Here is a 72,089-nt window from a genome sequence, read left to right as displayed (position 1 = left end):
CTTCTGGCCTTTAGCTCACTTGTGATGTCAGCCTCCCTAGGCCAGAATACTTTGCACAGATATTAAAACTTGGGAGAGAACACCTGTACCTCCAAAAAGATACATGGCCAGGACAGTTTCCCAAGCCAATAACTTATGCCTAAACCCCTCTAAAAACAAGCTGTTCAGCTCTTGTTTCTCAGCTTCTCCTAGCAGCTAGCACCCCTCCCCACTCCTGTCCGTCACATAGCATTGCGTTTCTAGCACTATGCAGCTGTATCTATCCGTACTTGTTTATAAGTCCCCAGTGGATTTTAGCCAAACCCCTTACCTTGTCAATCAAGGCCCTTCACTGGCTGGCCCCAATTTCCCTTTCCCATCCTCATCTCCCAGCCCTCCCTTCCATTTCCTTTTACCTGAGCCAGTCACATTCAACTTCCCCGTCTTCTCTGAGCACACTTTGTACCTTATGCCCCTATGCCTTTTTTCATGCCCTTTCCTCTCCCCAAAATGCTTATCCCTCATTCTACTGTTGTTCTGCTTCTCTGTGGAAAGTCTGTTCATTTTACAATCACTCCTTCCTTCCTTCTACCATAGAACTTATCAGTCTGACAGATGAGTACTTTCTTGCCCTTCTTACCAGGGTAGAGGCTAGGTTTTAAACAGCTCTGAATTCCCCAGCACTGGTGCAATGTCCCTTTAAACTAAACATTTTTCTGTGAATTTCCCCTGTGAATTTTCCCCTCTCCAGTTCCCCTAGGGACTGGAAGATCCTGAAGGCAGTTCCTTATCCTTCCAGGTCCCCCCACTCCATCTGGGATAAGGCTTACCAATGGATGTGAGACAGATCCTGAGATCTCTCCTTAACTCAGGAAACATGCCCAAATTTGTTGGGAAACAATGAATCCTTTTTCACTCAAAATGATATGGTCATTAGGAGGATCACTCTTTTGTGCTTCAGTTCTAAAATGGGAATAGGCCGGGCGCAGTGGCTCACGCCTATAATCCTAGCAGTCTGGGAGGCTGAGGCGGGCGTATTGCTCGAGGTCAGGAGTTCGAAACCAGCCTGAGCAAGAGCGAGACCCCGTCTCTACTATAAATAGAAAGAAATTAATTGGCCAACTAATATATATAGAAAAAATTAGCCGGGCATGGTGGCGCATGCCTTAAGTCCCAGCTATTTGGGAGGCTGAGGCAGCAGGATTGCTTGAGCCCAGGAGTTTGAGGTTGCTGTGAGCTAGGCTGATGCCACAGCACTCACTCTAGCCTAGGCAACAAAGCGAGACTCTGTCTCAAAAGATAAATAAATAAATAAATGAATAAATAAAATGGGAATAGTACTGCATGCCTTACCTACTCCACCAGGACTCTGTCTCTAAATGTGATAATACAGTAGAACAGCCGCAGGAAAGGCACAGGAGCTGATGACGGGAGGCATGAGGTCATTGGTTTTAGGAATGGTGCATGCACAGTAGTAAATCTGTGCTCTCAGAGGCCAGGCAAGGGCCAGAAGCTCCCTTACTCAGTGTAGCAGTGAGAATGGGGAACTTCTACTCAGCAAGATAGGGAACAAAGCAGAAGAAGCACAGAAGTTTGCAGAGGCAGTAGCAGAAAAAGGAACAAGCTCCCATTTTCTTCATGTGTGAAAGAAGTTAGTGGTTCTTTTAACAAAACAAGTGCTAGTGTTATTGAGTTCATGCATTTGCCCAAGCATTCTTTCTCTCACTGGCTATTTATGTAGGGGTAGTGGAGAGAAGGATCACTGGTTTGTCTGTTTACTAACCTATATGACCTTGAATAAGTTACTTAACCCTCAAGTCTTAGTTATCTGGTCTGTAAATTGGGAAAAACAGCACTTATCTTGAAGTTATTGTGAGAATTCACTGGTATGAGCCATATAAATTGTCTAGCAATTATTAGTTATAATACAATATAATTTATACACACCTCTGGCTCTATGGAAAACAGTATGGAGATTTCTCAAAGAACTAAAAGTAGATCTGCCATTCAATATAGTAACCCCACTAGTAGGTATCTACCCAAAGGAAAGGAAGTCACTTTATAAAAAAGACACCTACACCCATGTTTATTGCAGCATCAGTCACAATTGCAAATATATAGAAAGAACCTAAGTGCCCAACAATTGATGAGTGGATAAAGAAAATAGGGTGTGTGCGTGTGTGTGTGTGTGTGTGTGTGTGTGTGTGTGTGTGTATATGTATGTCATGGAATACTACTCAGCCGTTAAAAAGTGTGAAATAATGTCTTTTGCAGCAACCTGGATGGAATTGGAGACCATCATTCTAAGTAAAGTAACACAAGAACAAAAAACCAAATACTGCATGTTCTCATTTATAAGTGGGAGCTAAGCAATGGGTATGCATGGTCATACAGAGTGACTTAATGGACACTGGGGACTCAGAGGGGGAAGCGTGGGAAGGGAAGGAAATACAGGATGCAAAATTACCTATTGAGTGCAATGTACACTATTCAGGTGATGGGCAAATTAAAAGCCTAGGCTGCTTCACTATGCAGTTTATCCATGTAACAAAAAACCAGTTGTATCCCCTAAGCCCACTTAAATAAAAAATGGGAAAAAGTACAGATTCTAGGGTAGGCATGGTGGCTATCTATGCCTGTAACCCTAGCCCTTTGGAGGCTGAGGCAAGAGGATTACTTGAGGCCAGGAGTGCAAGACCAGCCTGGGCAATATAGGAAGACCTTGTCACTACAAAATACTTTAAAGATTAGCTGTGCACTGCCACATGCCTACAGTTCTAGCTGTTTGGGAGGCTAAGGCAGGAGGATTACTTGAGCTCAAGAGTTTAAGGCTGCAGTGAGCTATGATCGCACCACTGCACTCCAGCCTGGGTGACAGAGTGAGACCTTGCCTCTGGAAAAAAAAAAAATCCACACAGATTCTGAATCAGAAGGTCTGGGTTGGCCGGGCATGGTGGCTCACGCCTGTAATCCTAGCATTCTGGGAGGCCAAGGCGGGAGGATCGCTCAAGGTCAGGAGTTCGAGACCAGCCTGAGCAAGCAAGAGTGAGACTCCCTGTCTCTACTAAAAATAGAAATTAATTGGCCAATTAATATAAAGAGAAAAAATTATCCAGGCATGGTGCTGCATGCCTGTAGTCCCAGCTACCCAGGAGGCTGAGGCAGTAAGATTGCTTGAGCCCAGGAGTTTGAGGTTGCTGTGAGCTAGGCTGACACCACAGCACTCTAGCCCGGACAACAGAGTGAGACTCTCTCTCTCTTAAAGGAAAAAAAAAAAAAAAAAAAGAAGGTCTGGGTTAAGGCCTGAGATTCTATATTTCTAACAAGTTTCCAAGTAATCTGATACTGCTGGTCCTTGGACCACATTTTGGGTAGCAAAATTCTAAAGTATCTCCACCTGAGGAGGCTCCACCAGCAAGACTAATAATAAACTGAAATAACTGGCATAGAGAAATATGACCCGTGGAGAATCTTTAATGTCTGTTAGGCAATTGCTAGACTGCACCCTCATTTCTCCCCAGGAAAGGCAGCTTGGACGAGGACCAGAGGAAGAGCTCCCCCAACCTTTGAGAAGCCAGAATCTAGAGTCTCATTTCCAAAGAAGTAGTGTTTGTTGTGTGCAACAGCACAAGCCCCACACTAAATACCAACAAAGTTCAGTTACCAAGGGAAGCTGGACCTCAGCTGGCTTTGGTCAAAGTGGGCAGCTTTGGTCCAGCTGCCAAAGCTGCCTCATTTGGTCAAAGCTGCCCCATTCTCTCTACTGTATACCCTTTTTTCTACATGTATCCATTCACCAAATCTTTACTGATGATCCACTAATAAACTACAAGTTCTGAGGGGTTCAAAGATGAATCAGATTTGGTACCTTGAGCTGGGGTGGGGGGGGAATTCACAGTGGGAAACATATTGTAAAACAAAGTACAATGTGAAGTGGTAAGTGCTGATATTAATAAAAGACATATGTACAAAGAGATGAGCCAACGCAAAGGAACAATACTAACAGCTTCCTGGATTAACAGCCACTGGGGGAGCTGCATGAAAGATTGCTAATCTTTCCAAGTAAGGGCACCACTGTAAACAAAGTCCTTGCCAGGCCCAGCCAGTGATAAACAAGTATGATAAACAAATATGCATTGATGCCTTGAAGCCTTTGATACCAAGACCCTATATTCTGGAAGCTCAACATGGGGAATGCTTCCTATGTTTGTGCCCCTAGTCTCTAGCTTTATATTGCAAGTAAATCTAAGGAAGCAAGAGACTTTTAGAGGATGAGACCCTCAAAAGGATGGAGGTGGCCATTATCTTATTCCAAAGAGCTTCAGTACCTGCATCCTATCCCCTGTGTCAGAACTCAACTGATCATTTCCCTAGTTACAGAACATTTGAGTCTTTACCCTTTGTCATTTTGACAAAGCTCTTAATTGGCTTGACCCATCACACTGCTAGATATAAAGGCTACAATCCCTAGACTAAGAAGTAGGTCTGCAGTTGGGGTAGGGAGTCTCAGCCAGTGTAGGAAGGGTAGAAGAACCAACAGCCTGCTCTCACCCGGTTCCACATAGACCAGCTTTTAGGGAACTAAAGAACTGATACTCCATCCCAATTTATTTTTTCCTTTTCTTCCATCTCATATGTAGGAAAACATACAAGAGAAGCTTAAGAGTCTGAGGAGGCAGCTGAGGAAGAGACAGCAGAGATGGGCAGTGGAATCAGTGCTGAGGACAAAGAACTGGCCAAGAGGTCCAAGGAGCTAGAAAAGAAGCTGCAGGAGGATGCAGACAGAGAAGCCAAGACGGTCAAGCTGCTGCTGCTGGGTGAGTGAGATGGGAAGATGAGCCAGGAAAGGAGAAGGCAACTCTCCTTCCTGCTTTCCTGAGGGTCAGTGGGTTCTAGCCCACCCCATGAGAAGGAGGGGTGGTAGGTCATTTTTCCTCTCCCCTATCTAGTCTCTGGCTAGGGGATTGGGAGCTCTAGGGCTGAGTTAATATGGGGCCTGCACAGCCACCCCAAGGGGACCCAGAGTGCCAGAGCTACTCTAGGATATTTCCACTCCTCTTCGAACTAGGAATAGTGCAACGGCCAGGATGAACCCACCCATCTCCAAATCTAACCAAATGTAACACTTCCTTTCCTCTTGGCAAATACTGAGAACCCTGGACTTGCTAACATGTACCCAATCTATAGAGAACTGAGCCAAGGAATCTGAAAAGAACAAGACCTTCCCTTACCAATCCACTCAGAAGTCCCACCATACATTCAGTGCCACACAGTCCCAGGGATAGGCCCACTGGTTCTTGCCAAGTATACTGGTTCCTTCTTGCTTTCAGTAAAAATCATGTAAGTAGGGAGCCCTGAGGCAGAATGGAGTTTTTATCTATAGCAGTCCCTTCCTGGCTTTCTATTCAGTACCTGCCTCTAAAGCCCCTGCCAGATGGGAGGTTCATCAATTTGATGAACTCCTAAGCAGATCACCGGTCTGGGCTGAGAAAAAAAAAAATCACCCCAATGAGTCAGTAAGTCAGTCAGGGATATTGATCATGGCTATAAATAGAACCAAGTCAAGAAAATTTGGGGCACCTGGCTTAGGAAAAAACCAATGGTACTACAGAAGTAGGCTAGCTGGAGCAAGTGGGGTCTATGTAGCAAAGACTGGCTGCCTGGCCTGGGTTTCCAAGCCCATGAGGGGCCTGGGAGGTGATGCACCAGGCTAAGGCACCTCTTTCCCCCCAGCTGATCCATGGCACAGCCCTAAGGACACACTAAAGGGACATATCTCTGTAAGCTGGACCCAGACTCTAAGGAGCCCAGGAGGCTACACAGGGGGAAAGAGATGGCAGGGCCACGGAGAGATCTTTTAAGCCTAAGCAGATTTCTTCTAGGTTCAGGATAAGCAGCTTAGAGGGAACAAGCACAGGCTAAGTAGGAGGAGGCTGAGGCATTAGGGCAGTATAGACTGATGGGGGAGAGCAGAGTGTAAACGAGGACATTAGGACATTTTACTCAATAAAGGGAACCAGCAAAATGAAGAAAAAATAGTATTTCAGTGAAATGATCCAACGCTCTCCAGTCCAACCTTGAGATCACTCTCCTGAGTCAAAAATAGGCAGAGAGGAGAAATGAGGTAAAGGAATTCCCCTGAATCTATTGGTGGCTCTGAGCAGGGAGATTTTGACCCCCAGCGGCCATTTGTAAATGTCTGGAGATATTTTTGGTTGTCATATTGAGGAGAATGTGGTATTATTGACCTCTAGTGGATAGAGGCCAGGAATCCTGCTAAACATCCTATGATGAACTGGACAGCTCAAAATGTAAATAGTGCTGAAGAAACTTGGGCCAGGTCGAATGGCCTGAGCTCAAGGCTGCCAGACATTGAGGGTAGCAATTATCCCTATGTGTTCTCCCTTCACAAGATTCCCAAGCAAGCAGTGGGTCTGACTTCTCAGAGGCCATCTCCTGGAAGCTTGGGGAAAATTGGAAGCATAAGTGTTTCTCCTTTCAGGTGCTGGGGAGTCAGGAAAGAGCACCATCGTCAAACAGATGAAGTGAGTAGGAACAAAGAAAGCCCCAAAGGACTCAGGTAGGGTGAAGCCAGTGGAGGTTCTGAGTGAAAGGCTCTTTAGCCTCAAGGAACTCAGCTATAAGGGTATAAAGGAATTAATTCTAATGCCGGTCATCTGTACACCTCCCACAGAAGGATGGGGTTCTTGCAACCCTTTAAATATTCCAGATTCTGAATCCTTTAGGTCTAGTTACTCAGGTCCAGCTAAAGACTGGGTGTTTGTCCCTTGCAGGATCATTCACCAGGACGGCTATTCTCCAGAAGAATGCCTGGAGTTCAAGTCTATCATCTACGGGAACGTGCTGCAGTCCATCCTGGCTATCATCCGGGCCATGTCCACACTGGGAATTGACTACGCTGAACCAAGCTGTGCGGTATGTGATCGTTATGTGGTTAAGGGTGGAAGCAGGAAAGGCTAATGAGAAGAAACAGACCAGATGCCAACAAATTATGAGGGAAGATGGGTAAGAAAAATAGTTTTGTGTAACTAAAATCCTACTTGCTGAGCTTCAACTCTTCTCATTCAGTTCTGGAGAAGTAAGCAACTCTTACCTTTATAATAAATATTCTTAGCCTCATCTGCCTTTTTGCCTTATTTTACCATTTAAATTGCTCCCCTTAGGCTCCTGACCATGGAACTTTCATAAGCTAAATCCCTGGTTCTAGTATTGGCCTTTTTCTAGTTTTAAATCATTGAAAAAACAAAAGTGAAGGTCAATCTGGCCTTTAAACTTCCAGTTTCCCTGCAGCAAAGGACCCATGTTTTATGGCAGTACCCTTTCAGACTAAGGATAGAAGCCGGAAACCCCAGATAGGAAGCCCCTGGGACCTCTGCTATCCCCTAGGAACTCCAGGGCTGGATATACATCTGGGGAGCACACTCAAAAATTAATCACTGTGTTTTCTTAGAATCTTCACTGGAGACCGCCTCTATCTCAGGCTTTGGTAGCAATGTAAATTGCTTTCCATTCAACAGTATTCCCAGAAGCCTCCTGGAAAGCTATTACTCCTGTGTAGTTCTCAGCCAGGTTTCTGCATTACAGGATGATGGACGACAGCTCAACAACCTAGCTGACTCCATTGAGGAGGGAACCATGCCTCCCGAGCTGGTGGAGGTCATCAGGAAGTTGTGGAAGGATGGTGGGGTGCAAGCCTGCTTCGAGAGGGCCGCAGAGTACCAGCTCAATGACTCGGCATCTTAGTAAGACTCTGACTGGGGAGGGGGTATGAGGATGCTTAAGCAGTCTTTCAGGCAAAATCTCACCCAGCCTAAAATTTCTGGCACTGAAAGCTGTAGACCCATAGGCTGAATTCAGCCTGTTATTCTGTTTTGTTAAGATTGAATTGAGCAGTGTTTTACTGTGTTTGAGTTTAAGGCCACAGGGATATCTGCCATAGTTGCCACCACTCTGTATTGCTTCACACCAACTCACTGCAGCCTACAAAGCTGAGGACACAAATGTTTAACAGAGGTGGTCTGTCTAGCGCCCTCAACGTGTTCTTTTGAACTGTACACTTGCCTTTCCTTTCAGAACCGTAACGCAGCCCTACAGTTCTGCCACACACACTCCCAGGAGGCATGTGATTTATGATGGCTCTTTCAGGGCAGAATTTTCTAGCTGGTAACTCGGGTTCTACTTAGGCCACTAAGCAGAAATGAAAGTTTCCTACACCTAGAGCATCTTATGTCAGGATGCCAGGGCAGGGGACACAGAAATTGCCAGGGCAAACCAAAGGAAGGTGGTTAGGGATTAGAGAGAACCAACTTAACAAAATTGGTTCCGAAAAAATTAGCAATAGTTTATCAATCCTTTCTCAGACAGTATGGGATCACAGACAAGCATGGGCTTCAAAGTCAAAGAGATCTGAGTTTAACTCCCATCGGTCACATATCTTGAAATAAATATTCTTACCATTTACCACCCTGGGAACACTCACTGCCAGGTGCATTATGAACCCTGTCTCAAGACCCTTTACCCACCTATACAGTTAGACTTAAAGGTAGACAGTACTTTTTATTAGCCCTTTTTTATAGATGAATAACTGAGATTCAGATCAGTCTTTTTTGGTTTTTTTGAGTCAGAGTCTCTGTTGCCTGGGCTAGAGTGCTGTGTCGTCAGCCTAGCTCACAGCAACCTCAAACTAAGTGAGCTCAAGCAATCCTACTGCCTCAGCCTCCCGAGTAGCTGGGACTACAGGCATGTGCCACCATGCCCGGCTAATTTTTTCTATATATTTTTAGTTGGCCGATTAATTTCTTTCTATTTTTAGTAGAGATGGTTTCACTCTTGCTCAGGCTAGTTTTGAACTCCTGACCTTGAGCAATCTGCCCGCCTCAGCCTCCTAGAGTGCTAGGATTACAGGCCTGAGCCACCTCGCCCAGCATAGAGAAGTTAATTAACTTGCCCAAGGTTGTATAGATAAATGCAGAAGCTAGATTTGAATTCAGGTCTCCTTGACTACAAAGCTGAGTATTTTTCACAATATACCACAGTGGCTCTTGACCCTGGGCAAGTTATTTAACTCTCCTGGATTTTTCTTTAAACTGTAAAACGGAGATATGAAATGTGAAGGCTTAGGAGCTTCCATGAGAATTTAAATGTGCAAATACCTGGCATACAGTAGGCACTTGTGTTAGTTGTCCTCCCTCCTTTCCTCAGCCATCTCACTTCATACCTGCCTTCCTCCTGCCCACCCCCTTCCCTGTTTATTTATTTTACTTTTTTCTGGAGACAAGAGTCTTGATGTTGCCCAGGCTAGAGTGCTGTGACATCAGCCTAGCTCACAGCAACCTCAAATTTCTGAGCTTAAGCAATCTTTCTGCCTCAGCCTCCCAAGTAGCCGGAACTACAGCATGCACCACCATGCCTGGCTAATTTTTTCTATATATTTTCAGTAGTCCAGCTAATTTTTTTCTATTTTTAGTAGAGACAGGGGTCTTGCTCTTGTTTAGGCTGGTCTTGAACTCCCGATCTTGAGTGATCCTCCCGCCTCGGCCTCCCAGAGTGCTAGGATTACTGGCATGAGCCACCACACCCAGCCCCCCCGTTTATTTTATAGTAACTTTCAAACACATACAGAAGTGGAATAATATAATAAATCATCTACCTTCAACAGTTATCAACTCATGGCTACTCTAATTTCATTTTACCCCCATCCTCTACTGGATTATTTTGAAACAAATCTCAGATATAATTTCATCCTAAAAATGTCATTACATATCTCTAAAATAGAGACTCTTTTAAAAAAAATAAATCACAATGTCATCATCACACCTAAATATTTAATTAATTCCTTAATATAAAATATTACCAAATTAAGTGTTCAAATTTCCAATTATCTTAAATGTTTTTCCAATTTGATTCAGGATATAAACGTTGGTTCATGTCTCTAAAGGCTCTTTCAATCTTGCCTCTTGAAACTTTTAGCACCTTTAAATCACTAGATCTCATTCAAGGGTCTAAAAAGCCTTGCAGTCAGGCAAAACCCAAGAAAAACTTATCTGACTTGATTTAAATAAGATGGAACCTCGTCCTCAAATTGGCTTGTTCCTCGGCCCATTCCCTACTTCCTTTATTAAGGACATGAGGATTTGAAGGAAAGAATCCTAGGTTTAACAATATGGATTCTAGTCCTAGTTCTATCACCAAAGTAGCTGTGTGACTTTGGGTAAGATCTTTTACCTTGGCTGCGGAAAATTTGTCATCATTACCAGTCACTTTTCTATAGCTACCTAAACCAGCTGGAACGAATTACAGACCCTGACTACCTCCCTAATGAGCAAGATGTGCTACGATCCAGAGTCAAAACCACAGGCATCATCGAGACCAAGTTTTCCGTCAAAGACTTGAATTTCAGGTGAGCACATGGTTCCCTGGGGCACCTCAGACACACATGTGGTATCCCCCAAACAGGCATGGGCACGCTTCTTGGTCTTTGCTGCAGCCTAACCTAAATTACTGTCCTACTTCTCCCCAACCGTTTGGGGTGAACACCAAAGGTATGTGGGTCATATGTTAGGCATACCTATGAGAACAGCTGCTTCTTCCCTCAGGATGTTTGATGTGGGAGGCCAAAGATCAGAGAGAAAGAAGTGGATCCACTGCTTTGAAGGAGTCACCTGCATCATTTTCTGCGCAGCCCTCAGTGCCTATGATATGGTGCTTGTCGAAGATGACGAAGTGGTGAGTGGCCTTTGCACCAAGTAGTTAGCTTTGGTAGAACGAGTTCTCCCCACAACCATTTCTCTAAGCCTTGTGTCACTCCAATGCCCTAACTTGGGTAATTTCAGCTAACAATGATAGTCTAGTAGTCCTCTAGTAGACCAATGTCTCATGCAAATAACTCTACAAAAACCTCTTCTTTTGTAGGTTCTAGGTAAGCAACTTAGAGCTCCAGATTTACTGACAGTAAGCTTGGTCTCAGGTTAGACATCCAAATATCATCTGGACATCACAAAGCTCATAAGACGAATTGAGTATTAAAGAGATAAGGGATCACAGCCTAGGCAATGCAAAGGAGTTACACTCAGTACTCTCCCAAGTTGTCCAAGGAAGGAGATAAAGACCACAGAGCAAACAACATATGATGTGAATCCTCATGCCACATGATAGAAGGCTCACTTTAGAAGCCTAAAAATGTAGAGTGTCAACAGGAGGAAGGAGAGACTGTCAGACCAGGTTTCTGACATACCAAATAAACTGGCAACTGACTAGGTGGGTGGTTTTCTTTAACCTATAAAATTCTACACAGGAGCTCTGCAGGACAAGTATCAGAGTGCAGCCAGTTACCTTCTCTCACTTTGAGACAGAGAATGTCATAGGCATGGAAGATGTTAATTTCACATAAGCATCTACTTCATAAATGAAGGCCCACAGTTTACTGATAAAAGATATAACTCCTCTACTCCTATCCCCTGCTCTCTAGCTCTTTTCCTTCTTATTAACAATAGTACAAGTTTACAGTAGAGCACTCTGAATATCTTCTAACCAAAATGTCTTATAGGGCTAGTCACTTTCCAAGATCTCTTCTATTTTTAACCATGAAGTCTATCAGATCTTAAAGGGTTTTGCAGGAAGTATTAACAATAAGGCTACAAATTTGATTGTTCTTGCTTAGAAGAAAAAAGACTGAGCCCAAGTCAGTTGATAGCATACTTCAAGACCCTCAAGGCCTGCTCCCTAAGAACAGGGTAGGCTGGAGGACTGGGCAACCTCTGCAGATACACAGTACAACTTCTCTCTCAGAGTAGCAATCAGAGAAGGAAATGAGAGCAGTAATGCTTATTATGGTATGGCACTGGTAAATTCTTTAGCCCTCACCATGTGGCAAAGTATCCCTATCATGTTCCTGTTCAAACTGAGAGCTAGGATCCCATGACAGAAGCCTATCAAAATAATCCTGGAGATGCAAATGAACACATGCTAACTTGGGCCTGGTTTCAACCCTAGATCAGCAGTACTTATGGAATGTCAAAATCCTCAGCTGTGCCCTGGCTGCTAAAAATCTGCATATACCAGCCACTATCATGGACACTATACATACGTGATGACCTCATTTAACTTTCACAATAACTCTATGAGATATGGAAACTGAGTGAGACACAGAAAAGCTCAGTAATTTTCCCTAAGTCACACAGCTATTAAAATGATCAACGGGATTAGAACGAACCCCTATCTCTTTGGCTTTACTCCACTACCTTAAAAAGAGATAGCTGTTCTCTGCCTTTCCTTTTACATTTGGAGCACTGGTCTTTCCAAGGGGAATAAGAATAGGAAATAGATATCCTATAAGCCCAATCTGATGTTTTCAATGGTGTTTCCTCTTACTAGAATCGTATGCATGAGTCTTTGCATCTGTTCAACAGCATATGTAACCACAAGTTCTTTGCGGCTACTTCCATTGTCCTCTTTCTCAACAAGAAGGACCTCTTTGAGGAAAAAATCAAGAAAGTCCATCTCAGCATTTGTTTTCCAGAGTATGATGGTGAGTGTTAGGGGCTAGAGACAACAATAACGTCTTTTAGTAGTGACTGGTGATTGCCTCATTTCCTAAGCCAAGGTGACATAAAGAAACTTATCTTATGGGAGAAACTTGAGTAGTTATAGGGTTTAACTTCAGATGTGTCCAGATAGAGCAGACATTCAATGCAGGAGAGCCACTGACTGTTCAAATGATACCTACTGGAAACCCAAGGCTAAGACATAGAGACAGTTCTCAATTTCTCCGTTCAATTCAAGTGGGAGACACTGGAGTAAAACAGATAGAAACCTCCCTCCAAAAATAGGTCTCCAACTGCAGTTGTCTAATACAGCATTTCAAGGATCAAGTCAGTCACCTAAAAAGTAAGCAACTAAGAAGGGTTAATTTATCCCATTTCTTCATTATTTTCTGGAAAACCAGGGAACAACTCCTATGAGGATGCAGGGAATTATATCAAGAGCCAGTTCCTTGACCTGAATATGCGAAAAGATGTCAAAGAAATCTACAGTCACATGACCTGTGCTACAGATACACAGAATGTCAAATTTGTGTTTGATGCAGTTACAGATATCATCATCAAAGAAAACCTCAAGGACTGCGGGCTCTTCTAATCCTCACCATTCCTCAGGTATACATTCTATTAATACAAACAGAATTGGAATCTGGATAATTTCAAGCAGAAAATTATAGTCAATATACCATGCATGACACAAGGAATGAATCCGTTCTTTGTAGATTCGCTTTGTTGTCCAGGCTAGAGTGAGTGCAGTGGCATCAGCCTAGCTCACAGCAACCTCAAACTCCTGGGCTCGAGCGATCCTTTTGCCTCAGCCTCCCGAGTAGCTGGGACTACAGGCATGCGCCACCATGCCCGGCTAATTTTTATATATATATATCAGTTGGCCAATTAATTTCTTTCTATTTATAGTAGAGACGGGGTCTCGCTCTTGCTCAGGCTGGTTTTGAACTCCTGACCTTGAGCAATCTGCCCGCCTCCGCCTCCCAGAGAGCTAGGATTACAGGCGTGAGCCACCGCGCCCGACCTCATACCTTCTTTTTAAAGTGGGATGGCTAGTGCAGTTTAAAGAGCTCAAGGCCAAGGGTTGGAAGACCTAGCTTTTAGTACTGGTTTTGCACTTTCATACAAAAATGTAAATACTTCATTTCTCTTAAGACCTGAGTCCCCCAACTATAAAATGAAGATACCTTCCCTGCCTGCTTCACAGGGTTATTCTGAGGAGCACACACATAACTGAAAGCACATAAAAGCTGTTGTGGTAAGAGTCACAGGAAGAAATCTTATATAAATGCTGCCATTTATGAAATTCAACACCTGGTTTTTAGAATAAATTATCCCAACTACCCAAGAAAAACAGCAAACCTCTCTACACTCTGTAAAAAGCTATTCAAACAAAAACGTCAATAAACCTACCACTCCTTTTACTAACTGACCTCTATGTGCCTTAGTTCAGAGATTAAGATCATGGGATAGGGGAAATGAATTTGTTAGATTCTAAGGCATGCACCCAAAACTGATCTTTTTTTTTTTTTTGAGACAGGGTCTCACTCTGTCACCTGGGCTAGAGTGCAGTGGCATCACCAGAGCTCACAGCAACCTCAAACTCCTGGGTGATCCACCTGCCTCAGCCTCCTGAGTAGCTGGGCATATAGGTACAAGCTAATTTTTCTATTTTTTTTTTATTTCAGCATATTATGGGGGTATAAATGTTAAGGTTACGTATATTGCCCATGCTCCCCCTCCCTACTTTTTTCTATTTTTTCTGTAGAGATAGGGGTCTCACTCAGGCTGGTCCTGAACTCCTGCCCTGAAATGATCCTCCCACCTTGGCCTCCCAGACTGCTAGGATTATAGGCGTGAGCAACGGTGCCTAGGCTGATCATCTTTATTAAGCACAGATTATCCTTCTGTCCCCCAAAGCTGTCAAACCAACTGAGTTTCCTTTATCTCTATAACTGTTTCTCAGCTATACAAAATACTTTCTGAATAAACTTAGGGGACATCAACAAACTCCCATTCAGAGTACTAATGATTTTATGGCTGCCACTTCTCCATCATAGAATTTAGAACAATTCGAAGATTCTTATTTCAACTGCTACATGTTTCAGGAGAGCAAAAGACAGCTGAGCTTGTTTTAAGCACTGAAAAATCTTTGCAGCTGGGTCCATGTAGTGCTGGCATCTCCCCCAAACAGGCCACCAAGTAAATTATTTCTGTGAACTCTTTTGAGGGGAAATGAAGCTTGTATTTATCTTGACAGGAGGTGGTGAAGTCAAGTATAGATTTAGCACTTACAACTACTAGTGAGGAAAGCTCTTGGCACCCAAGATTTAGTATATAAAAGAAAATGTCAATTAAAATGAAAATCTGCTCCTTGCCAGAAACATCCATTCACACTTAGGCTGCTACTAGCAGTATTAATACCAGAGAGCCATATGAGCTTGAAATAACATTGAATAAATTTGTAGCTGTTAAAATTAGAGTCCTTTAATACTTTTTCTGATTCCCTAAAAAGAAACCAAGAGAATTACCAGAGAAACTACTCTGGCTACTGCCCATTAAAAAAACTTAAGCCAAAGAAAAATCCTGGGCAAGACTTCCTGTATTTGAGAGCTGTTCAGCCTCACGCCTGTAATCCTAGCACTTTGAGAGGCTGAGGCAGGATGACTGTTTGAGCAAGAGCAAGACCCTATCACTACTAAAAATAGAAAAAATTAGCCAGGCATGGTGGCAAGTACCTGTAGTCCCAGATACTTGTGAGGCTGAGGCAGGAGGATCACTTGAGCCCAGGAGTCTGAAGTTGCAGCAAGCTATGATGATGCCACTGCACTCTGGCCAGGGTGACAGAGTGAGACTCTGTCTCAAAACAAATAGACAAAAAAAAAAAAAAGCTGTTCAGGGACTATTCTGAATGGCATGGTTCCAACCATCACTAACCTGTTTACTTTAACTCAACATACAGGGGTTATGGGTCTGTTCTGTATCATGGATCCCTCTGGCAGTCTGATGAAACCCATGGACCTCTTTTCAAAATGCATAAAATAAAATTTAGAAAATTACAAAGAAAACCAGCATACTATAGTTCTACCCCTAAACTCTCTGGAGCTATGAAATCCCAGGTTAAGAACTGTCACTACAGATAGATCTTTTCTATTCAGTCCCCAAACATAATTTATCCCATTTATTCCATCTCCATATAGGATTGCCATACCTAACCTCAAATAGGAACAGATTGTTGCCTTTTATTACCTCTTCCTTGTTCTTCAAATCTAGGTGGAAATTGGTTATGGGCCAAACTATAAAGGTGTAACACAGGTTCTTTGTTTATCAATGTTCACAGAGAACCTGCCTTATAGTTCTAGTATGAAATCAGAGCCAGTGGAACAGGTCTTCTGGCAGACCAATTAAAAATCTCTAGTAGAATAAAACAGGGTTGTATTTTACTCCTATTCTTTTTTTCTAGTAGATATCTCAACATTTAATTGGTTTATAAACAAATTCACACAGGTTACCTTATATGAACACTTTGTAAAAAGTTCATCTTAGAGGATGGAGGGTGAACAGCATTTAAAGCAACACGTTCTACAGCTGTTTTTTAACTTAGGTTATTTTTATCTCATGGACATTCTGACTACGTTCATGAAAAGTTCTCTTTTTATCTCATGGACATTCTGACTGCGTTCATGAAAAGTTCTCTGTATAAAATGGCTGTAAGAAAGATTAAAACCAAAATTAAGCCACTTTGCTGTCTTTCTCTTCTTTTGCCTCATTTTAAATTCACCCTGTACTGTTGAATCTTACATACCTTTAGAAGCCATCAGAAATTGTTTTTTGTAACAAGGTCAGAAACAAATATTTAACCCTATTTTCTCTACAACCTTAATTCTTAGAAGTCTAAAATTAGAAGGAACTGAAAAATACTCCAGGCCCATCACTAGCAATTTATAGATAGGAAAGTGAGGCCCAGGGAGGAAGAGTGTCTTCATTAAGATCATCCTGCTAGAAAGTAACAGAACTAGAACTCCAAAAACAGGTCTTCTGAGTCCAAAGCCGGTGGTGACATCATGCTACCAACAGCCCACCATACACTAAAAAGTCAAAGTCAATTTCCCATTCTTCTAAGCTCCTCTCATTCCCAAATTCTTGGTTATTTTTTAGTTATTATGCCATCTCTAAATCATGGATATTTGACAAAACCATCTCTAAACTAAGACAAAGAGATCTCATAATGAAATGTGAAAATGGCATATGATCACAAAAATATAAATAAGTTTGCTTGTTTGTTGAAAGTATAATTTCCTACTCATATCCTTAGAGGGCAGAGAGTATATAATGTACTTCCTAACATAGCATGATTGAAGAGACACTGCTAACAATAAACCAAATATAAATTAGGTTACATTTCACATAAATGATGACAATTTTTTTTTCTTACAAAAATACATGATTGACACAAAAGGGCGAATACTGTATGATCCCACGTACATGAGGTTACCTGAAATAGTCAGATTCACAGAGACAGAAAGCAGAATGACGGTTACCAGGGGCCGGGGGAAGGAGGAGAATGGGGAGTTAATGTTTAATGGGTACAGAGTTTCAGTTCACAAAGATGAAAAACAGTTCTGGAGATAGATGGTGGTGATGGTTGTGCCACAACGGGAAATGTATTTAACACCACTGAACTGTGTACTTCAAAATTATTAAGATGATAAATTTTATCACAATTTAAAAAATGGGAAAAAATACACTGTAATTGGAAATTTGCTTTTATATTTTCTGTGGATAAAGGATGGATAAAAGCAGCACAAAAATTCAGTCTTAAAAGCTATATAAAAGATACATTAACATGTAACAGTTCCTACTCTGATAATAAAACTCACATGTACCCCCAAATAGTCCACATCAGAGTACTCCCTCTGATTCCTATGGTGAGACACACACATTGAAAACCCACTCTAAACTTGGAGATGTGCCGTAGACCAAAGTGTGCCGGCCATGCTGGGTGGAGAAGGTGGTGAAGGGTGAAGAGCTCTTACCTCCCACTGCCCTCTCTACCCGGCACAGCCCCCGGAGCACAGATTCCAGCAGGACTTCGGTGTTGGGCCAGGGACTGCAAGTGTGACAGAGCCTCTGGTGGTCCTGCTAGGTAAAAGCGTGAAGACGTTTCTGTGAGGTCAGACAGACATACTCAAGATTGAAGAAGGAAACTTTGTATGAATAGAAAATAGCAAACTGGATTTAAATGTAAAACAAAGCAAAAACCTTTTCACCCTACTTTACAAACTTTAAAGCAATTTATAGTTCAACTTCATTTCAGGTCTTCAAAATGAATATGGACAAAGTGATGCTGTGAAAAGACCGCCAGCTACAATGAATACATTTGTTGGTGTTGCCTTGGGATGGTACTTTTTTTGCAGTGCAGTATTATCACAAAGAACATTTATAAAGCACTTTCAAGTATGTTATTTCTACTTGATGAGAACCGCAGAGTATCACAGCTAGAAGAAATAATTGAATATAGTCAATCTTCAGATAACAGATGAGGGACATAAGACTGAAAGTGACCTACACAAGATTTCATAGCTAGTTGGAAGCAGAGAAAAGACCAAACCCAACTCTCTAAACAACTCTCCAATTTCATAAGATTTTAAGAGGTCTCAGGACCTTTATCCTATATGAGCAAGGATAAACAGAAACAACAGGTAATTTCTTGTTTTGTTATGTCTGCTGGGAATCTCGCTTACCTATAATTTAAGCCTCTTAGGAAAAATGTCTGGATAACCCAAGGAGTATTTTGGGGAGGAGGTAGAGGATAGGAGGACATAGATAAACTAGGTTGTATAAAACTTAATATTCCAGCAATCAAAGATCTTACAGTTTACTAAATGCTAATACACTGGGATGTATAATGCTGCGATAGTGTATCCCAGCAGTGTATTAATATATATTAATATTTATTTCTGCTACCTTGTGATTCCCACTGGATTTCAGGGAAAGAAAACATTAGCATTGGGCATACAAAGATTTTTACATTTGACTTTTTACCCCTTCCCAAACCATTTCAAAAATTTGCTTTCATTCCAAAGTTTAGAGCTAGCTAGCTTTGCTTTATCCACCAACTATAAATAAATACTAAAGTTATTTACATATAGTCACCTCTGTCACAGGATTTTCTTTTAATTTCATGTATGTACCTTTTAGTTTTCACTGCATAAATGCAGTGAAATAAATGAAATAAAAATAAATGTCTGGATACCCCAAGTTTCTTGTTTTGTCTCAATTTTGTATAAAAACTAAATACTCTATCTAAAATGTAGGAATGTTTTTTGACCAAGCAGTGCTCACTAATTTTTGGTGGAAGTCTCTTTAAGCTATGTATGAAAGGTACTTCTTATTGGCAAATGAAAAATAACTTGTCATTCACTAGTGATTTTGAGGTCATGTTTGTGTTGAAATGATTTTTTTAAATTTGTGTTGATCTTTAATACAGGTTGGGAATCCCAAACCTAAAAATCCAAAATCAGAAACTTTTTGAGTGCCAACATGATGCTCAAAGGAAATGCTCATTGCAGCATTTTGGATTTCAGATTTTCAAATTTGGGATGCTGAATCATTAAGTATATAATGTAAATATTCCAAAATCTGAAAAAAAATCCAAAATCTAAAACACTTCTGGTCCCAAATGCTTCGGGGTAAGGGATACTACTCAACCTATATTAGGTCCTATTCAGTTGTCCCAGGTTGGCTCCATCAAAATCATCTGAGGAATTTATTTAAAAATATACATTCCCAAGACCTGGCTAAGAATTTTAATTTACTAGGGTTTAGCCAGGGAACCTGTATAGACTCATCATGCACGTCAGGTATCTACTGCTGTATAAAATTCCTTATTACTATTATTCCTGACAAGACTTGGGTCAGGCCAGGCCTAGGCCTGACATAGTATCAGGAAAAGAAACTCCCCTTGCCTTACTGCCTTGACTTGTTCTGAAGTATGCTGTCCTCAGAAGTAACTCATTAAGGAAGTGGGGGGGGGATTTTAAAAGCTAAACAAAAATAAAGGATCAAAGACCTTGACCATCCTAGAAGTTAGTTCTCCAGTGCCTCATAAAACCTTTCTTTTACTCCCTGTTAGTTGACAGCAAAATTAACTTCCAACTTTTAGTCCTCTAAACAGCCTGCTTTTTTTCTTTTGTGACTGACTGTTGGCAGCAATATAACAAAATATGATGGTCATAAAAATATGTGGAGAGCTATGGCTGGTCCAGGTTGGATCTCTGATTTGTACTGTAAATACTGAAGTAGAACACAGTAATTTCCCTGCAATACCGACCAACTAATCTTTTTTTTGTTTTTGTTTTTGAGAGTCTCCCTCTGTCACCCTGAGTAGAGTGCAGTGGCCTCTTTGTGGCTCACTGCAACCTCAAACTCCTGGGCTTAAGCAATCCTCCTGCCTCAGCCTCCTGAGTAGCTAGGATTACAGGTGTGCACCACGATGCCCGGCTAATTTTTCTATTTTTCATAGAGATGGGGTCTCACTCTTGCTCAGACTGGTCTTGAACTCCTGAGTTTAAGCAATCCTCCTGCCTCAGCCTCCCAGAGTGTTAGGATTACAGGCCTGAGCCACCCCACCCTGCTGACAATTATTCTTAAAGTCAGTATTACATATGAAAAGACTCCACAAGTACTAAGACTGAAGGAAATTAGTGCTGTTTTAGGTTTGTTCAAATGAGTAGAAGACTGTGATTTTTTTGAACATCTAAAAGGGAAAAAAAAAATCAATGGCAGGTTATTAACTGGAATGCAAGACTGACTTTACCTTATATATAACTAACACAGAAAGGAGTTCCATAACAGGTAACTCCAGAACTATGTTACACATGCCAAGCTAATGAATAAATACTATATATGAAGTAACTAGTTAGGCCAAGCAAGCAATGTCCAAAGAAAGTCACAGCTACAAGTCAGAGAATAGTGGCCTGGATATAAGAATATAGGGTGAGTGAATGAATTAAGGAAAACCAGCAGTTATTTTTAAATTACCTAAAATGTACATATAACACAAACAGAATACATATGAGAATTTTTTAAAAGGCCAGAAAATAGTTTTTAAAAAATTTGGCCCATCTATTCTTAGATTGAAGCACCTTGTGAAAAATAATCCATCAGTGAAAATAATAAAATGATATACTGAACTAGAGATTTAGAATTCTAACAGTCCAAGATGCAAATGACAGCTCAAGATCCACTTATGAATACTTAAGTAATTGTAAAGGTTTTTTGGAATTTTCACACCAGGCAGCTGAATCTGCTGCAAGTCTGCATTCGTAAGGTTAGGGAAGACTCCTCATTCAGAAGAGTAATTCCTCTTTACATAGGGTCTAATGAATGGCAATTATACGGCCCCAGGTTTTAATCAGGAAAAGATGTGGCTGTCAACAAAATAAAGCTATTGTCGTAATCTTTCCTACGAGGGTCTGTTTACTATTCTATATTCATTAAACTTTAATTTTCTTATATATGATAACTTCTTATATGGTCCAAAGCCTGGTCATTATCTGAACATTATCCATCACAAATCTCCAGCATTCTCTAGAGAATATACACACGGCAACTTTTTAGCTTCTTTCATTACAAATATCCATCCTTTTTTTCAGGTTAGTAGAACTGATGTTTCATCCCACATTCTAACTCTGTTATAAGAAAAGATCCTTTATTTTAAATACAAATTAGTGATTTATAAGCCTAACTGATAAACAGAATCCCCTCTTTAAAATGATAGACTGCCAGCCCACTAGCCAAGTCAATCTCTCATATGGGTCCAAGTGATTTTTACTTAACTCACATTTGAAAACCACTGCTTTAAACTGCCTCCCTGTGTCCTCAAGGAATGTGCATTTAGATAAGTTATTTGGGATGGTGGAGTAAGGGGTGATCTTCATGAAAATAGAGAACAAATGTAAATGGCATAGAGGCAGAAAAATGGGGAACTACTATTTTTCATTAACAGAATGGCTAAAAAATGAACATACCAGACAGACACATTCAAATGAAAATACAAAATGCATTTCAAAGTAAAATTAACTTTTGGAATATTTGTTATTTTAGATTATCAACAACACCATTTCATTAGCCCAGAGTATAAAAAGACTACAGTTGAAAATAATAATCCACCAGTTCTCATTTCCAGATGATCCTATATTACAGAAAACAATAAGGAAAAGATATATTCAAAATGAATAAGAACGCTCAACCCTATTACATTGTGGGTATTAAGTCAATCACCAATTAAAGATGATAATTTTTTCATTCAGATCAAATTTTCTCATTCCTAAAGAAAATTCTGCTAGGTAATAATTAGGCTGTCTGCATAGTTAGGATTTAAAGAATAAGAAAAAAAAAAAAAAACTACCAACAAAGGCACTGAACTGCTGTGGCTCACTTTGTTTTGATGACCACTAACCTTTTTTTTTTAACTAGCAAAAGGTCATATCAAAAGATGAAATGGAATCCAATCCAAAAAGACTGGATCCCAAAAGGCACTGCTCAAACTACTGATTTGAAATGCTCAATATGCACTTTCTTCATTTGCCTTCCCGCTATGGACTATTCAATATTTAATGACATTTGCTGCACATTATACAAAAGGACCTGCAGGCTGAAGTGAATATACTCTCCACATAAGCAAAATGTAAATCTGGAAAATGGATTATGACTACATGTCACCTGTACATAGACAGGACATAAACCCAAGATTCAACAATACTACTACACCAAAGGACGAGACCTTCAGAAAATCCTTCTGCCTAAACACATTCTCAAACAAAGGCCAAAGCACACTCAGCAGGGGCAAAAAGAAACAGAAGACAGTATTCCAGAAAAGACTAGTTACAAAGGGGAGGAAACCTGGGCTCTTTACTCAGCATTTTAATACTGCTGCCAGCTATAACAGATTAAAATCTGTACACACAACAAAGTGGAAAAAAAGTCACCAAATGCAACAGTTTTAGCAAAAGAACATACTGACTAAGGATTACTACAGTTAACATTATTACAGTAAAAACAATGGCAAACAGGGATTTGGCACCACATTTACAAAGTAAAAGCATGCACTGTTAATACACTTCAGATATCTCCCAACAGAAAAGGCCATGAAGATGGAAAACAAGGTACACCTTGTACAAATTCCCTATCGAATGAGACAAACAAACAAGAATCAAAGTGGTCAATTTAGTAAATATGTAGCAGCAAAGTCACTGGTTCTTTTTGGAATTTAGCAATTTGCATTTCTGATCCACAGCTGCCATGGGTGTGTCTGTATCCAAGAAGCTGACTTTATCATACCACATTAGCATTTATCTAATAATTTGGTAATCAGCATAAACAAAGTTAACCTTCAACCATAAGCTTCAAGAAAAGAGAGAGCTAGAATCTTATTGCATAACTCTCCAATGTAATTACCTTTTAGAAACCATAGGTACTTTGAGCAGTATAGTAACATAAATTTCATCCAAAAAAGCTATTTTTATAATCCCAATAACTGGAAAGAATTTTAAGTAATTATGGCAATATATTCTGACCATACCAAGAGTTAAAAACAAAGAGTTCCTACTAAGAGGAATATTTTCAAGATGATCTGGTCATATCATATGCATAGTTAAGATTGTTTGTTTTAATAAAGATTCTTTTGCAAACAAAGAAATAAAATTTAGTAAAGTTATTCTCTTGATGAAAAAAAATTTAAAAATGACTACTGGTGGTTTGTTAAGAAGGGGGGAAAAAAGTAAGCTACATATTGAAGTTCTGGAATAAAGCACCTCAACTTCACATCTGCCCTAAATATTTGCGATTATGAAATCCACGTGATGTCTTGATGATCAAATCATACTTTATAGTTGTTCCAATTCCAATGTCTGACTTTAGCATCTTGTGTCAATTAAAAGTTCCCTAATACAGAAGATTGTGCTAAAGACTGCTAAGATTCTGCATGTTGCTGCCATTCCCTGGTCCCGTTCATGCTTTCAGCTGCCCCGTAAGACAGCAAAAGATGTCTGGTCTCAACACTCCACACTGTAGTAACTAGAAAAGAAAACATTATTAATTAGAAAAAGTTTACAAAGCTAAAAGACATCACTATAGCACTATAACTAAATTGTCTGAAGTTTTACCTTTCACTCACATCCATGCTCTTCAATAAAGTCCACATTCCTTTAAGTTGTTTTTAATGATGACATCTGTAACAGCATCAAAAACAAACTGCACATTTTTGGTGTCTGTGGCACAAGTGAAGTGAGTGTAGATCTCCTTGGTATCTTTTCTTCTGTTCAGATCTTCAAACTGGCACTGGATATAAGCAGCTGCCTCTTCATATGTATTGGAACCTAAAAGAGACACCCAATATTTTTGGTTTAAATTATAATGGCTCCCCAAACTCAAATGGTCGTTGCCATTTACTTAAGAAGAGAGGGAACACGACCCACTTAAATATGGACAGAATTCTGTGTTTCTATAATCGTTAGGCTCTTCTATAATTCAATTCTTCATGAGAACAGACTCTTGTTGTAACTAAAATAAAATCATCATACACAAAGATTAAGAAAAACAAACTAAGTTTTTCCCTCCTCTTTCATTTAGATTTTTCAGCTTAAAAAAATCTAGAAAGTATAAAAGCAAACTAGGGAAGTAGGAATGTGCATTTCTAGAGAACATAATTATTTAAAATGTCAGAAAGAGGCTATGCTCCTTGAAGTGATCTTGAAATAAACAATCCAAAGGGTTAACTCGTTCTTCTTTTCAAAATTATCCCATCATTTTAATTGGGTTTAGCCTCAAAGCCTTAGGAAAATAATTTAAATAACCAAAGGCTCTTTGCTTTGTGGGAAGATTCCCAGCTGTGCCTTCAATATTAATGTCAATCCCCTTAACTTGTTTTACATAAGATTTCTCTCCCAATCTTAAAATTTGGCTAATTTCTTTAAACTCACCTAATTCTTACCTGCCCTGTTCCTTACTCTCAACAGACCATCACATTTCCAACTTCCCTGAGAAAATGGAATCCATGAAGATTAAGCTACATCTTAACTTTTTAGCCTACCACCTCGCTTGAAAAGTTAACTATGTACATTTATGTGTGCCTCTGGTCTTAGAGGTATCTTTCTTCCTACTCAAAAATCAATTGCTCTAGCTAGATTCTTTTTCATTTTTTAATTAATGAGGGAAATTCACATAACATATATTTAACCATTTTAACGTGTATAATTCAGTGGCATTCAGTGTATTCACAATGTTATGCAATCACCACCTCTCTAGTTTCAACACTTTTTCCCTGCCCCAGAGAAACACCCATTCCCATGAAGTCATCACTCCCCATTCTCTCCACTCCCCAATGCTCTGGTAACTACCAATATGCTTTCTTACTCTATGGATTTGCCTATTTTGGACCTCTCTTATAAAAGGAATCACACAATATGTGACCTTTTGTTTGGCTTCTTTCACTTAGCATAATGTTTTCAGGGTTCATCCTAGTTGTAGCATCTGTTGTTCCTTTATATGGGTAAATAATATTTATTGTATGTATATATCACAATTTGTTTATCCATTTGTCCTACCTAGACTCTTAATTCCTTTTTCTCCACCTGCTTGTATGTAAATCCTACTCCACCAATTAACTCTGCTTTTTCCAACTTCTCTTTTGCTTTTAAGATCTTACCCCTAAACCTATAAATATTCTTAAATCTTTCCTTTCCCTTTAATCCATACTGCTTGAGTAGCTTATACTTGTCTTCATTTCTTCACTTCCCACTCAGTAACTCACTGTACCCAGCTCTACTCTCACCATTCCACTGAAACTGCTCTCAGTAACCGTCAATAGCCTCCTCACTGCTAACTACAAAGGCCATTTTTCAATGTGTATCTTATTTTTCTGCACATGACATTGGTGACTAAAATATTTAGTCAACTTACTTTTAAAGCTCTCCTTTTGGTTTTTATGATATTTTGGCTGTCCTGGGTCTTCTCTCTGTATGCTTTACAAACCTTTCTTTCTCTTCTGCCAGTGGAGGCTGGTCCTCTCTCTCATTCTATAATATCATCTCCCTAGGTTATTTCATCCATTTTCATGTTTTAATTACTAATGATCTCAAATCAATACATCAAACCCTAACCTCTCCTCAAGCTCCAAGGCCACAAATAACTGCCTATTAAATATCATGTAAATGTTCCACAGATACTTCAAAATCAACATTCCTAAATATGAATTCAGATCACAGCACCAGCATCCAAGAGAGAATCTGGGAGTACTTTTGACTCTTCCCACTTCCTTACCTTGCCACACCCTTTCACTTTATTATAGAAAGTATTTACAGTGTCTCAGCTAACAATAGTTCCTCTTCCCTGGAAACACTTGGCTCTGATCTATGTTTCACAGAGGAACATCCCTGGCAGTCATGTTTGTGTCCCTGACCTCAACTGATCGGTCTACAGATTTTTGCCACACTTAACCATGGCCAGAATCTTTCTCCTAGGCATTTGAAACTGGGACCAAGCAATTACAGACTAGCCTGGTTTTTTCTTAACAGTGGAGACACAAAAACTGTGTCAAAGCCATCTTTTACCAAATAACTGAATAGCAGAGAAAGTTGGTAAGGAGAGAAAGAAGAATAAAGAAGATAAAGAGGGAGAGAAAAGAGTTGAGGAGAAGAGTAGTTTCTAGGGTACCTGATAGCTTTCTAATTCCATTCTGAGACATTCTTGCCCTTGGTGTCTATGATATATCACTTGGTCCTCACCAGAAGTTTTTATTTGTACCCTAAGAGAGTTATTACTAATTCAACCCCCCTACGATCTAGCTTTATTGTCATTTATTGCATAATATTTCTAAAGCACAGTTTCTAATATATTATGTACCCAATTAGAATCCTCCAGTTGTTCATTGCTGTCTCAGCACAAGAGATTTGGCCCTCAATGAGTTGATCACTGACCATCTCTGCAATCACTCCTTCCCTACCACTTTAAACTCCAGAAATACCAAATTCCTTCCAAACCCCAGAAAAAGGCATGCCATTTTTCTACCTCCATATTTTCATAATATAATTCCCCTTTTCTAAAATATTTTTAGAATAAAATACTTTTATTCCCTCATCTGCCTGATCATTTCTTAGTAGCTCACTCAAGTGTCATTTCCTCTAGAAAAAGACTTCTGACCCCATCAGAAGTAATCACTTCCATTCTGCTTCTACTGATGCACATTTTACACTACAATAAATTATTTGTGTCTCTCCCTTTGCAACTAAATGTCAATTACTTGAGCACATTAACTGCATCTTATCCTTGTATTTTCTTGAATATATACCAAATTTTAATTTTTACCCTTCTTTATTTTCCTCAAAAAAAGGACCCATAAATTTAAAATAAACACAGAAAACTTGAATATGTCTGAAATAGCACTTTAGACTTAAGAGATCTTAATCACATGCTTAACTGATAACACTACCAGTGAACACTCTCCATCCATCAATCACTCAAAACAAAAGGCAGTGTAATCCTAGCACTTTGGGAGGCCGAGGCAGGAGGATTGCTCAAGGTCAGGAGTTCAAAACCAGCCTGAGCAAGAGTGAGACCCCGTCTCTAAAATAGAAAGAAATTAAAACTAAAAATAGAAAGAAATTAACTGGCCAACTAAAAATATATAGGAAAAATTAGCCGGGCATGGAGGCGCATGCCTGTAGTCCCAGCTGCTCGGGAGGCTGATGCAGGAGGATTGCTTAAGCCCAGGAGTTTGAGGTTCTTGTGAGCTAGGCTGACGCTACGGCACTCTAGCCTGGGCAACAGAGTGAGACTCTGTCTCAAAAAAACAAAAACCAAAAAAACAAAAGGCGGTTGTATGAACGTCACCAAAGTGTTGATTTAAGTAGTATGTGTACCTCCAATGAAATCTTTCATGAACCCTTACCTGTGTATTCTGGATAACAGATAGTTAGTGGACTCCTCTTTATTTTTTCCTCAAAAAGGTCTTTCTTGTTAAGGAAAAGAATGATTGAAGTGTCTGTAAACCATTTGTTATTACAAATGCTGTCAAAGAGTTTCATGCTTTCATGCATTCGGTTCTAAAAAAGAAACAAAGGATGACAGGTCAGTAGCTAACAGTAAAAGTGAATTAATGCAATGAAAAAACACACCAAGTTTTAAAGCACTGAATTGCATTCATGGAAAAATGTCATACACTAATAACATGAAAGCTGAGTCAGTCCTCATATTTACAATTCTTGGGGGTGAGAAGGAGGGAAGAGGGGCAGGCTGACAAAAGGATGTACTCAACGCAGCTATCATCACAACTCTTGAATAAGGCCATAGACGAATATTTTGAAAAACTAATCTCACTAATGAGGAGAAAAATTAAGGGTATTAAGTTTTGGTTCAATGAGCAAATGAATGCACACAGTCTTCTGAAGAGTTATTTTCTATTTCCTGGCTGCATTTGCCAGCCGTTTTTTTTTTTTCTTTTTACCAGAAACTCCAACATACCATCTCTTCATCCTCAGCCAGAACAAGGTCATAATCACTGAGGGCCACACAGAAGATAATTGCTGTCACTCCCTCAAAACAGTGAATCCACTTTTTTCGTTCTGATCTTTGGCCACCCACATCAAACATCCTGAGTAAGGGAAAAGAAAGCACAAATTCAGTAGGTCACAGATACACCTCTTCCTAAACTGAAATGATTAGGAAACTTCTCACTATTGTATATTTAAAACCTCATTTATAATAGAAAAGACAAATAAGCAGCAGATAAAATGTTGTCAAAATACTTATCTGCAGCTAAAAGTAAAAGGGAACAACACGAGAAAATAAAATTTAGGAATAATGTAAATTCTCATTATAGATGGCTGGTTGAGTTTCCTCCCTATAAGCTTGCATCAGATATGCCAAAAGTCAGCAGAATAAACACTGAAATGGATTAAAGGAAAGAGGGGGAAAAGACAGGAAAAATAAAGAGCTAAATACAGCTTAAGATAATAATAATAACAACTAATATTTATTGAGTGTTTACCATGGTGCCAGACAGTATGCTAAACATCTTAAAAACATTTACTCATTTGGTCCTTATAACATTCCCATCAATACTACTATTATTATCATCCCCATTATACAGATGAAGAAACTGAGACACACTCAAAGTTAAATTACTAACAAATGGGAACTGGGGATCTGAACTCAGGCATTCTAACTCCAGCACCCATGCTCTTATCCATGACACTACTCTGCATCTCAAAATGGTCTGCCTCTAAATCCCCAACTTGTTCTATAACTTCTCCCTATTGATTCAAAAGTTTGTTTTCATAACTTTAAGGGAAAAATATTTTAGAGATTAATCGTGAAAAAATAAATAAATTATATTTACAGGAGGACTCTAAGAAGCCAGTATCTTAGAAAAAAAAGAGAAAAACCCTTAATCAATATTTCCAAACTCCCAGTCTTACTTAAACCTAATTAATAATAACAAAGCTTCAATTGTTCACACATTTTTATGGTCCACTTCAGATTAGTTTTAGTCCACTACTCTCTTCTAGGGGGCTTACTCAGCTTACTGAGTCAACTGCTGAATTTCTGTCCACAGTGTTCTCATCCACCTCCTGAAAAGAACACCTGCACTGCTTTGTCTTTTAGCTGTTATTTAGTGTTATGCGGTATACATGCAAATGGTTCGATATACTCTTAAGATCTATGTTGGATGACATGATAAAATTTATAAAGATTAAACTCTATCAAACTGGTTTAATGTGTCAGATCTACAGTGAGTGACTAGGGGCCTACATTTCCAGAGGTCCCCCCCCACCCAGAGAGTGAAAGAAATAAGATATAGTTGTTCATTTCTCAGTGTATGTTTGAAAGGAAACATACATCATATCTCTTCATGACCCAACTCTTCCTTTGGGTTGATCTTGCACAGTTCTTTTCAACTTTTGGTCATTATATCTAAAATGATGCAATCACAAATTCTTTAATATAGAACACCTATATAACACCATGGAAGTCTCAAGGGGAGACAAATCAGTACATCAATAATTTTATTTCAGTACTCCCCTTTTTTTCTTCTATGAAGTCCATAAAGCCGGTAGAAAACTGAAGTTCCAAGATGAGCTTTTAGCACATATTAACATTTTACAATATCATTTACTAACAGATCAACATTTTATAAACATTACCTCATTAACTGAGAGGCAAGTAAGCAATTACACAATGCCTTGAATATGGTAGGTGCTCAATAAATGTTTGAATAAATGGATAGTGGTTTTGCCTAGAGAGAAGAGGAAAAGGAAGAAGTGATAGTACTTCATAACAAGGTATCTACATGCCAACAATAAAGGGGGTATGGCACCCTAATTAATCTGGTTATTGATCCTGGCATAAAAGGACAGGATTTACCTAAATAAAGATCAATCTATGGCAACATCAATAGGAAAGTTTCCCACACTAAAGAAATAATGGTCACAACTTTTAATTATAAATGGGTTACAAATCTTACAGCAGACAAAGAGACATCTCATTCTTATGATTTCATAAGTAATAATCCACGTGAGTTTTGCCACTCTTGTTAAATACTTTCATCGGTACTAAAGATGAGAGGCTTGTCTACTCTAAAAACTATTCAGAACTGCTATTTTCCTGCACCAGGTTTCAAATCTAGGTTAGTGTATTAAGATTTTAAGACCTCACCTGGTATCTAGTAATATGTAAACTCTGTGGATTTCACAAATCCTATGGAGAAATTCTTTTCAGAAAAAAAAAAATTGAGAGGATCTGTGTAGTAGTTACATTTGTATGCAATAATGCTGAATATCACATTTTATAAATATGCATAATAAGATAACTAAAAACTATGTCATATATTGAAGGGGAGAGTTTATTCCTAATCTCAAAGGTCACAAAAGCAGAAAACAGGAACCGAAAAAAAGTTTTAATATTTATAAAAGACCATTAACACAGAGACAAGCTGAGGCCTATTTCAGAATTACTAATGCTAATGAGAAAATTCTTTGTATTAGAATACTACAATTTTCTCTCTCTTAAACAATCACTGTTTATGTCATCATACCAACCCCAAATACCTCTATTCCCTAGTCTATTTTCCATTCTGCACTGTATTAAGAACTTAGTTTGCATGGCATTATGCACACAGTGCACAATTAGTCCAAGAGCCATGACAATCAATACTAGCTCCATTCCATTAAACTCAAAAGGAAATCGGAACCAGTAAGAAAAGACTAATAGTGGTGAGAAAAGTATTTCTATTTTCATATCAAAATGGCAGGAAAGAGCCACATAACTAATCAAAACACTGGTTTTCTATCCATATAATATTTTGTTAGCCTGCTAAAAAGCATTCAATACCTGTTTTAGCCATTCTAACAAAAAAGCAGCAGAGGAAAGGAATAAAACTAAAAAAATAAATGAGTAATCACATGATTAATTCTATTGTTAGGCAAGTTACAATTTAATTTTGAATTTAAATTCCTCCAGAGGGACACAAAATTTGATGTTATTTGAAGAATGAAGAAATGTTTGGGCCCCCATTTGGTTAAAATATTCAAATAATGGCTGATAAATATAGTAAGTTTCTAAACCAAGGAATATTGCCCAGATTAAGTTTTACCCTAATTAAGAGATCCTAACTAAAAGAAAATATTTGTGTTTGGCACATCTAGCAAAAAAGCTAATGACTTACTTGAAGTATAGGTCTTTGAAGGTAAAATGTGTCTCCACAATGCCTGTGGTCTTCACTCTTGTCCGAAGAACATCTTGCTGAGTTGGAATGTAGTTGGTTTGGGATATTCTATCCAAATCATTTAGGTAACTAAATAAAATATACATGTATTTTTTACTGGTAAAGCCAACCATGTGCATAGTAAGTCAACAGACTAAATTAGTTCCTTGCCAAGAGTAGATTCTGAAACCGTCACTAAAGTGGTGGAACAAAATCAGATCTTCAGTACCACAGAAATAAGAAAAAATGTGAATCTGGCATAGGATACTTAAAGTAGGCTCTATATACACTAACAAATGTGGTTTTAATTCTATAGAATTAAACTGTAAAAGCCCACTATACATTTAAAAAACCTGAAATGTTACTCTTATTAAACAAAAATTCCTGATTTTTTTTTTTTTTTTTTTTGAGACAGAGTCTCACTCTGTTGCCTGGGCTAGAGTGCCATGGCATCAGCCTAGCTCACAACAACCTCAAACTCCTGGGATCAAGTGATCCTCCTGCCTCAGCCTCCAGAGTAGCTAGGACTACGAGCATGCACCACCAGGCCCAGCTAATTTTTTCTATGTATTTTTAGTTGGCCAATTAATTTCTTTCTATTTTTTTAGTAGAGACGGGGTTTTGCTCTTGCTCAGGCTGGTCTAGAATTCCTGGGCTCAAACGACCCTCCTGCCTCGGCCTCCCAGAGTGCTGGGATTACAGGCATGAGCCACCGCACCTGGCCAAATTCCTGAAATTTAATACTAAATTAACTGTGCACTATACAGTACCAAAATCAAACCAATAGTCCTCAGACATTTAAACTTAATAGGTCATCTGCAAGTTTAACCATTTAAACAAGACATTAGAGAATACCATTTTAATTATTAAAATTAAGAGAACTATAAAATTACAAAGAGAACTGTAAGAATATTTCTTGTTTTCTTTCAAGAAACAGAAGAGCTGGAGGTTTGGGGGATCTTTTTTTTTTTTGAGACAGAGTCTCGCTTTGTTGACCAGGCTAGAGTGAGTGCTGTGGCATCAGCCTAGCTCACAGCAACCTCAAACTCCTGGGCTCAAGCAATCCTTCTGCCTCAGCCTCCCGAGTAGCTGGGACTACAGGCATGTGCCACCATGCCCGGCTAATTTTTTCTATATATATTAGTTGGCCAATTAATTTCTTTCTATTTATAGTAGAGACGGGGTCTCGCTCTTGCTCAGGCTGGTTTCGAACTCCTGGCCTTCGAGCAATCTGCCCATCTTGGCCTCCTAGAGTGCTAGGATTACAGGCGAGAGCCACTGCGCCCAGCCTGGGGATCTTTTAATCTAAGCCAAAATCAATTTATGCCCCCCCCCAATTTAATTTGTTCATTGAAATTAAATGACTGCTTTGAAGCTAAATTCTTCCCAGATTCCAGGCTAGAAAACTGAATAGCAGGTGGCACCAAATAAGTGAATCAAGTAATAAAACCAAGTATTATTAATATCATTAATGTTAAGGAGTCAAACTTAGATTGATACTTATGGGGGGAAAAAAACCCAAAACCAACTCTATAAATCATATGTAGTTAGAGGATTCAGAGCATACTGAACATATGATGAAAAAAAGCAATGATAATCTACCTTTGATAACCACTAGAAGAATTATTTAAGCTATCAATATCTGCAACTAAAAATGTTATTGAAAGGTAGGCAAGAATCCTGAAATTAGTGCAAGTAGTGTGCATCAGTAGCCCCAGCTACTCAGGAGGTTGAGGCAGGAGGATCACTTGAGCCCAGTGGTTTGAGTCCTGGGCAACTAGTGAAACTCTGTCTCAAAAAAAAAAAAAAAAGCCTGAAATGTTTCGAAAGCCAAGTTTTAATCAAAAGAATAAACAAGTTTTTCAAATATAGTCATATGCCATGTAATGATGTTTTCGGTCAATAACAGACCACATATACATATGATACTGGTCCCATAAGATTATAATGGAACTAAAAAATTCCTATCCCCTAGTGATGTCATAGCCATTGTAACACTGTCGTGCAGCACATTACCTTTTCTATGTTTAGATACACAAATACTTACCACTGTGTTACAGTTGTCTACAATATTCAGTACAGTAACATGCTATACAGGTTTGTAGCACAGGAGCAATAATAGCTTAGGTATGTAGTAGGCTATACCATTTAGCCTTTGTGTGAGTACACTCTATGATGTTCACATGACAAAATCACCTAACAATGTACTTTTTAGAACATATCACTGTCATTAAGCAATGAAAGACTATATCACTTAATTTCTTCTTATGATAATTTAAGCTAGAATGAGGATGGGAAATGTAAGAAAATAATAATATTAGAGAAAATACCTTAATGCTTAAAAGTACCCTCAGCTAGCAGAAAGATCCCTAAGCTCCCAAAAAGTACATTGAAAAAAACAATACATTCAGAATATATGTCTTATAAATAAATATATATAAAAGAAGACAAACAATATCACATAAAATAACTTAACAGAAGTATTAATTACAGATTCTCTAAAACTATGTAATACCCAAGAGAATTTCCTTGACAAAACCATGCTTCAAATTCATTCTATGACTCAATATTCTCTTTCAGTACAAAGTCTATTGTGATCTGGCAAAAGATTTGTAAGTGTTGTAAGTGGTGCCTAGTCCAGAGAAATCCATAGCACAGCCCAGACACAAATAGTTGGCTACATAAAAAGGAATAGCACAATTCTAATTTCCCTCTCCAGCTGGCTATCAATGCCCAAACCATATGCAGAGGGAACTTATGACTTGGAAGAGATCCAAAACCTGGCTACAACAGACATCTCTCCTTCTTCACTTGCTTATTATAAATATGTCATGGAACTTATTTTATGACCCCAAATCTCCCACTTACATTCCAAGAGGGAACTTTTTTCTGCAAATCATACAAATGACCAAGTGATCTATAACCCTAAAATGACACAATCTTTATAAAGGATCCATAGACTTCTAAGAGCATCTATTACTTAAACGTTTCTTTAAGGATGGGCACTGAACTTTCTCTAGGGTCACCAAATTATTCTGTTACAGTCTCACAAAGAAAAATTACTTACTATGAAGCAGAATCATTGAGTTGATATTCCCTGGATCTGCTGAAGCAAGCTTGCACCCCACCATCTCGCCATAACCGTTTAATCACTCCCGCTAGTTCTGGAGTCATGATTCCTTCTTCAGCACTGCCAGCTAAAACAAATAATTGCCGGGCATCATCCTAAAGAAAGCAGTTAAGAAAGACATATAGATGATTCTCCATTTCTTTATGACCTGACAATAGTCTCTTTAGAACATACACATATACACTATGTTATTTTGAAAGAGGTGTTTACAGAGACCTTTTCTGGCAGGCCAGTATGAGAGAATTTACAACTAAGTCTTTCCCACTTCTCACTTTACTATAGTTGTAAATTTGGAACAGAGCTAAGGAATGATTTTAGTTCCTCACCACTCTTGCATACCATACACCACACTACCATCCCCAGAAACAATCCCCTGAATGGCCCACAAATCTCTCTCCTGATTGCTCATTATTTTTTGACACAAAAAAACTGATTTGTAAGATAGGACTGTGTAACACATTCCCATTCTGTTAAAGGAAGCCTACAATAAAAATAGAAATGAAGGCCGGGTGCAGTGGCTCATGCCTGTAATCCTAGAACTCTGGGAGGCCGAGGTGGGAGGATTGCTTGAGCTCAGGAGTTCAAGACCAGCCTGAGCAAGAGCAAGACCTTGTCTCTACTATAAATAGAAAGAAATTAGCCAAACAACTAAAAATAGAAAAAATTAGCCAGGAACAGTGGTGTGTGCCTGTAGTCCCTGCTATTCAGGGGGCTGAAGCAGGAGGATTGCTGGAGCCCAGGAGTTTAAGGTTGCTGTGAGCTAGGCTGATGCCATGGCACTCTAGCCCAGGCAAGAGAGTGAGACTCTGCCTTAAAAAAAAAAAAAAAAGAAATGAAATGAAAAGACTAGCATGTAAAAGATAAATTTTAAACATGTCAAAGGGAGTAAAACATTAACCAAGTTTAATAAAAAAAAGTATTCTCTTTTTACTCCTTCAGCCAGACAGCTGAAAAAGAAGAAGAGATGGAGACATTCAAAAAATTTAGAAGCCTAGTGGGGGGATTAAATCCCTCAGGGAAAAATTCAAAGATTTTTCCCCAATGGAATAATAATGATGCGCTAAAGAAGGGAAAAAAAGGCAGCAGGAGGAAAAGAAAGTAACAAACAGAGATGTGATCAAAACCTCATGAGTCATACACAGTTTTCTAAGTGGTTATAGTTTTTAAACCTCGAATACGTAAGAGGTAGAGAGGACTAAAAAAGGTTATGAATATTTTGATTGTTTTTGCTTTCTTCTATCCATCCATATTTGTCAGTTTGTTTTATTTTATTTTATTAAGACAAGAGACCCACTCTGTTGCCAAGGTTGGAGTACAGTGGCATGATCATAGCTCACTACAGTCTTGAACTGCTAGGCTCAAGTGAGCCTCCTATCTCAGCCTCCTGAGTAGGTAGGGGTTACAGGTGCACACCACTACGCCTAGCTAATTTTTTTTTTTTTTAGAGACAGGGTCTTGCTATGTTGCCCAAGCTGGTTTCAAACTCCTGGGCTCAAGTGACCCTCCCATCTTGGGCTCCCAAAGTGCTGGGATTACAGGTGCCCTACTTGCCAGTTTAAAAGTAAACAAAGGTCTCATGGGATGATTTCCCCACCAAAATCTAATATTTATCTGCCTCAAGAGATTACAAATAACTATTAACATAAAAATGGAGACACTAAATATGCAGATACTCGGTAAATAAACAGGGAAAGGGGAGCAATCATTTGTAACTTAAGCAGTCATCAGGACAAAATAAAGTAATAAGCAAAAGGCATTTCAGACCACAGATCAAATCAAAATCAAAAACTCCTAAGACTTGTGCATTACCAGAACTTGTACACTCCCTATGGGTAGGGAGTGTACAAGTTTTGTTTTTGTTTTGTACAAAACTACCCATAGGGCATTCAAATTAATTTTGTCAAACTCTGGGTCTTCAGCCTTAGTGGGAATATTCCCTCCTTTAAGATCCTTTCCTATATTCTTTCTAGTAATACTTTAGGCTCAACCCTCCCCTGTCCAAGTACTAACCAGGCCTGACTCTGCTTAGCTTTTGGAATCAGACGCGTTAGGGCACATTCAGGGCAGTATGGCACAGACAAGGCTCAACACTCTCTAAGAAACTTTATCTAAGATCTATATCCCCCTCCTCTCTTTTCCAAGATAAAAAATTTAAACAAGAATGAATAATTGAGAAAAGCTGAAACAAACAAATTGGCCAACATACTCAACAGTGAGCATGTCCTTCTACCTATAAGGTATAGTGCTTTAACTTACATTTGAAGACTTTATAGTCTCTTGGTTCTGAAATATGACTGTACTCATGCAGGTATTCAAATAACCTCATTAAGCATTACTTAAAAAAAAAAATCATGATTCTAATTTTAGAAACTTCAAAATAAAAGGAGTTATTACTATACATTTTTGCTGTCCAGACTCTATAAATATTCTTTCAGGAGTGAGACCCTGTTTCAAAAAAAAGAAAACAAAGAAGGGAAGGAAAGAAAGGAGAGGAGAGAGGAGAGAGGAGAGAGGAGAGAGGAGAGAGGAGAGAGGAGAGAGGAGAGAGGAGAGAGGAGAGAGGAGAGAGGAGAGAGGAGAGAGGAGAGAGGAGAGAGGAGAGAGGAGAGAGGAGAGAGGAGAGAGGAGAGAGGAGAGAGGAGAGAGGAGAGAGGAGAGAGGAGAGAGGAGAGAGGAGAGAGGAGAGAGGAGAGAGGAGAGAGGAGAGAGGAGAGAGGAGAGAGGAGAGAGGAGAGAGGAGAGAGGAGAGAGGAGAGAGGAGAGAGGAGAGAGGAGGAAAGGAAAGGAAAGGAAAGGAAAGGAAAGGAAAGGAAAGGAAAGGAAAGGAAAGGAAAGGAAAGGAAAGGAAAGGAAAGGAAAGGAAAGGAAAGGAAAGGAAAGGAAAGGAAAGGAAAGGAGGAAAGGAAAGGAAAGGAAAAAAGAAAGAAGCTCCCCTTTACAATCAATCTCACACTTTCACTCTTAAGCAGATATAAAAAGGAACCTAGCCCACACCTAGCTCTATTCTTTTCCATTCACTTTCTAACCCACCTTAAAAAACCAGAGAAGGGTAAGAGCAGAGCTATAAATATAAATCCTTACATATGAAAGAAAAAAGAAGAAACTTTAAAAAGCCAACAGAGAGAGAGGGAAGAGAATAAATTACCAACCAGTTATCTGATACAACAAGTATCTGAGAGGCAGAGTTAGGTGATAGGGAGAAATGAGAAAAGGGAGGGAAAAAATAAGATCACAGAGAGAGCTGGTACAAAGAATAAAAAAAGGAAAAAGAGAAAAGTAAGAGGTGAAAAAAGGAATAAAAAGTGGTAAGATAAGAATAAAGACTTTATTTGTGCTTGAACTATCAAACATCCCTACTCAGGTGCACAGAAAAATTAAGTCCCTAATTTTTGTGACGTGGTACCTTTCAACAAAAATATAAAAGTCTATTCATATATTTTCTCTTCCCTTACTTTTTGCAACTCTATTCTCCCATCATTTTATAACCTCTAATCTAGTTCTTCGTCCCTTATGCCACTTCTAAGATACTTTCTAGTCTAACACCATCCAACTATGACCACCCTTTCAATATTTTTCCCTTCAACAATTTTCTGTTTATTGAGTATTAATTTGCATTTGATAAGTTGAGAGTTGCTTATAAGAGTTCCTAAGCTACTTCACAGACATATAGGCTTTGCCTTTCCAAGGCACCTCATTTTTCCATGGCACCTAAGTATGACACTCTGAACACAGCTGATGACTCTTTTAGATCTAGGAAATAATTCTATAAGTTCTCAGCCTTCTCTTGCAATTTAGCTGACAATGATATGAAAGATCTCCTGTCTTTATTTTGGCCCTCTCCCCACTGGCATCAAATATCCTAGTTTACAAACTAGACCTTCAGGGTCTATTAAGTATTATTAGAATTAAACAACACAACTTTTTAAATAGCTGACAGGTGTAAGGCATTTAAGAATTATACTAGGACATAGTATTGTCCAATTCTATAGCCTATGGTTCAATGTAGTATAAGATATAATATTCTTGAACACCTGAAAATCATCTCTAAAATTTGGACTTAATGAACATGTCCACAAAGAGTTTATTCTGGGAGATTCATTTTTGCCTGTAATCTCTACACCTCAGAAAGCTGATCTATGTATCATGGCAACTTTTCGTTTAGATTATTTCAATTTACCATTATTATTAACTACTATAAAAGTCAACAGTGCTGTAAAAAAAGCAAATGAATAGAACCATTGTCACAGAGACCTATGGAAATGGGTACAGAATCCCGTTTCTTAAACTCTTCTTATGGTGGTAATCTACTACCTTCTAAAGGAAATTGCTAATACTTGTCAAGTGATTACATAGTACTTTGCTACATCTTATCTTGTTGCTTAAATTCATTTTCCTAAAACATGAAGTAAATTTTGCTTAACTTAACTGCATCTACTGAGGAAGAGCAAGCAAAGAGGAAATGAGAAACACTTACTGCTCTGGCAGCTTCCCCAAAGTCAATTTTTAGCCGGCCCATGGCTCTTATGATTGCAATGATGGACTGTATAGTATTGCTGTAGACAACTACTTTATATTGTTTACATTCTTCCTCTGAATAGCCATCCTCATGAATGATTCTTTAAAAAGAAAACCACAAGTTAATACGACTGACCTAAAATGAAAAGATACTATGGAATCGTTACACATTAAGAGGAAATCGATTCAAACAAAAGACCATTTTCCAACTTACTTCATCTGTTTCACGATGGTGCTTTTACCAGATTCTCCAGCACCTGAAAAAAAGAAAACCAGTCCTTCAATTTCTCTGTAATCAAACACAAAAGTGTAACATCAACATGAGTGATAACACTAGCATTACTGGAAACCCTAGGTCCTAGAAAAAAAAATTTTTTTTTTTTTTGAGACAGAGTCTCACTTTGTTGCCCAGGCTAGAGTGAGTGCCGTGGCATTAGCCTGGCTCACAGCAACCTCAATCTCCGGGGCTCAGCGATCCTACTGCCTCAGCCTCCCGAGTAGCTGGGACTACAGGCATGCGCCACCATGCCCGGCTAATTTTTTGTATATATATTTTTAGTTGGTCAATTAATTTATTTCTATTTTTGGTAGAGACGGGGTCTCGCTCAGGCTGGTTTTGAACTCCTGACCTTGAGCAATCCGCCCGCCTCGGCCTCCCAAAGTGCTAGGATTACAGGCGTGAGCCACCATGCCCGGCCTAGAAAAAATTTTGGTGAGGCTTTTGTGTCTATCAGGAAAGTTATGGAGCTTCTCCATCAGAGCATTTTGCTTTCTTTACAAAACTCAGCAACCAAGTTTCAATATCTCTCTCTCTCTCTCTCTCTCTCTCTCTCTCTCTCTCTCTCTCTCTCTCTCTTTCTCTCTCTCTTTCTTTCTTTCTTTCTTTGAGACAGAGTCTTACTTTATTCCCCAGGCTAGAGTGAGTGCCGTGGCGTCAGCCTAGCTCACAGCAACCTCAAACTCCTGGGCTCAAGCAATCCTCCTGCCTTAGCCTCCCGAGTAGCTGGGACTACAGGCATGTGCCACCATGCCCAGCTAATTTCTTCTTTCTATTTATAGTAGAGACAGGGTCTCACTCTTGCTCAGGCTGGTTTCAAACTCCTGACTTCGAGCAATCCGCTTGCCTCGGCCTCCCAGAGTGCTAGTATTACAGGCGTGAGCCACTGCGCCTGGCCAATATATACTTTCAATATACTGAAAGTACCCAAGGGCCTGCTCGATATCATTTGTGGAAAATAAGCATACCCAAAGAGAGATGGCAACATAAGCATTTGTAAGAATTCATCCTCTACATAAAACATCATGATATAGACACTGAACACAGGTAAAAACAAATGATTATTTTTTGGTTTATTCATTTTTATTAATTCCTCTGTGACTACCTGAGGAATGTTCTGAAAGCAATCATCTCAGTCATGGGACTAAACAGGTTCAAAACAGAAACAGAGAGGGCACTGTTCCCCTCATTTTTTCCCTATATACTCCCTCAAGACCATGCTGCCCTCCTTAGCCAGATGGAATCACTTTAAACTAATGATCAAAAATGTCAATTAGGCTTTCTGAACTCCTTGACGATCTATCAGCTAGATCTTCCCTAGTCAATTCATTCTTCCACCTTCCAAGATGCCTACTTCACACCACCTCCTCTCTCTGAAGCCTTATAAATTCCCTACTTCTGATTCTCAGCTGATGATCCCACCCTATTTTTTATAAAAATTAAATCAGAAAAAATTACTTCATTTCCCTATAACCAAATCTACCAATCTGCTCCTCCGCTAATACTCTGTACCTTCATCAATGAGTGAACAATCTCTGCCAATGTTTTAAGAATAACGCCTCCCCTTGTGCACTTATCCACCTCACTTTACCTACACAAGGTTGTGGCTGCTGCAATTTTGTATGATATATCTCATATTACTCAAATATCATCGATTTTTCTCTTTCCACTGGGTCATTCTCATCAGCATACAAACTTGCTGCACTATCTCCCATCTTTAAATCAGCACAACACAAGCACACACACACCTCCTTACTTTCCCCTAACCCCACATATTTTCCTCTAGCTACCACTCCATTTTCTGTCCCTCTTTATAGCAAAACTCCTCTACTCCTACACTCACTGTTTCCAATTCTCTACCTCCAATTCTCTCCTTAACCCATTCCACTCAGGCTTTCATCCCCACCACTCTACTGAAACCACTTCTCAAGGTCTCCAGTAACCTCCACCTTGACAAAACCAAAGGTCAATTCTTGGTGCTCATCTCACTCAGCCTCTCAAACAGAATTTGTCCAAGTTCATCACTTCTTCCCCTCGACATATTTTCCTCACTAGGCAGGCTTCTAGTTTGAGTCCTACTTCACTTCTCAATCTCCTCCCTCCAGTTTCTGAATTCTAAAGGTTGTACTGCACTTCAAGGCTCCCTCCTTGGCCCTTTTCTTTATCTATACTCATTAACTAAGTTATCTCATCTAATCTCATGGTTTTGAACACCATTGATAAACTGATAGTAATAATAAACGTCTAGTGAGTACCTGTGCCACTCTGCTCTAAGCATTTTGCTTGTATTGACTCATTTAATCCTCACAATAACCTTATGAGGTAGGTAATTATTAATATTATCCCCATTTTACAGATGAGGTAAATGAATCAGAGAAATATCAAGAACCTTTCTCACAATTATACAGTAAATGACAGACCTGAAATTTGCATTCGCACAGTCTGGCTTCAAAGTTAGTGCTCTATGCAAATGATTTCCAAATTTAGATCTCTAATCTTGGTTTCTAACATTGGTTCTAGATTCATGTCTAAATCACCTACCTGATATTAGATTTCTAGTAAGCACTCAAACCTAAAATGCTCAAAACTGAGTTACTGCTTCTCTATACTCCAAAACAAACTCTGCTTCTCTCTTAGTTTTCTCATCCTAGTAAATGGTACCAGCATTCACCAGTTGCTCGGGGCAAAAATGGTAAGTGACATGTGACTAACACATAGATGGAATGGGAGTGTCGGTGTCACTCTGTATATTAAATATTAGTAAAACTTAATTTTCTTTAAAATAAAGAAATAAAAATGAACATAGTTTTAACAGTTTGTTCTTGTACATTAGAAACCACAAGGCTAGATCACTCCAAAAGGTTTCTAAATAGTCCAGAACTTCAGTCCTTGCCTTTCCTATAGTCAGCTTTCCACTCAGTGACTGGAATAAACTTTGTAAAATGTATAATAAATTACATCTTGTCACAACTCTGCCCCAAAACTCTCCCACGCCCTTCAATTACAATCAAAACAAAAATCCATGGGCAGGCAATAAAGTCCAATATATTCTGGCCCCTGCCTACCTCTTCACTCTGGTCTCCTATTACTCTCTACTTGGTTCTCACTGCTCTTGTCTGACCAGCTTTCCTGCTTTTCCTCCAACATACCAAACTGGTTCTCATTGAGCTTGATCCTGACTTTGTCTTTCCTACCTTTGCACTTAATGTTTCCTCTGCCTGAAATAATTTTTGCAAGATTTTCTTTTTCATTCAGGTTTTTGCTTCCCTCAGAACAGCCTTTTCTGACTAACCTACCTAAATAGCTCCTACCCTATCACATTCTCCCCTTACCCTGTGTTGTATTTTTTTCGTAGTACTTACCACTTCTCATGACAGATTTGCTCATTTCCTGTCTTCCCCATTAAAATACAAGCTCCATGAAGGCTTATTCATGTATTCCCTGGGCCTTAAACTGGGCTCACATAAATTAGTTACTCAAATAAATGCTGTTGAACAAATGAATGACTAATATTTAATAAGCATGATCATTTACTAAATATTTCTCAACTTTGTCAACCAAAAATGTTAGTTAAAATAAAATTCAAATAATATAAAAATTCTAAATAACCACATTCTTACAGAATCAAAAGGTACATTTATATATGGCTTTATCTGTTCTTATGACACGATTGATAATCAGGGGCAGCACTGAACAGTTAATATATTCAAGTAGCATCCAGACTTTCTTAGGACACTCTTAAGAGAATCCTCCAGGCATATCTAAAAAAACCCCTAATGATTCCATTCTGGAGAAGAGAATAAAAGTGCATACCAGTTATATTTTAAATTGTTTAAAACACAGAATTCCCGATTATCCCATATTGTCAAGAGCTACTAAGCAAAGTTGAAATTAATGAATTAATATGCACCATTCCTTCATATGTTGAAAACAGCAGTTTCACCATTCGTGTCAGATTTTGAATGAAATCATCAATACATCTATTAATCTCAGAAGCAATTCCTATCCATCTCAATTAAGTTCTAACTTATGAAGGTGCTGATTTAAAAGAAAAATGATGTTGCCTGCCTCTCTCATATTTTCCCAGGGCTCTCTGAGAAAATGTCAGTTTGTCCTTTACTTTATTATTGCACAATATATCTTCTCTCAAGCTTTTATTAAGCATCTAGTTCTATCACTTTTAAAAAGGCACACTTCTTACTACCCACAGAACTAGGATTTGCTTCAGTGGGCGTTTCAGGGGCATTTTATACAAGAATAAATCACTTTGTATTAAAATTCTTTGAGCCATTCAGCTTCTAGATCACCATGAAAAGTGCTACCATCTTATCCATCTTCCAAGTGTGAAATCTAAGATACACCTGGAACCCATTCACTCCTCTTCTCTCCTTACCTAGCTGTAACAAAATCTCTCCTCTTATGCATTTCTCAAATTAATTCTTTCTACTCTTCACATGTCTGAGCCTAATGTTGTGCCTATTATATGTTACTGCTGTAATTTTCTCAAACTTACAGCTCAAAGCTCCTCTTCCTTCTCATCATTTCCAAGTGGTACTATTTTTAAAAGCATCAATTTATCTAACAAGTCTCCAAATTCTTCAAAGACTTTCTATAACCCTTTCTTTTGGGGTCTTATTAGGTCTCGGCTTTTCCTTTTTACCTCAGTCCTCTGTGCTTCAGTGCTCCAGTAGTAAGGTTCCTCTTTAATAACATGTCACTCTTAGGTTTTCCTCAACTGCTTTCTATGTCCCACTACATATAGGGTATTTGGAACTTTCTAATTTTATCTACATCTTTTTACCTATCTGTCTTCAAAAATCCATTACAAGTTTAAGGGGAGACTCATTTGCCCATCTTCAACACACTAGGGAAGTAAAAGTTGGTATACAAAGAATGGGATAGATGCAAAGGATATTGCAGAGACAGAATCTATGGCATGCAGAGTGAGGAACTGAAGATGACTGTGAAGGCAGAAGGGCTGGAACTGGGCAGGGGATAGGATATACTAAAGAGAGAAAGTTGGAAAGGTCCCAGAAGCAGGGAGGGAATAGGATCAGTTTGACTTAGAAGCTTTATCCTTAAAAGGATATCTACCTAAAAGATACCCTACATCAACAGGAATAAAGAATGGGAGGTGAAGTTACAAAGATTTTTGAGAGAAAAAGGAGAAAGAAGTTTATGTCAGATAGTCTCATTCTCAATGAAAGAGGCAAGGTAATTTGCAGAGAATAAAGGGGTAGAATTAATTTAGAAATCATCTGGATTTGTGTACAGTTTAGATTCATAATCACCAACAATGTTAGAAGAAAAGTAACTCACCAGTACATACTCTATTGTAGAATCATTGTATTTAACTAAACATGTTCTTAATTTTATTTTAGCAGCTCTTTGACAGCAGACACCATATCGTATCCTCCTATAACATACAGTACATTATGGGTATGAAAAATGAAGAGATAGGCCGGGCGCGGTGGCTCATTTATGTGAAACTGTAGAAAATGCAAACTAATCTACAGTAATGGAAAGCTTATAGGCCGGGTGCGGTGGCTCACGCCTGTAATCCTAGCTCTCTGGGAGGCCGAGGCAGGCGGATTGCTCAAGGTCAGGCGTTCAAAACCAGCCTGAGCAAGAGCGAGACCCCGTCTCTACTATAAATAGAAAAATTAATTGGCCAACGGATATGTATATAAAAAAATTAGCCGGGTATGGTGGCGCATGCCTGTAGTCCCAGCTACTCGGGAGGCTGAGGCAGGAGGATCTCTCGAGCCCAGGAGTTTGAGGTTGCTGTGAGCTAGGCTGACGCCACGGCACTCACTCTAGCCTGGACAACAAAGCGAGACTCTGTCTCAAAAAAAAAAAAAAAAAAAAAATGAAGAGATGGTAATTATTTCTTTGCAAGGTATTTTTTTAAACAAGGCTAGTGAATGGAATTGCTATTATAATATAAATAAACCATTATCATATATGAGCAAACTCATTCAGCTCACATACAAACTGATTTTAAAAATTAACCCTGTAGATGGCTGATACTCAACACTGTCACCTGATCCTTTGTCTTTTTTCTCTTTTATTTGATTAAAGCCAGTACAAAGAAGGTACACGAGTATATTATGTTCTTTTCTACTGCACCTTCAGATACAATGAATTTCCTCATCTGCAAAACAGGAGTCAATAGAAAATGCCAAGAACAGTGCCTGACACACAGCAAGTATTCAATAAATATTAGCAGCTATTATTTGTGAATGTTGTTTTCAATGTTCAAAATATCAACAATTAATGTTATGGCCCCAAAGAGTTTAATTTAATGAAAACTCTTTGGATATGGATGTTGGTTCAAAATCCCAGTACAAATGGTATAACTTTGAGCAGTTGTTTCATAATAGTAAAATCCTAGATGGACTCTAGATTCACAAACTTAAACAGCAACTTATAACCTAAAAGTTACAGCAAACTACATCAAAGCATTAGTCATTTTCTCCACCCCACCCTGAGGAACAAAAACACTCTCCTCCTTAAACATATTTTCAGCCCTAGACTCCTGTCTACTACTGCCTCTCCCACACTTCTCATCCATTTATACCTCTAAAGCTTTTCCTTGAAGTTTCCTCACAGTTCTTTGTACCACTACTATCTGTAGTTGTGGTTATTCCAGAAGCACCTGAAACACCTCCTTTTCCTTTTAAACACTCTTTTCAATACAGAAATCTTGAAAGATCTAATAACTCAGGATTATAACTAGAACACAGCCCCTCTTCCAGAGGTCTGGACAGCCAGGCCCCAGTATGGCACTATTTTTGAATAACCCTCTAGCCAGATCTAGACCAAGACTCTCTCCTCCACAGGTTCCCATTATCAGACAAATGGAAACATATGACTAGCACAGGCATGGACAGTCCCTTCACAGCAGGTTGAAAGCTTGATTAGCAAATAAACTTTATCTTTTTTTTCTAACTTATTCTCATCTTTCATGTACAACACAGGCAGTTAAATATATATATATATATATATATATATATATATTTTTTTTTTTTTTAGCCCTAATTGACACCATGTAGTAATCAATTCTGATAGAACAGTACATTTTAGCCCCAGCTCTGCCATGACTAGCGGTAAGACCCTGGGCAAGTCACACAGCTCACAACACCTGTCTTTTTATATAAGAAATGTGAAAAACTTTGGCCTAAATGTGCTCTATGGCTGCACTTTAATATTCTATGACTATAATTAGTACAACACTAAAAGCAAACTAAATTTCTTATTCTGACACACAAAGGCCTCAAATCAAACCATGGACCCACATATCTTCCTATCAACTCAACAATTCACAATAGCTCTCATTATGTGGTTATTATGTTCTCCAATCATACACTACTGCTCAAGAAGGGACAAATATAAAGAATTAAAGAGTTCAGAAATAGTACAGAATTAAGAGTTGTCTGGCACACCAATCTCCTTCATGCTTGAGGGTATTCTATAGTTATATAGTTTCAAACTAGCACAACATTGAAGTTAGATTGCTATTCTTTAACAAAAAAAGAAAAAGAAATGTGAATACCTATAACTAAAGATCACAGGAACACAGTCCATACTATTTCCAATATAAATATCTATTGCTCCCACTAATTCCTCTTTATTAACAGGTATAAGTAACTAACTGTAAAAATTCCAGATTAAGGTTAAAAATGACATTTAATTCAAAATGTTTTTCAAGGTACTATATTTAATACAAAACCCAGCTGCCTCTTAGTTCAATAAAAGGGCTAGCAGAATTACAGATGGGAAAAATGTTACCATGCAAATAAAAACTTTTTTTTTTTTTTTGGATACAGAGTCTTGCTCTGTTGCTGAGCTAGAGTAGAGTGCCATGATGTCACTTAGCTCACAGCAACTTCAAACTCCTGGGCTCAAGAGATCCTCCCTCTTCAGCCTCCCAAGTAGCTGGGACTACAGGCATGCATCACCATACCTGGCTACTTTTTTCTATATTTTTAGCTGTCTGGCTAATTTTTTCTATTTTTAGTAGAGACGGGGTCTCACTTTTGCTCAGACTGGTCTCAAACTCCTAACCTCAAGTAATCCTCCTGCCTTGGCCTCCCAGAGTGCTAGGATTACAGGCATGAGCCACCAAGCCCGGTACAAATAAAAATTTTATTCATTTTTTTTTTTTGTCCAACAAACATGTCTCCTACATGCCCAGAACTGCTAGACATTGAGACTTCAAATATAAATTAATTTAGGAATTTATGGTCTAGTGGGAGAAATTACAATCTATTTTTCTTATGGAAATTAGCAAATTTCCTTAGGCTAAAACATGAGAATAATTTTTTCACCCAGCCCACTATCCCTCTAAACATGACAAGCCTCTGAATATACTATAAACATCCTTGAAAGCCCTATTCAAATCAAACTTCTACTCTTTGCTAAAGCCTCCCCATTTTTCCAGGACACAGTTATCACTTCCACCCTGATGGCTAGCATAGATTATTCCCTTTCAGCATCAGTCCCAGAGGTTAATTTCCAAAACAACTCCCAATTGTCCTTCCTAGCCATCTCACTTCACTTACTCCCCAGCTCTGGCTACTTTAAAAAAAAAAAAAAAATGTATGACTATCTTCTCATCTCCTAATGTCCCTGCTCATTGATTTTCTTGATTTTGATTAAAATAATGAAACCTTTTTTTGCCACACCTTGAAAATCCTTTCATGACCATATACTTCTCCCTCGAGGGTACCTTGACCAGGATCAACCTGGCCCTATAGGCTGGTGTCAAACACCATAACACTAATACTTGGTTAAATTATTCTAATTATTTGGGTTTGTGCCTGTTTAGGATGCCACAAGCCCTAAACTCAAAGCATAATCCTTGAAGTGCAAAATAGCATCTTCTTTTTGTATCCCCTCTCCCAAATCTAGAACACAATTTAGGACAGAATAGGCACTTAATAACTATCTGTGCTATGAATGGCTTGAGTTTCTATGATATTCAGTGGTTGCCTAATCATATTTTGTAAATGTTAGTTGCAATGGATGGAATTTTCAATGTGGGTAGTTAAGAGAAACAGAAGATTTCCATTCCTCTGCTATGTTTACCCAGCCCAACACCCACTCCTGGCTATGCCTTCAACTCTCACCCTACAACTATACTGACAATAAATTTGAACTCATTCACTAGCCTCACTCCCTCTAAGCTTACTCTCAAAACCCTCATCCCAGCTCCCTTGCACCCACCACTCCATTCCAGTGAAATAAACTGCTACGAATCTGTCTTGGCCACCCTATAACCTAGACGAATGCATGAAACCCAGCAAGTGCTCATTAAATATCTGTTCAGCGGATGAATAAGTGAATAAATGAAGGAAGGAAAGGAATATTTTAAGGGTAAATGAAGACAGTAAGTTGCAACTAGGACAGAGATAATGGGTCTCTTCTCCTAAAAAGATTTTTCTAGGAAGCAATCCCATACCAATTACCAAAAAGACTTAACGGACACATAAGAAAATTTTCATAAAACTTAATTGATACAGGACACTGGCCTGTCCGTAATCTCTTCTAGCAAATTTCCTACTTCCCCTCCTTCATGGGCTATGGCCTACATGATCTGAACCACATCCTTCCCCATGACTAGATCAGGAATAAATACCTAACACAGGAGTCACCCAGTCACAGGCTCTTGAGGGCCTACATCCCATGTGCCCTAGCTCCAAAAGATGAGCAGGACCAATCAGATTACCTGGGGAATCTGCACTAGGATTACAGGTGAAGGAAAACCTGGGCTACCATTATGGGGCTTCAGGTACACCAAGGTCATAAATGAAAAAATACAAAGGAAGGCTGGTCTAGAGAGAAGAGAACAGACAAATGTGCAGAAAGACTTAAAGATGTCATGAGAGAGAAAAGAGAGCTCACAAAAGAAGAAACAGAAAGTGAGGAACCAGAGAATGGATGGAACCAAGGAGACAAAAGAGATAAAGAGAGAAGAACAAGTAAAGATAAGAAAGCAAAAAGAGGCAGAAACAGTGAAGCCAGTAAGAAAGAGAAACAAGCAGAGGAAAGGAAGAAAGAACAGCCTGGCCAGTCTCAGAGCTGCCTCAGTTCCTATAGCCTGATTCTTCAGCTCTTCCTGTATTCCCACAAAAACCTCTCTATATTCTAACAATAATCCCCCTCAACAACTTTTGAGCTAGTTTTAATGAGTTTTCTGTTCCTTACAACTGAAAAAAAAAAAAAAAAAGAAAAGAAAGAAAGAAAAAAAGAACTGAATGGAATTGGCTTTAAGGAAATTAAAACAAACATCTGCTTACTTGTTGCTCAGCCTAAAAGATTAAACATTACCATTTATCTTTGAAGCTACCTATGAGTCCCTCCCAATATCTATTACTTTTTCATTAAATATTTCCAGAGAGTAAGTATGCAACGAGGGAGGGGGAGATATTTAAAAAAAGAAAACGCCCTAACAACCAAAATATGTCCATAACTTACACAATACTATATGGTTTGTTCAGAGTTTCACATCTTTCACCAATTACATGGACATGGTCCTATAATTTTACAAGCTTTATAAATCATAAAGCAGAAAGCTAATTAGTCAGTTTACATTCATAAATCACCTATGGAAAATGTTGGTTTGATTTTTTTTTTTTAAAGGCAACTCACTCAGCAAAGCAACTCTCCTGAAAATGTTATCGCTTGGGAATAAAAACAGTTTGGGAATAAGAACAGCGTAACTTGAGTGTTGCTAAATTCTCTTGGGCAACTGGCCAATGAAGGGGGAGAAGTGGGGTTCCTTCCTTACCTTTGCAGAATACAAGAATGCTTAAAGGAGCAGCCATTTGTGAGCAAGGATGGGGATTATCCTCTGGCTGTCTCGATGTTCTAATTTTGGCCTCTGGTGAGTAAATTTCCTTTTTACTTCTTTGAAAGCAGAACAACAAAAAGCCATTTTGGTGCTAATGCTAAATTATATGGTATTTACATTAAACATAACTGAAAATTATTTTTCATTTAAAGTCAAAGGAAACGGAAATGCCATGAGCAACCGTATTACACAAAAAAATCTAAAGATCTCACTTTAACCCATACAAATAATTCTTCATTATATAATAGTAAAGATGTCCTCCAAAGTTAACTGCAATGCTAAATTCATTCATCAAACCCCACATATCACAAATTTTACATTAAAAAATGTTAGAATCGGCTGGGCGCGGTAGCTCACGCCTGTAATCCTAGCTCTCTGGGAGGCCGAGGCGGGCGGATTGCTTGAGGTCAGGAGTTCGAAACCAGCCTGAGCAAGAGCGAGACCCCGTCACTACTATAAATAGAAAGAAATTAATTGGCCAACTAATATATATATACAAAAAATTAGCCAGGCATGGTGGCGAATGCCTGTAGTCCCAGCTACTTGGGAGGCTGAGGCAGGAGGATTGTTTGAGCCAGGAGTTTGAGGTTGCTGTGAGCTAGACTGACGCCACGGCACTCACTCTAGCCTGGGCAATAAAGTGAGACTCTGTCTCAAAAAAAAAAAAAAAAAAATGTTAGAATCATCCCCAGGTCCAGTTAACAAAAATAAAATAAAATGTTAAAAATAAGAAGATTGGGAAAAGTTTTTGAGTTTAAGTAAATTAAAAAAAAAATGTTAGAATCATATCCCTACCTAACAACCTCAAACATTGATAGCAGCATACAGCACTTCTCTACATGCCTATTTAATCAAATGTAAATCAATACCACACTCCTAAAATTCACCAATAGCAAAACATGACAAACTGAGCCACCAGATAAAGATGCCTATAATTTCAATTTCCTTTACCATAATAAATTCTCAACAAAGCTATTAAGCCAAAACCCAAAAAAGTCTGGATTTCACATATGTATTTACTTCTACTTAATCTTTTCTTACAGCACGAATTAGTGGTAGAATGGCAAAAAAGGCAGGTAAAAAAGAGGGAGGACAATGCAAAGTATCTAGGTGATTTCCTCCCAGAGTTTATAAAGGCACCTATACACACACACACACACACACACACACACACTCACACACACATCAGTGTCCACAGAGGACTTGTTCCAGGATCTCCCTTGGATACCGAAATCCACAGGTGTTCAAGTCCCTTTTATAAAATGTTGTAGTATTTTTTTTTTTTTTTTTTTAGGAGAGATGGGGTCTCGCTCTTGCTCAGGCTGCTCTCAAACTCCTGAGCTCAAACGATCCACCCACCCACCTTGGCCTCCCAGAATGCTAGGATTTACCAGCGTGAGCCACCACACCTGGCCTAAAATGTTGTAGTATTTGCATATAACCTACACTGATCCTCCCATTCTGTTTAAATCATCTCTAGATTACTTATAATACCTAATACAATATAAATGCCATGTAAATAGTGGTTATACCATATTGTCTTTACTTGTATTATTTTTATTGTTGTACTGCTATTTTTTGTTTTTTTCCAAGTATTTTTGATCTGTGTTTGTTGAACCCACAGATGCAGAACTGTTTATAATAAATTTGCATGTCTTTCTAGGCTCATTTCTTATATTCCTCCTATACCAAATCCTTCATTCCAATCAAATCTAACTATTTGCCCACACATGTTCTATGCCTTTGTGCATACTATTCCCTCTGTTTGGATACACTTCTGGCCAGTTTCGCTTTAAGAGTTCCTATGCATCTTTCAAAGCCCATCTTAAATGTCACCTCCTCTGGGAGAACTTCCCTGATATAAATGTTTCTCTCTTCCTCCTCCTTCCAAACTTGGCTATGCCTTCTGTAATCACATTATATTGCCATTGTTTACTCTTACATCTTGAAGTGCTTTTTAGCAGTTTTGTCTATTTCTAGGTTTTATCTATTTCTCATATTTCCAGGCCAAAAAAAGTACTCTGGGAGCCCGAGACAGGCAGATCGCTCGAGGGCAGGAGTTCGAAACCGGCCAGAGCAAGAGCGAGACCCTGGTCTCTACTAAAAACAGAAAGAAATTAACTGACCAACTAAAAATATATATACAAAAAATTAGCTGGGCATGGTGACGCATGCCTGTAGTCCCAGCTACTTGGGAGGCTGAGGCAGAAGGATCGCTCAAGCCCAGGAGATTGAGGTTGCTGTGAGCTAGTACACCATGGCACTCACTCTAGCCTGGGTAACAAAGTGAGACTGTCTCAAAAAAAAAAAACTAGGGCTATCAATACATGACTAAAAGAGAAATCCAAATACAGTGTAACATTTCCATAATAAGTTATTAGAATCTTATGAGATAGTATTTTAATTTTAAAATCCAACTTGAAAGGGGAAAGGGGTCAGGATCAGTGGCTCACGCATGAATTCACAGCACTCTGGGAGACAAGGGTGGGAGGATGGCTTGAGGCCAAGAGTTCGAGATCATCCTGAGAAAGAGAAGGACCTCATTTCTACAAAAATTTTTTTTTAAAAAATTAGCTGGGGCCGGGCGCTGTGGCTCACGCCTGTAATCCTAGCTCTTGGGAGGCCGAGGCGGGCGGATTGCTCAAGGTCAGGAGTTCAAAACCAGCCTGAGCAAGAGCGAGACCCCGTCTCTACTATAAATAGAAAGAAATTAATTGGCCAACTGATATATATATAAAAAATTAGCCGGGCATGGTGGCGCATGCCTGTAGTCCCAGCTACCCGGGAGGCTGAGGCAGAAGGATCACTGGAGCCCAGGAGTTTGAGGTTGCTGTGAGCTAGGCTGACGCCACGGCACTCACTCTAGCCTGGGCAACAAAGCGAGACTCTGTCTCAAAAAAAAAAAATTAGCTGGGCATAGTGGTCCATACCTATAGTCCTAGCTACTGAGGAGGCTGAGGCAGGAGGATAGCTTGAGCCCAAGAGTTAGAGGTTACAGTGAGCTATGATGATGCCACTGCATTCTACCACAGGTGACAGAGCGAGACTCTGCCTCAAAAAAGAGGGGAGGGGGCCGGGCGCTGTGGCTCACGCCTGTAATCCTAGCTCTTGGGAGGCCGAGGCGGGCGGATTGCTCAAGGTCAGGAGTTCAAAACCAGCCTGAGCAAGAGCGAGACCCCGTCTCTACTATAAATAGAAAGAAATTAATTGGCCAACTGATATATATATAAAAAAAATTAGCCGGGCATGGTGGCGCATGCCTGTAGTCCCAGCTACCTGGGAGGCTGAGGCAGAAGGATCACTGGAGCCCAGGAGTTTGAGGTTGCTGTGAGCTAGGCTGACGCCACGGCACTCACTCTAGCCTGGGCAACAAAGTGAGACTCTGTCTCAAAAAAAAAAAAAAAAAAAAAAAGAGGGGAGGGGAGGGGAGGGGAGGGGAGGGGAGGGGAGGGGAGGGGAGGGGAGGGGAGGGGAGGGGAGAGGAGAGGAGAGGAGAGGAGAGGAGAGGAGAGGAGAGGAGAGGAGAGGAGAGGAGAGGAGAGGAGAGGAGAGGAGAGGAGAGGAGAGGAGAGGAGAGGAGAGGAGATTTTTAGTATTTGACACAATGTAAACATGTTGTACAATTAATAATTACAGGAAGAGGCCAGGCGTGGTGGCTCATGCCTGTAATCCTAGCACTCTGGGAGGCCGAGGCGGGCAGATTGCTCAAGGTCAGGAGTTTGAAACCAGCCTGAGCAAGAGCGAAAACCCGTCTCTACTATAAATAGAAAGAAATTAATTGGCCAACTAATATATATAGAAAAAATTAGCCAGGCATGGTGGCGCATGCCTGTAGTCCCAGCTACTCGGGAGGCTGAGGCAGGAGGATTGCTTGAGCCCAGGGGTTTGAGGTTGTTGTGAGCTAGGATGACGCCACGGAACTCACTCTAGCCTGGGCAACAAAGCCAGACTCTGTCTCAAAAAAAAAAAAAAGAGAATAATTATTACAGGAAGATTAATCACAAGATGACAAGAATTAAGCTATCTTGCTAATTTTAAATAAATCTGATTTAAATGGCCCCTATATGGCCAGTGTAATGACTGTTAGTAGCAGGCTATAAAAGCAGATGTGAACACAATTTAAATATACAAATAGGGTAATATATATATATATATATATTTTTTTTTTTTTTTAGCCAGAGTCTCACTCTGTTGCCAGGGCTAGAGTGCCGTGACATCAGCCTAGCTCACAGCAACTAGCTCACAGCAACCTCAAACTCCTGGGCTCAAGCGATTCTCCTGCCTCAGGCTCCCGAGTAGCTGGGACTACAGGCATGTGCCACCATGCCCAGCTAATTTTTTTCTATATATTTTTAGTTGGCCTATTAATTTCTTTCTATTTTTAGTAGAGACAGAGTCTCGCTCTTGCTCAGAGGATATATGTTTTGATCATGGCAAGGCTTATCTGATTCAACAGCTGCTACAGCTAGAAGAAATTCAGAATACTATACTGAGTGGCTAGAAAAAATTCAGAATACTATCTACTTTCCAAGTAAAACAACAAGAATTTTTTGAGATGTAAATACTAACATCATTCAAAAAACTAAGACTTTTTTGTATGAATATTAAAAACATTTATCCATTTTAAAACATGACTTGGTGACAAAAAGAGGCCCACAGCAACAAAATAGCGATGGATCAATAAACACAATAACACCTCAGCTAATCCTTAACAATCTTTCTTAAACTTTTAAGTATTTTCCACTCTAACTTGGAAATCAAATTAAGTTCAGATCTAAAGACATTTCCTCATGAAACTTGTGTCTAACATCACTAGGCTATTCAGGTACAAGTCAAACATATTTGGTCTTTTGGGTAACCACCTTCTTTGGTCAGTTCACATCAGATATATTAATTTCTGTTACAACTTAACAGTAAGTCATGAAAAATAGGATATTTCATTTACATAGAGCACTGTATCAAAACTAGCACAACTGAACAGTGATCCTAACATAACGTTATTCAGTTCAAGCAGCTTGAATTACAAAAATGATACAGCTGACTACCAGGCAAGGTAACAGGATCACCTGGATAAAGGCTTAAAGCTAACTCTAACTCTTGCTAAACACTGAAAAAAAACATTATACCAAAATAAAGACAATTAAAATCGGAGAGAAAATCAAATACTAAAATTATTTTTCTTTATATTCACTTTTGAATATTTACATTATGGACATCTAATGAATTTATGTCTTTCAGGCTATCTTCCTAAGCAGCTTTATGATGTTAAACCAATTTTAATCAAATTTAAGAATAAGAGACATAATACAAAAATAGGCCTCTTTACCACTTGCTAAAATTGTCTATCTGGTTAATAGTATTAAGTTACAGACAAGAGACCCAAGAGGTCCAATTTAAAGCCCTTACTGGTACACAGAAAGGAAAATAAAGCTCAGAGATTAGGACAAACCTCCCAAATTTGAGTCTCTTTGCTGTCTATTAATTACATGGTATCTCCTACTTCTGCATTGAGTTACCAGTTAAAAGAGGTTTTTTTTTTTTTTTGAGTCTCACTTTTTTGCCTGGGCTAGAGTGCCGTGGAGTCAGCCTAGCTCACAGCAACCTCAAACTCCTAGGCTCAAATGATCCTTCTGCCTCAGCCTCCCAAGTAGCTGGGACTACAGGCATATGCCACCATGCCCAGCTAATTTTTTCTATAGATTTTTAGTTGGCCAATTAGAGACAGGGTCTCGCTCTTGCTCAGGCTGGTTTCAAACTCCTGACCTTGAGCGATCTGCCCGGCCTCCCAGAGTGCTAGGATTACAGGTGTGGGCCACTGCACCCAGCTCAGAGAGACGTATTTTATTACTGTTAGTCTACTATATTCTGGTAGCTAGAAAACAAATTTTAAAATAAACTTCAGCAATCTGAACAAATTTAGTGCCTACTACCCTAGACATTTCTTACAATGAAACTGACATTTTTATTTTTTGCTAATATTCTAGCAGAGCTCCTGAGCTTGAGTACTTAAAGCATCTCTTCCTCCTCCCTACTTCCCCCAACAAGCTCCACACTCCAATAAAACTAAATTAAACATAAAGACAGAGAATGGATAGCTAAAATGTATGACCAATCTACTTTGTCAAATGCTTTTACCTACACCCTAATGAAAACATAAGCAAAGTTATTAATAAGGAGCAAGAGTCTGTTTTACCTCTTCCTTTAGCTTTGGACAATTTTCTGTTGCTCATAAAAGTAGTAAGGGGGAAAATCAGCAAGGGAAAAGCAGGGGTGATGATGAAGCATAGACCCTGAACTGATCATATGCATTTAAAAAAATCAATTCCTAAAATATAATTAAATTCAGACGAAATTAACTATTCTGAGTTGGATGTGTCGATAACAGTAGCTTAAAATCCTGCACCCTACCTCAACTTAAAATCTTAATTATATCTCCCAACTATACAAAATGACAACTTAACATTGAGAATGAGCAGGCATTTTCTCATGAATTAATGAGAAACTAAAGCAGGGATATGTTTAGTTTCTCAATATTTCTGTCTCATTCCATTATGTTCAACTTATATTTGATGTGTCTACTAGGTGGTAGGCACTGTCACCTATTTATTAATCATTAACTCTTTAGCCATGCCTTTAATAGGGAATTTGACCTGCCCCAATCCTCGAAAGGGTCAGCCTTATAAAACTCATGATACCCCATCAACCTTGCCACATCCCCAACACAGATGACTGGATTGTGGTAGCCACCTGAAAGGCTGGGACAATCTGATACTTCTTCCCAGGAATCAGCAATTGAGATCCTGGGAGCCATGAAACACTTGAATTATTAGGTCAGGCAGTATGTGAGCTACAGGTGTCACAGTAAACCAAAGTTGAAGGTTAGGGGTGTAGAGGGAAGGGACAAAGAAGTCATAAGGGAGCAGAGAAAGCTGATCTGAAGAGGTGATTTACCAGTAAAGCAGAGTAGCAGCCATTCTGCTCTAGGAGAAATGGAGGGACAGAAGGGGGGTGTGTATCCACAATCCATGCACATGCAACCTACTTGTATTTCACTTCTTTATCCTTAGATGTCTAATGCCTATGAAACTGCCTACTGTGTCCTTTCAGTAAAACTCTACTTGTATGACTGGTACTCCTGTGTTCCTTACAGGCAAAACACGTTAGCATTAAATTAGGTTCTGTGATAGATATAAACATGAGAAATACTTAGTCTTCCTGCCCTAAAGAATCATCTAGTTAGGAGAAGCTAAGTATAAAAATAAACCAGACTATAGCATAAAAAATACTATGAGGTTTCAGAAAGAGAGGGTCAGACTATACTCAATTCAGAACATCAAAATGGTTTTATGGAGGAAAGGGAACTAAATAGTAATCATAATACACAGGAGTGTGACATAGTTTTTAAATGTATTTATTAGGAAAAATAAAATACTAGAATTCTAGATCTACCAAAAAAATTTTTTTTTTTTAATTTGCTGGCACATGAAATCCAAATATTTGGAATCTAGTAACGACTGAGTTAAAGGACTTGGCAACCAACTGATTATAAGAGATTAGAGTAAGGAAGGAGTTAAAAACGAGCACAGTTTCCAGCCTAGATGATGTTACAATGCTGGTGCTAGAGCAGAAAAGTTCACAACAGGGAGATTTGGGGGAGAGAAGTGAAGAAAGCAGGCAAGTTCTGTACTAGATAAAATGACTTAGGGTAAGTGGCAGCAAGCAGTTCATTCATTCACTGGGAGAAGAGGAGAAAGTTGTTATCTCAGGTACAGAGAACAGATTTCTCAAAAATTCCCAGTAAAACCTGTACTCTAAAAGAAGAAATAAACGACTCTTCATCTAGACTCTTCACAATGTCTAGGTTTTTTCTTTTGTATTTTGAACATTTTATTTTTACACGGCTATTGATTTTCCTGCAACTGTCTCTCGTTTTGGGAGGGGGGACAAGGTCTCACTGTCACATGGGCTAAAATGCAGTGGCATCATCATAACTCACCGCAACCTCAAACTCCTGGGCTCAAGTGATTCTCCTACCTCAGCCTCCCAAGTAGCTGGGACTACAGGTGTGCACTACCACATCCAGCTAATTTTTCTATTTCTTATAGAGAGCCGGGGGTCTTGCTCTTGCCCAGGCTGGTCTCAAACTCCTGGCCTCAAGCGATCCTCCTGCTTCAGCCTTCTAAAGTACTAGGATTACAAGTGTGACCCATTGCTCTTGGCCCTGCATCTGTCTCTTTATACTGCCTTTTCCTGGTCACAGATGAAGGACTTGTAAGAATGGAGATTACATAGTATTGTGGAGGAAGAACTTGATGAAAAAAATACATATGGCTTCCTTCCTCAGAAAAATGTATATAACCACAAATTTTGCTAACAATTTTAGAAAGAAATTCATGGATAAGAGGAAGCCCTAAGGGGTACATATATTCCAGATGTAAACAAACAAACAAAAAGCATGCTGTGGAGGAAACCAGGGAAGGGAGAGAGAGAGAGAGGGAGAGAGAGAATGTGAACAAAAATGGAAATATCTGTAAAGCCCCAACATCTCCCTTTTACTTCCCAAGAGGATGAAGCAGCTCAGCACCATGGGGAAGGACAGAGTAAGCAGAACAGTGTTTCACATTTCACAAACTTCTAAAAAGTCTTCTGACCAGGAACCACTTCTATCAGAGACAACTGCCCAAAAACTAAAAGACTGTTTTATAATAGTGCAAATAACATAACTGCAGCCCTGATTAGAACATCACATGCCCTGACAAATTAGTATTAAGCACCCTACTCTATGTCCATCACTGTACTGTAGGAATGTACAGTAAGGAAAGATTACATTATTATAATTCCTGAAAAGGACCATATTTTCAGACTGTGAAAGTGATAAATGAATTTAAATATTAACAAAACAAAATAACAAGTTTATTAAACATAAACCATTTTCTGCAATGCCAGTTTCTTTTTTCCCAGACACAACATGCATCTTTGCATTAAATCTGTCTATAAATCTTATCTCAAATAAATGGCAAACATTATAAAGGATATCATTTTACAGGAGGATATAATGTAATAGCATATTTATCAAAGGACAGCCTCATTTTCAGTAAGTATATTCAACCAATAATATGTATAAATTTAAATATGAATTGTTAATTGTATAATACAGGGTTTAAGTAAACTAGATGATTCTAATTTTTTACATGCAACTCAATTTTTGCCATACCACCACCAGCAAAATCCCAAAGAACAATGTATTAATTTCATTTTGTATAATGTTTTCTTCAGACCTGCTAAAGGGAACTATCAAGAAATGGAAATTTGGAGATAGCACGGGAATAGATCATTCAATAACTTACAAAATTAAATGACAACATTTAATTTCTTTTATCACAAAAGAAATGTTTATTAAAATTCTTTGAAGATCTTTGAAAAGTGTATATTAACATGAAAAATAATCAAATAACTGTCTGAAGCACCCTGAAAAAACATAGCTAAAATGATAAGCCTCACAAACATCATAGAAAGATATTATCAATTATGAAATGTTTATTATTAATATTTGCTAGGCACTAAAGCTAAGCATTTTACATACAATACTTGATCCCATATTCTGAAACATCATCATTCCTACTTTACATATGTAAAAATTATGACTCATATGGTTAAGTTTCTTGCCTCAGAGCTAGTAAACAGAGATCGAACTTGAATTCAGTTTGTGTGAATCCAAAAGCAGTGCTCTTATCCATTATACCAGTGCTTCCCAACTTCTGTCACATGATGGCACACTCTGGAAATGATAATGTTGGTAAGACTCAATTGAGGTAAGCTGGAGGGGCTTAGTGGAAATTTTTTTCTTTAAATTATGAAATTATGGCATGAAAAATAAAATACAAAGTATTACAGATGATATTAAATACTGAATTGGTAAAAACCTTCCCAATAAAATTTCTCCAAATTACCAAATTCAGGAAGTTTACAGAGGGAATCATACCAAAAATGTTCAAATATCATGCTGTAGTAAAATTCTGAAGTTAAAATAATTTAAAAATTCACTACTATAAAAAATTTGCAAGCAGCACACCTATATGTCATCCTAGGCACTATACACTGGTTGGAAAGCTTTGCATAATATAGTTTTGTCTTTCAACAGAATACTGTGATTAAACACTAACTTGTCATATCAAGATCTTCCCAACAACATTTAAAGGAAAGTCAAACCAAAGGTTATCAAAAGAAGAATTATAATAGTGAAGGGTTCCTTAACTAATCCAGTCCACACTAGCTTCTTAATTTGTATTTCTATAGTACCTGTAATTTGTAAATTCACTTTGATTTAATAATAACAGTGATAGCTAATATTCACTGAGCTCTGTGTTCTGCCTTACATTATTATTATATTTAATCCTCACAGCAATCCTATGAAATATCTTTATTTTCTCCATTTTAAAGATAAGAAAACTGAGGCACAGAGAAATTAAGTAAATAACTTTCCCAAGGTTATAGCTGGAAGAATTTGAAGCAGTCTGACTACAGAGCCCATCGCTAATCACTATGCTAAACTACATCCCTGTGGGAAAGAATACATTATGTGCCAGGAGAGACAAAGGTAAACAGATAAATCTCAACTTAAATCAAGTTCAACAATTTCATAGTGATAAAGTAAAAATGACCTGCATTTACAACAATGGAGATACTCCACAGCAAAAAGAAAATTATCTGTATATGGTGTTGGGTGCATTTTGCATATAGAAAGAGCACAGAAGATTATTTTAATTTCACATGTGTGTTATGATATGGCTCAAGCAAAAGCATCTGTCTTTGCAACCCATCTGAATTTGTGGATTTAATTTGCTCAAGAATACTAAAAAATCTGATTTAAAAAATAATAAAGTTTTATAACAACTTTAAATGCAAATGTTTTTTAAACATTTAAAAGCAAATGTTTTAGTATTTTAATTTTTACTTACTGCTTTTCAAGTTCCCTAAGTCACCAAGTGTTTAATTTTTTTAATTAAATGCACTGTTTATAAAGTCCTGAATAAAGATTTTTCCAGACACTTGCACGAGTTCTGCTGGCACGAGTTCTGCTGGCACAAGTTCTGCCTGCCAAATCCTGCCATGTGGACGAAAGCCTCACAGTTTACAACTGTATTACAATATGCTAATGTCCTGAAGAGATTGCTAATGGTCAATGTACATCAAATCACTCATGGAAGATGAGAATACACCTTTAATTTCATAACCAAATCAATCAATAAAGAAAATGCCAATGTCTTGAGTGTTGTGGTTTATATCAAACTTCTGAAAGGCCTCAAGGACCAATGTCCAACATTAGCTAGCTTAGGCTAGTTAACAGTAAATATTTAAGGAGCATCTACTGTGTGCCAGGGACCATGGTCATCCACTGATGATACCTGCTACACAGACAGTGATAGTCTAGTACTACAATTTGAACTCATACCTTCTGGGAGTTAAGATATTCAAACTGGAAACTTAAGCTCCAATAGATAACTTTTCATCTATGGTACATCCAAAAGACCTGTTACCAGATCCTCTGCAATCTACAACTAATTTATGTTAACAAGCCTAGACTAGCAGAGGCATCCAGCATATCCTGGAGTACAAAGTAAGTCAGTCTTGGGTTGTGATGGTGCATTCTGAGCTCTGGAGCTTTACACCATGAAAATTTGGCACTTTCCTAAAGTGACTCTCAAAAATCAATTGCTTCAAAAAGTAAAGTTCAATTGCTTACAGAAAACATTACTTCTACTTATTCTTCTCTAACCAATCCCTAGAAAATACTAATAATGAAGAAATGTGGCTTGATTTATTGGTAAGCTAATGCCAGGCTACTTTAAATGATTTACTGAGCCTCTCAAAAAATTTAAAACTAAATCATGCTGAGTAAAATGCATGTGACTGTACATCAAAACAATTTTAAATGAATATCAGGTAACATGAACAGTAATTCCTGAAGCTAATATTTTTGTTTTGAAGAGAGCAAAAAGGATAAAACAGCTCACCAGAAGTGTTTTACAGTAAATATGTTCAATTCCATAATTTATCGTAACGCCATCCCCACTGCACACAGTCCCCTAGCAACTATCCAGCAACTTCTAATGTGTAATCTATTGTCCATTAGATCTTCTGCCACAAACCTCAAGGCACTTTAAATTTCCCCAGGTCACACCATCCCCCACTCCTATAAAAACAGAGGAAAGAGTTATAAAACCTTAAGAGAATAAAAATGATTTTTTTTTAAAGTGGAAAAGTACAGGCAGTCTCTGCACCCAAGATCTTTTCCTTGCCATTTAACTCAACCACCTACCTTCATGTTCCTGGATAATCAAGGGTTCCTCCACCCAATTAATAGTTCAAATGTCAAGGTCCTATGTGACCACTGTGTCCTAGACTCTCTATTTAATCATTCAAACTTCTCAGCGTTATTATGTCATGAAGTATCACTTCGCTCCCAACTCACAAACCATGACACAAGCCCTACATACACTCTATCCCATCCTCTTTACCAACACGCTCCAACCCAACGTAAAACCTACTCTAATATCAGCTCTTCCTTTATGAGCTTTTCCCATATTCCTAAAAATCTCAATGTCCTACCTACTTCCTAACTCTCTTTGCTAATCGCAATTCTAGCCCAGAGTTCCGCCCGCTCCAGCATAATTCCTACAACCCGAAAACCCCACCCCCCTCACACGCCCACAGGGGCCTCAGCCAGAACCCCAACACTCCGCCCCAAGCCCGGCACGCCCTCCAGATCCCTTTGGGGTCCTTTTCGCCAGCTTAACCAGACTCAGCCCAGGCCTCCCAACTGCCTAGGCTCTCCGACCACCACTCCATCCCCGCCTCCGGCCGCTCACCAAGTAGCAGCAGCTTCACTTCTTTGGCCGCTTTCTCCCCGTCCTCCCGCAAATTGCGGTCGATCATCTTGCTCCGCTCCACCGCCGCCTTGTCTTCGGCGCTCAACGTGCAGCCCATGGCGGCGGCGAGAGAGGGGACCAGGCCCGGGCTCACTCACACACCACAGGAACTGCGGCTAGCCCTAGCTGAGATCGCGTCTACTCCTGGGCGGCGGCCCTCTCCGTCAGCTACCCTGGAGCCCAAAAGAACCGGATATCCGGCCTTTACGCCACTTCCGGCGACGCCCCGCGGCCGTTACCACTTGAAGCACTCCAGCTCTGGGAGAGGAGGTGAGACCGAAAGCGGAAGTTACGGGCAAGTGGCGTCAGGGCTGGGCGGCGGTTCCGCGGAATAGGGAGGTTGTGTCAAGACGCTGCGCGCCACCCAACTTTAATCCCTTTTTACCTTTCGGCTACCTGATTTTGATAAATGTAGAAAAACCGGGGCCTCCAGCCCGTGGTGCCTTCTCGAGGTCACACAGCGGGTTTGGAGGTAGGAGAGCGGGGATTCCCAAATAAGAGCCACAGTCCGCACAGGAATTTTTGCTGGGAATTTCTTGCCTGCCAGAGAACTCCTTTGATCTCTTGCTGTGGCGACTCGGGAATCCAGCCCAAGTGTGGGACACTTTCTGCTGGGGTTGTCTCAGTCAGATCTATGGGACGGGAACAAACTGCCCAGCTTGGGCTCCCACCACTTCTCACAGCTGAGATCTGTAACACTGACCATGCCTAGGACTTTAATGCCTTTTGCCATCTCCTCTGGCCCACCACCTCCTGCTCTCAAAATATGTTACGTACGAATTTCTGTGGGCTTGAGATTTGCTTAGCAACTGTGTTGGCAATGTGTCACTTGAAATCGCCAGGAGATACTCGACAACCTAGAAAGTAAGCGTGTAGTTCCTCCGTAAAGTTTCCTTGCTGCCCATCTCTCCAACATAAGCTAGATTGACCTATGTTAGGGGCTTAGGACTAATACCAAGATAAGTCAACCTCAGCCCCACACCCTAAAACAAACCAGTGCATCCTGTGAATCTCCTATTAAAAAGGGAAGTTCTAGTAAAATTTGTCCTCAGCTCTAGTATCACCCGAAAATTAATAAATCCCCTGTGAAAGCCCCAGGCTGATACTCTTTCACAGATAACCCTGGGTACTACTGTGAAGATGGTCCTAAATTACCTTTACTGCCAAATAACCCCACAATTACTCTTACCATACATTCTAGCGAGGGGAACTCAGACCCTAAAATCTTTCCCTGTGATTACAAATTACTTTATTTCTCTAATAGAATCTGAACCTTAGAATATAAGATCCCAACAGAAAGGTCTATATAGTGATATTCATTAATCATAAGGATTTAATGAAAGGATTATAGCCACCTTAATTAAACAGCTTCATCCACCATAACTTTTGTCAATGCCAATTTTTCAAAGTTTGAAAAGTCTCCCACTCATTCCCAAATGACTGTTAAAATGAAAGGGACAGCTTTTTCCATTACCAATACTTCTGGGGAAAAAGGGCAAGAGGAAAGAAGAAAAATCAGTATTTATTGAGTACCTATTTGCCAGGTATGGCTAGGTGCTTCCACATCTCATCTTTTTTAATCCTCACAACAACCCTGTGAGGTAGGTAATAATGATCCCCATTTTTACAGATGAGGAAATAGGCTCAGAGAAATTAAGCAGCTTTCCCAAGTTCACACAGTGAGTAAGTAGATCTGACTCCAAATTCACCCCTTTTCTACCATTATAGGATTTACCTGGGGACACCTGACAACATAACATAAGGTATAAGGTTTTCATCTAGAATTGGGAGCCACTCCAACAACAGCATGATGCATGAAAAAGCAACTGACCAGATGGTTGCCTCAATCTGTTGATTCTTCAGAGGGTTAGAGGTCAGATTTTGTCCAGCAACAGCTTTCAGAGCTAAGGATTACATATTAAACTTTACCAAAACATCCTGGTGACTAGAAAACTCCTGGAAGGTGGTCATAGCAGAAATTGTTGGGAAAGTTCTCAGCATAGTAAAAGAGAAATTTTTATTCCCTTCATGATCCACTCCTACAGGGAAAAATAAACAGCAAATGAACCTATGTATGTCAAACTCTGTAATAGAGGCCAGTGAGATCCTAGTGTCAGGAAATGTTAGTCTGAATTAAAGATATCCTTGCACTTAAACCTTTCATTTTGGTGTATGTGAAGGAAGGGTTGGAGGGCAAAGTCAAAGGAAAAGGCAAAATAAATTAACAAAATGGCTGCCAGACAATGTTTAATGCCCTCCCCTTCCCCCCTCCCCCTACAAATACATGTCTTTCCTACTTTCACTGGACTCACACTGCCATCTGCTGGCAATGCTTTGGATCTACCAGCTGATCAGCGGTGTTTGAAAGATGCTTTTTCCCTATCTAGGAATGAAATTCTTCAGTATGAGTTTATTTTAAAAGGGAGGAGAGAGAAGTGAGCATGTTTTTCAGTCACAAAGGACTCTCCTTGCTGTATATGCTATCTTTCTAAGGAATTTCCTCAATATAATAGGCTCTAGCCTAGAATTATAGTCTAGTGATGGGAAGACAGAAACCTGAAAATCTTCCTAAATCAAAAGGGGGAAAGCTATGTTTGCCCCATTTCATTTAATAATTTTTTTTCAGGCCAGGTGCGGTGGCTCACGCCTGTAATCCTAGCACTCTGGGAGGCCGAGGTGGGTGGATTGCTTGAGGTCAGGAGTTTGAAACCAGCCTGAGCAACAGAGAGACCCCGTCTCTACTATAAATAGAAAGAAATTAATTGGCCAACTAATATATATAGAAAAAATTAGCTGGGCATGGTGGTGCATGCCTGTAGTCCCAGCAACTCAGGAGGCTGAGGCAGGAGGATTGCGTGAGCCCAGGAGTTTGAGGTTGCTGTGAGCTAGGCTGACATCATGGCACTCACTCTAGCCTGGACAACAAAGCGAGACTCTGTCTCAAAAAAATAAATAAATAATTTTTTTCTTCACTGGAGTTTCATTTACAACCCCCACACTTTCCATGGACTGCAGGAAACCTCCATGTAGGTATCTTGCTGCAATAGACTGAACTCTCCGATCTTAGAACTATGGATATATTTTCTAATATAGTTCTCAAACACATTCTATAGTGTTGTATCAAATCTAAATGTTCTATGAAAATACAAGATCTCTGACCAAATGAGACTATGAACTCCTTAAAGGCAATAACTGCATACATCCTCTGTGTGAGTCCCAGGGAATAGTGGGTGTTCAACTATTAAGCACTGAATTGAACTGAAGGAGTCAATGTTGATATCAGTATAACTTTTATCATAGAAATTATTTATTGGCTGTTTAAAGGGGAAACTATTCCACTCCCACCAGCCCATTTTCCCCCTTTGATGTTCCATGAGCCAGGAATTTGTTTAAATACAGACCACACCACCCTCTGGCCTTGCCTTGATCCTTGAATGTTACCTGATTCAATTGAGGGAAGTGGGATGGACAGGTGGTCCCTGATGGTGTCCTGTCCAGTTTGCAATTATTCCCTCTCCATTGAAAATATCACCATCAGTACTAACCAACACAGTTCCTACAGTCTCAATCAGTGAACAGCTGACCCCAGCTCCTGTGCCCTCTCTCCAACCCAGGGCTACAGATAGAAGAGAGATTTAAGTCTTTGTCACTGAAGCTAATTTTGAGAGCGATGAATGGGAGTAGGGAGGCATTTAATGGACCATGGAAACCCCACCCTTCCCATGCCCAACCTTAGTCTCTTGTACCCGATTATCCAGGGGGCTGGAGGTGGGTCACTGCCATGAGGAGAGAGATCAGGGAGGCCAGTCCTGGAAAGAAAAGATTTGCAGTATTATTGGTCAGGATTATTGGCCTCTCTGTATCAACTTAGCAATTCAAATGCCAACCCCACCCTCAGCCATCCGACTCCCCAATCATTCTAGTTCTTCATCCTAAAAGAGAGAAAAAGTCATCCTGTCTTATTCTTTTCTCTGCTGAAATCAAGCCCCACGCTTGATCTCCTGTGTGCAGGAGAGAGACAGAAAAATAGAACAGAAGGGCTTTTCCTGAAGAGTGGGAGAGAAAGAGCTGCAGTCAGCTTTCCTGTCTTCTATTCCATGTACCCTAACTGCTGTCTCACCTTGCGTCTGGCCAAACTAAGGAAAGAAATACACCCTACCAGTCCTCTCACTTTAAGGAATTCTCAGGTGTAAAACTAGAAAATGATCTATTAATTCAAACGAAACCATTTGGCTGTAATTTAGTTCTTTTTAAACTGAGCAAAGAAATGAGAAGACACAGGTCATTTTCTTACGTTGCTTGGGTGCAATTACTGCCCTGGACAATTACACTGAAAAATAAAAAAACGTCCTATATGGCCCCCAGAATAACTACAAACGCAGCCTGCTGCCCTATATCCTCCAACTCCTACCCTTAGAGAATTTCCCTGCTTCCTGAGGCATGAAAAGTTCACTCACTGGTTAAGAGGCTTCACCTCACCTTTGTGACCCTTTTCTCTCATCACCGTCTCATCATACCCAGGTTCCCTCCCCCAGTAGTCAAAGATCACAGCCAAGTCCAAGGCTTTTGCCATACGTTCATCCTGTTGGCTCTGTTCCCGACCGAGGAAACACTAAACAAAAGCTGTGTGCGGAGACCCCAGCCCCAGCCCTAGCCAGCTGGGAAAAGGTGATCCCACAAGGTGGTCCTTGCAATCATAACCGGCCCCCAGTCCCATCTCCCTCCAAGTGTCCAGCGGCCCGTCATGACTCCAGCCGGGGTGAGGGAGCAGGACGGAGGTAGCTGTCTGACATGATGATGTCGCTGGTGAGTTGCTGCTCCAGGAACTCAGAGGTCTCCTCAGCTATCTGGCCTGGGATTCGAAAGTCAACAGCAGGCGGCTCCTGCTTGGGGCTGGGTAAGGGTCGGGAAACCCAGGACTCATTGGGACAACCAGTCCCCTGAAGGAACTGCAGGAAGTTTTCCTCAATGGAGCCCTCCCGGCTAGGCAGCCTCAGCTCCTCCTCTGGAGCTGTCTTGAAGAAGCAGACAAACTGCTTGCTGAGCTCCCCCCGGATCTGCCGGTTGAGACATCCATAGAAGAAAGGGTTGGAAGTGAAGCAAAAGTAGCCAATCCAGGTCACCACACTCTCCACCTGCCCAGTGGAAATGGGCTGAGCACTCAGGGCAACATAGAGGTGGAAAGAGAAATAGGGCAACCAACAGAGCAGGAACTGTCCCCCCACAGCCAGGAGAACCACTGCTGCCTTCCCTCCCCCAAACGTCCGGTGTGGAGTAGTCTGGGGAGCCCCCGAGCTGGTGACCATAGTAGAGCGGCTGCTGAGAGACTCGGAGCGTTGCCGGGGTGTCTCCATCCACGTGGGTAGTGGCCCATGCTGCATGGCAGCCACACGAGCCACTCGGAACATGCTGCAGTAGACCACAAGGATGAGGAGCAGGGGCAACAAGAAGTAAAGAACAGCAAAGACCACCACAAAAAGCTGGCAGTAGGCACTGTGGCTCCATTGGAGTGAACAGCCTGGGGGGACACTGGGAGCTCCTTCGTCCCAGGAGACCCTTCCCAATACTGGCACAGAAGCCATGGCCAAGGCCTTCACCCACACACCCACCAGCACAGAGGCCACCAGCCCCAGCGTCATGCGCACCTCATAGCGCATGGGGTGGACTACATAATAGTAGCGCTCCACATTGATGGCCGACACTGAGAGAATGGCCAGGCTGACAAAGCATACACTCAGGAACAAGTAGAGACGGCAGGCCACCTCCCCAAAGAGGGCATGGTCAAAGAGGGCAGAGCTGGAGAGCATGGCCAGGGGCATGAGGGTCAGGGCGGCCAGCAGGTCCACCAGGCAGAGGTGGAAGACGAAGACAAATTTTCGGAGGGCGGGTGTCTTGGCGATAACGGCCATCACAGCAGCATTGCCAGCCACAGCAGTCAAGTCCAATAGAAGCATGAAGAAGAGGGCCACAGACTCTGAAGCTATATCCCGCAGCCCCACCTCTGGGACCCCACTGGCAGTAGAGGGACCTGGGGTTTGAAGGACCCTCCCCACAGTGGAAGAGTTCCCTGATGACTGGGGGATGGGAGAGGACTCCATGGGGCCGAAAGAGGACACCCAGGGCACCTCCTGTCACAGGCCCATCCCCCATCCTAGTCCGGCGATCCTGGGATGGCGAGCCCAGGCTCAGGCTTCCCAATTTCGTGAGGGGTGCCTCCTGCTGGAGCCTTTAGTCAGGCTCTTACCACCAGCCTTCCAGGCTGGGCTTGTCTGTGGACAGAGTGCCAGGCCAGGCAGCTGAGGGCTCAAGAGTGCATATCCCCTTGCTGGCAGGAGGTGGCTCCAGGGTCTGCCTTGGAGACTGCTAAGAAACGGGAGATGAGAGAGATGTGGGAGCCGCACCCACTCAACACTCCACCTTCGGAGTGGCCTTCAGTTCCATTTCCACTTTCCGCCATTCTCCATACCCTCCTACCCTTTCAAGGACTGTTATCCAGGGATTCTAAATCTTCTGTCTCCCTTTCCCAGGGTCCTGCTGAGCTCTGGGATAGCACCCCAGTTTTAGGGTTGCTTATGTAAATTTCCTGATTTCTTGTTTCCTCAGAATGGCAGGAGCTGCTGGGGAGTAGAAGGAGCAAAAGATTTGGTTTCCAGTCCCAGGAAATCAGTAAGTTAGTAATGCCCACATTACTAACTCTGTGACTCTTCTCAACTTCAGTTTCCTCATAAGGGCATCTGTAAAATGAAGAGAATAATACTTGTTTCACAACTGTGTGGAATTTATTAATCCTGTGGAATTTATTAATAGCAATACTAATAACCAGCAATAACATTTATATGGTGCTTTCCACATGCCAGGCCCTATTCTAAGAATTTTACATATATTAACTCATTTTAATCCTCACACAACCCTATAAGATAGATATTATTCTTATCCTCACCTTGCAAGGGATAAAATAGGCCTAGAGAGGCTAAATAACTTACTCAAGGTCACACAGCAAGGAAGTGGCAAGGGCTAGGTACCTACCCTGGCAGTCCGGCCCCAGGGCCAGTCCTCTTGCCCACTGTGCCATGCTGTGTATGAAGGTGCCCTCCACATCGGCTGGACTAGAATAGGCTTCCAGTAAATTGTTGTTGAATTTGAACTGACTCTAAACATGTCTCTTGCTGCTCTAAGGTTGTCACCTGAAAAGGGGTACTGTACCTTACTCTCTTTTGACATCACCATTCCCAAGACAAAGAGCTGCCACTTTGGGAATGTTGAGAAAGAGCAGTGAAAAGAAAATGTCCTGGCGGGAAGGAAACTGGGAGACCAGCTTGTCCAGCTTCCACTGCCCCACAGCCAAAAGGCCAGAAGTCACTTTAAAGCTGCCCTTTTCCACTTACTCATAAACTTCTCAAGGCCTCTGTGCCCCTGCCTGTTTGAGAGGAGCTGCTCCCAAACTCCCACTTCCCAGCTTCTCAGATCTCTGGCCATTGGCGCTGACCCTCAGAGGGTCCCTGGCCCAAAGCTTCTTGGTTCTAGACTGTTACCACAGTCACAGAACAAGCAGTGGGAGTAGGTGCCTGTGTAAAGGGTTGGGTAGGTGGGGAGGGGACTGTGATCATGGAAGTGGGTGATCACAAAGCAGAGAAGAAAACTGGAAGAAATTGGGAGAGGAGAAAGTCTGTGGTGTCAGTGTCTCATTTGTCCTGATCAAATGGCAGATCAAATACAGTTTTATGTGTCTCATTATCCATGTTGAGTTTGCATGTAATTAAAATAGGTTGCCCAATGTAATAAAAATTTTTTTCATTTACATATACTATTCTGGCAGTCCAGATTCACTTAGTATAGTGTGCTGAGTTATGCAAATTAGAGACAAATTGCAGATACGCCAAGTCTAATGGCCTTTCTGTAGACAAGTCAGTTTCCTCATCTGTGAAATGGGATGATTGGACTAGACAACCTTCAAGGTCCATACATGTGATAACATTTGATTACTCTGAGTTCCGGGCTCAGGAGGGCCTGGTGGTTGCTCAATTTAAAAACCCATCATTTCTATGACTGCGATAAAGAGGACCACACAGCCAGACAGCCTCAGTCTCCTCCACAATTACAGCCTTACAATCACCGTTACCACAAACCTTGCACTAATCCGACTTTTAACATGCTATGCATGCAGTGGGTGCTCAGTACAGTTTTGTGAATTGAATCAAACTGGATCTGTTGAATCCCTGCCTGCTAGTACAAACTCCAAGAATACTGTCAGCAGCTGTGTGTCAGCCAGGGGACTCTTCTGGAAAGGGTAACCCGGACTCCTGGACTTGAGGCAACCCTAACTTTGGATAACTGCCTAGAGATGTGCATCTCCCAGGGATGCAGAAAGCTCATTTTACAGTTAAGATGGCTACAGAGACTCTGGGTCTGCAGAGAAGGTGAAGAGAGGGCACAAAAGTGGAGGCATTAGCTTCTCAGAAGAGCCTACCAGGAAAAATGCCTGAAAGAAATAGTAGGAGAAGCATCCTTCCCCCTTTGTCTCCATGCCACTATTTACCCATCCCTTTTACCTATGAGTAGAGCCCAGAAGATATGGCTGAGTCCTTAGTAGCTGAAGGAGGAAGGGCCCACCATGTCTGGATGGACATCAAGAGCCCCAGATTGAGGGAAGCAGATGTGGTTTCCACGTGGAGATGGAGGGGTACTATGCAGCCATGATGGAACCCTTGGCAAGAAGGCACTGGACATTTCTCTTTTTCATAGCCCACTCAGCCTTGCCAGTATCTCTACAATGACTCCTGAATTCCAGGATTCCTCTTAGCAGACAGACCAATATACCTGGCTCCTCGGCACTCCCTCACTGATGCCTGGGGTTATGGAGGGGAGGGCTGTGGTGTAGTGGTTTCACAGGGGAAACCCAGGGAGCCCTCACTGCACTCCTAGCTCTTATCATTGTGTCTTCTACCAGAACAGATGCTCTCATCCCCCCACTGCTGCCTGCCAACACCCCCCTCTTGCCTCCAGGACCTCTCAGTACCTGCAAGGTTTTGCCACTAGGGCCTGAGGTCTGGGCCTGTAGCACGATATGCTCAAGTTACA

At 40.0% G+C, this 72,089-nt stretch overlaps 3 protein-coding genes across 3 annotated transcripts; 1 reads left to right on the top strand and 2 right to left on the bottom strand.

The window, feature by feature from the left end:
* The first annotated feature begins 4,457 nt into the window (after positions 1-4,457).
* GNAT2 (G protein subunit alpha transducin 2) lies at positions 4,458-13,134 on the top strand. Its single transcript, XM_012751591.3, has 8 exons — positions 4,458-4,796; positions 6,482-6,524; positions 6,774-6,915; positions 7,585-7,742; positions 10,271-10,399; positions 10,596-10,725; positions 12,373-12,526; positions 12,944-13,134. The coding sequence occupies exons 1-8, from the start codon at positions 4,679-4,681 to the stop codon at positions 13,132-13,134; spliced, it is 1,065 nt and encodes a 354-aa protein (XP_012607045.1). The 5' UTR covers positions 4,458-4,678.
* Positions 13,135-22,453: 9,319 nt separating this feature from the next.
* Positions 22,454-63,209, bottom strand: GNAI3 (G protein subunit alpha i3). The gene is made up of 9 exons (XM_012751622.3): positions 62,952-63,209; positions 39,165-39,207; positions 38,910-39,051; positions 34,373-34,530; positions 31,267-31,395; positions 28,065-28,194; positions 27,493-27,646; positions 23,711-23,923; positions 22,454-23,621 (listed from the first exon to the last, which is right to left on the bottom strand). The coding sequence occupies exons 1-8, from the start codon at positions 63,067-63,069 to the stop codon at positions 23,733-23,735; spliced, it is 1,065 nt and encodes a 354-aa protein (XP_012607076.1). The 5' UTR covers positions 63,070-63,209; the 3' UTR covers positions 22,454-23,621; positions 23,711-23,732.
* A 3,140-nt stretch (positions 63,210-66,349) lies between these two features.
* GPR61 (G protein-coupled receptor 61) lies at positions 66,350-69,206 on the bottom strand. The gene is made up of 2 exons (XM_012751620.2): positions 67,491-69,206; positions 66,350-66,820 (listed from the first exon to the last, which is right to left on the bottom strand). The coding sequence occupies exon 1, from the start codon at positions 69,107-69,109 to the stop codon at positions 67,754-67,756; it is 1,356 nt and encodes a 451-aa protein (XP_012607074.1). The 5' UTR covers positions 69,110-69,206; the 3' UTR covers positions 66,350-66,820; positions 67,491-67,753.
* Between the last annotated feature and the right edge of the window lie 2,883 nt (positions 69,207-72,089).

The sequence above is a fragment of the Microcebus murinus genome, chromosome 2 (assembly GCF_040939455.1).
Source record: "Microcebus murinus isolate Inina chromosome 2, M.murinus_Inina_mat1.0, whole genome shotgun sequence".
Lineage (NCBI taxonomy): Eukaryota > Metazoa > Chordata > Mammalia > Primates > Cheirogaleidae > Microcebus > Microcebus murinus.
This window is presented reverse-complemented; position numbering and strand designations above follow the sequence as displayed.

Bases quoted from the DNA above. Each gene is read 5' to 3' on its own strand.
- GNAT2 (XM_012751591.3), top strand. From the start codon at position 4,679: ATGGGCAGTGGAATCAGTGCTGAGGACAAAGAACTGGCCAAGAGGTCC. The intron at 4,797-6,481 runs GTGAGTGAGATG...TTCTCCTTTCAG, and splicing joins GGTCAAGCTGCTGCTGCTGG to GTGCTGGGGAGTCAGGAAAG. The intron at 6,525-6,773 runs GTGAGTAGGAAC...TGTCCCTTGCAG, and splicing joins ACCATCGTCAAACAGATGAA to GATCATTCACCAGGACGGCT.
- GNAI3 (XM_012751622.3), bottom strand. From the start codon at position 63,069: ATGGGCTGCACGTTGAGCGCCGAAGACAAGGCGGCGGTGGAGCGGAGC. The intron at 39,208-62,951 runs GTGAGCGGCCGG...TCTTTTTTTCAG, and splicing joins AGTGAAGCTGCTGCTACTTG to GTGCTGGAGAATCTGGTAAA. The intron at 23,924-27,492 runs GTAAGGGTTCAT...TGTCTCTTTTAG, and splicing joins CTGTTATCCAGAATACACAG to GTTCCAATACATATGAAGAG.
- GPR61 (XM_012751620.2), bottom strand. From the start codon at position 69,109: ATGGAGTCCTCTCCCATCCCCCAGTCATCAGGGAACTCTTCCACTGTG.